We start from the raw sequence: 72,089 nt of genomic DNA on the forward strand, positions 1-72,089 counted from the left end.
CTATGCCTTCTCTCCAAAATAAGTTCCCTTTTTGACACTTCCCTTCCTGATTATTATTACCCTCACATTTTCATACTTCCAGAACTGTGAGCAAAGTTATACAATAACCATATCCAAAATTTCAGAATATGTAACTCCTGAATAAATAGGCCCATTTTCTATCAATTTCAGCATATTTCAACCTTAAATTAGTAGAGATATTTCTTGCTTATGAATCTGAATAAACTTGGGAGGTTGCGGTTTTTTTAAATCTTAAATAAAGTCTCCTGTCTTGGTCTTGGGATCCATCAGTAATACAACTGTGCACATTATAAAGTGGATGTTGTTTAAGAAAAGAACAGATTCTGCTAAATTTATCCACATAAAGGAAAGGTATTGTGCAAGTAAACAGAATGTATTCAGTTTTTTTCATTAAGACTTCTTCTATGGTAGTCAATGAACAGAGCTCCTAGATTAATTTATTAGTGTTAACATATCTATTCACATTTCTAGTTTGTTCAGACATTATGAGCGCTCTGATACTTTTGTGTCTAATGTCACCATGTCTGCCTGAAAAATCTCTGTGTCAAGGAAGTTCTGTGCAGCCCCTACAAACACTTTCTGTTTCCTTATTCAGGAACTGAACAACAGAAGTCCAGTCCTGGGCCAAATATTGCCCTTGCTTGATAAATTTGTTAATCACCTCTCACATCTCGTTGATTCAGTGTCAATCAAAGGCAATGCTACTGCTCACATACTTGCAGCTGAATTGTAGCTCTAAGCGTACGCATTAAGTGCTTTTTTGGATAGATGCCAGAGTTGCTTGGGTCCTTGCCATGTCAGGCCCCTCGTGAATACATTTTTCTCACACGAACAGTGCTTTCAGGATCAGACTTGCATCTTTCAGCACATTGACAGCTATGCAACTCGGCACAGGTGAGTGGGAGCTCTCCTGTGATGAGAACATTTGACTTCTTGCTGTGTGCAACATTTGAGACTGGACCTACAGAAATTTCAGGATTCAAAGGTCAGTGAGACTGGAGAATCTATCCTCAAGTGAATACAGCTGTCTGTGTTACCACTAAATACCTTACAGACACAAAAGACAAAGTATTTGATCACTTAGAAGAAGAAGCAAGGCATAGAAATATAAAAATGAAGAAAGAGTGTGCAAAAAATACTCAAATGAATAATTTTAAAATTGTCTGGGTAAGATAATTTTTTTAGGCTAATATCTGATTAAATATTTTCCTTAGACTACTATCCTACTGTGCCTGTTTTGGCAGTAAATTAAAAATTTATCAATTATCCACAACCTTAAATGTATTACCTTGTATTTTCTAAATAATTTTTGAGGGTCTGGCAGCTTTGTGTGAGCTTCTGAGCAAAGCAGCCCAGATCACTTCTGCACCATATGTGCAATGGGACTGCATTGGACTCCTTGTGCATGTGCTGTACTAGTCTGATACACCACAGAACTGATCTACACGTGCTCCTCAGAGGTACCCAGGACACAGCAGATTGATTTAGTGTCATGGCAGACATTTATCCATGTCAGGTACACCCAACCACTAGCTCTGTATACATTGGGAATTGCATCCATGGCAATGCTGTGTAAATAATGCATAAATAATAGAACAATTAAATCTAAGGTTTCAGATCTGGACCCTGAGGAACAGGGTCTTTGAGCTTCTAGCAAAATATTCTTTCATGTATATATTCCCCTAATGCAATCTGTGAACTTAAGGCTGTTTTATATGGACAAAGGTAGGGAGATTGCCTTCGGTGCTGTAGTGGGTAGCCATTCACTCTGTTGGTGGAAGAAGAGCTCAGCTTAGGCTCCACCTGAGGCATGAATATTATGCTCTCTTGAAGGGAAGGCCCATGTGACATGAAAAATGCAGAAGAAATGCCTTTGGGGTTTGAATGATTACTGAAGAAAAAGAGTATTACCATCTTACCAAATATCCTCCTCTTAGTATGCTCAGCTGCTAGTCGAAATAGAATGTTCTGTAAAATATTTAAACTGCTTCCTTCAGCTGGGGGAGTGATGCTTTATAATAATGCATTAATTAATATACAGGAATGGCATGGCAATAACTTAAGCAAATAACATTTATTTTTAGAAAAGGTCAGTATAACTAAAGCAGTGACATATCTTACAGTGTAGGAAGATAAATTTATGCAAATATTACTATAATTTTTATAAACCATGAAGTATATATTAAGTTATTTTGCCTACAAATTTGTAAGCATTTTTTTCAAGCCAAGTCTCCTCCGTGTGCTTTTGACTGATAGGATTCCCTGTTTGTTCCACTTGCTCATGAAATGTTAACAGTGCTAGTGCATAATGTTTATTCTTTACAACAGAACAGCATCAAGGAAGCAAAAGCTTTGGAAGGCTCTGAAGCTAGAAAAATAAATTACAGTGATGTAAGGAATGTCATATATATATATACACACAGGATAGAAAAGAGGACTGAATACAGTACATTTCTTTTTCAGAACAGCAAATTATTCACTAGCTTCAATGTGCTGTTGCAAAGGTACAAAAAAGACATATGTATTATAAGTGCACCTGTGTGTTCACAGGGTGCAGTATATAAAAGTTATTGCTTCAGACACCATCCTGATATGCAGTGGTGACATTTCCTTCTCCCAGAGGTAAATGCAACTACCATGTGAATGTAGGGAAGGCAGGAAGTCAGGAATGAGAGGAAGTCACAGGCCACCCTGTAAATGTGCCACTTTGAAGTTCACCTAAGCCTCCTTCCTCGCTATATCTGTATCTCACAACAATGAATCTGCTCAAGTGGGTGCTTAACAGACTGTGAATCCTGGGAGTGAAGACTTACTAAAAAAAAAACAAACCAAAAACAGCAAACAAGGGTTAAGGTACATTACTAGCATGTGTTAGATATCAGCAACTTATTTAGGAGTCTGAGCTCTGAGTCCATGTCCTCTGTGCTAGGAAACTGCTGTTCCTTCACAACTGGAGCTAATACCTTTGGCAGTGCAGCAGCAACTTGAATGGATGTGAAATACTCAGGCCCTCTTTCTGGTATTCTTTCACCAGGACAGAAACCTGTTGGGAAGATCATGTGGTAAAGTCTACCCTGCTTCTCTTCCTGGTGTTTAGGGAGCACTGACATATCATTCATGTCAACTAGGGGACCCTTCTGAAGGTATGATCTGAAATTTGTGTTTGATCTTTGATGATAATTTCATCTGATTTCTGAAAACACTGGTCACACAACATTAATCAAGGTGGGGGGAGGGAGGAGCTTTAACTGTCAAAAAAACCCCTTATATTTGAAACCCCTCAAAATTGTTTCAGCATTTTAAGCAACTCCATTTTATCCTGGTCATCCCTAAAATCAAAGCTGCTTTCCAAGAATTCTCTCCTTTACCAAAAATGACATCCCACATACTTTTAATCAACTTCCAAGGTCAAAATTGATGTAGAAAAAAGCTTCAACAAGCATTATTGAAATATTATGAATTTATTTAAATTTTATATACATCTGCTAAATGAAATAGAAAAAAATTCTCATTTCTGTTTTAACAGTAGGAGAAAAACTAAGACAATATGGGATTTAACAGTGTTCATTTGAGACAATGAAATATATGGTTAATATATTTCTCTGAGCTTTTATGCATTTTTCATTGCTCTGCTGGACTGTAATAGGGATTTTCTTTCCTTGCCTCTTGTACTGGACAGTAATATGCAGAATATAACCTCATTCAGTAAGCCAATGATTCATTATGATTAAGATTTATCTTACAATTGCATTAGATTAGATAATGAATTTTAGCTTCTTGTACATTTTCTTCATTTTGAATAGCTCTTCACTTTTTAACTTTGCTATGTAGGAGGATTCCACAAAAACTGGTCTCTAGTTTCATGCAGATTAACCCCAATGAAAGAGCCTCCCTGACAGGCACTGCCCCGCTACCCTATTCAGAAAGTTATTTTCTCTTTCTATTATAACACACCCATAGAGAGGGGTCTAAGCCACAATCATGAATTTAAACACTCCCTAGTTTGGGGTGATCTTGGATCCAAACCAAGACTTGCAGCTGGGACCCATCTGTAGTTAAAATACAATATCAAATAAGTCTGCAGTGGTGTAAATTGGCACAGATTCACGGACTTCAAAGGAAGCATGCCAGCTTGCAGGAGCAGAGAGTATGGATAATCCTACCTCTGTGACGAAAGCAATAAAAGGGTTTGGGGAAATCAAAGTAGATCGAATAATTATGAAAAATGCAGATGAAACTGAGAAACAAAATGCCTTGAAAGTTAGAAGTGTAGTGTTCTACATACATGTTTGAGATACTTTACAAGGATACTTGGCATTGTCTGCCATTATTTTTGTTGCATTTTATGTCCTCAGGAAGCAAAGAACCTGACATCACTTATACTGAATTTCTCACAAAATTATTGCTTTAACCATTATATTTCTTTGAGTAAGACAAAAATGGTCCAAAGCTTTGAGAATCCATCAACAGCATTCCCTCTCCAGATAATAATTTGGTCACTGTTTAATTCTCAGAGCTGGAGTGCATGTCACTCCCTCTGACCCACTCCTGCCATAGGGCACCACAACACTCAGCAACTCTCATGCTTCAAGAACTCTTGGAAATATTAACTAAATTCCTAAAAAATTCTTATGAAGAAGATGGGTTGTCATATCCACATTTTTGTAGTCACTAATCCCAAACAAAGTAAAATAACTTGAATGAATATAGAGAAACAAAAAGATTTCCATCAGGTATGAAATTTAGATGTTTTGTCTTACCTCTTCTGACATCACTGAAATATTATTTTCTTATTGAAGATAGAGATATTCAATTATTTGATCTTAACATCCTGCATTTAGATTTGGAACATTCAAAATATTTACCAGGATTTTATGATTCTTTTACAACAGAACTCAGTCTAAAGGAGACTGTGTATAATCTTCACACATTATATTTTGCCATATTGTTTATCATGTGTTGTTTGAAAGGAATAGACATGCCATGATTATCTCACTTATCTCTTAGAACATGCTTGCATAAAAGTATTTTATTTCTGCAGAGATCTCTTAGTAAAATTCACTCATATAAATTAAGTTATTTTATATAAACAAGCCACTGTATTTTTAACAGTCTTCTTAAAGTTCTGTAAAACACTTTAATCACATCTTAATTGTTTTTGGTATTTTGTAAATTGTAATTTCAATTAAGATAAGAAAAAACAAACAAACAAACAAACAAACAAACAAATAAATTTAAAAGAAACATAAAAGCCAAAGGGTCCTTTGGAGTCCCATTAAATCAGCAAACAAGGGGCATAGATTGCACATATAAGAAGTAGCTATATTAAGTCTGACAGTTTCTTTTTTTTCTCAAGTGTTTTTTTTTAGAGTTTTGTTGAATATGAGCTCTCTTATTTCCTCAGTTAAATGCTGTCAGCTTGGTTCTTCCCATTACCTTTGTCCTGTAAATTCCACCTGGCTGCCATCCTCCTGCCTGGACCACTGCATGTGCTCTGCTGCACAGCAAAGCTCACATGCAGCAGGGATGCCTTGAAAAAGACTCACGCCTGCTGCTCCACAGCATCAGCCCCAGAGCACAGCTTCCACACACTCATTTCCTTCAGGATGATACCAGCCACCACACGAATGCAGCAGCATTTTGGAAATAAAACTGTGTGAACAGCAAGGTGATCTGTGCTCAGGTGCCTGCGCACTCACAGCTGAGAGGAGGAGATGTCTAGAGAATTATTTAAAGTTAGGCTTGGATTAAAGGTTTCACCCAATCACTGCACAGTAATACTTAGAAGACACTGCCAGGAGATCACAGAGCTGTGTGCTGGTGAGCATCAGTGGAAGCGGGCAAAAATAAGCATTTTGTACAAGTCAATTATAACCTTTCCATTGTCATAGAACTGCCAGTTGATCTAATTAAGCAGAGACAATGAAAATGCAAAGCTGGCACCACAAATCTATGACAATATATACCATAGCCTATGTGTCATCTCCTCTGACTTTATAAAGGTTTGATCTGAACCATTAAAGCCTTAAAAAAGGACTGGTTTGAGCAAAGAGTAAGATAATATTTTATGCTTCTTGAAATATGGGTTTGCTGTGAATAAAATAAATTTAAAAAAAATAATAAATGATGCATTCTTATTCTCTATATGATTTAAGAAAAATAAAAAAGTTTCTGTTGAACTATTGAAATGTGTCCCAAACACTCCTTGAAATATGGAGATTACTTCCATTCCTATTAAGTATATCCATCTGGCAGCATAGATAACCTCTGTGCACCTGCTCAAAGTGTAGCTTTTTAGGTTACTCTTTGCATTCTGCTTTCCTTGGTATGTGCCTGAGCAGTGTGCAATGCATGCAAGGGCATGAAAAAAGGCTCCAGGCAGCAGCCCTGTGACACAAGTCTGCCCTCAATAAGCAAGAAAAAGAAGCATTTCTTCATTTGTGGCTTAAAGCAAACTGCACAGGGCACAGCCCATGGAGGCAAGGCTGGGTAGAGAAAGGTGAACTGGGCTTCTTCCCTTGTTGTATGCCATCTAGCAAGGGCTGGATACACACACACACAGAGGAAAAAAAAGGCTGGAGAGATTAATAACCCATAGCTGGAACAACTTTAGGTGCTAAATTTTAGGTTCTAAAAATTCTGTTTAGAAATACAGGATTTTTAGATTTCCAAAAAGACTTAGATATCTACTTCTTTATCTGCTGTTAAAAGTGCAGACCCTTAGAAATTCTCATATAAGCCTGCCTGCAAATATGTGAGCAAGGTAGAGACAGCAGACTAGAATCTATTCTAGAAGCAGAACTCTCACTATGCTCCATTGAGGCTGCTCCAGCATCCCCAGGTCTGAAGATTGTCCAGGTGAATTTATTTTAAGGATTCTTTGTAGCTGGGACTTGGTGCAGAGATAAACATGTAAGAAGCTGTTAAGTGAAATGGGTGTTTTGTAAGAACATGGCCCTGCAGAAAATAGGACTGCCCAATGGAAGGAAATGGGTAATTCTGGAAGACTACTGGATTCACTGAGAGCACAATCACAAAATAATTCCAATCTTTTTGGCAAATTATCTAGTTAAAGCAGAAGTGGTGCCATATGAATGTTGTATTAAGGAGGAGAAAAATTGATGTACTGCAGGACTTGCTAGCCACCCAACTGATAGGCAGGGTTTAAGAAAACAAGCATTAAGAAAGCAAGGAAAAAAATAAATTCTCTATGGATATGTAGAGGTAGGTGATAGATAATTGCTAGATAAATAGCAGTATACATTTAGATTGAAATATCTGTTAATTTTGTATATGTATTCTGCCTTTGAAAAGACAACTTTCCTAGGAAATTGTCATGTGTCACAGCTACTTCTTCTTGATCTCAGTTAAGTATGTGACACTGTAATCTTCTGTGTGATACTATCAGGCTTTTTTGTTAAAATGGAGAAAATAGGGATCACAACAGGACAAGGGCATAAAAGAGGACTAGCCAACTTTTAGTGCTGATGTAAGAAATAAGCATTGGGTGTAAAGTATTTTACATCAGGGAGGTTCCTACTCTTCTTCCCAGGCATGGATTCTTAGTGCTGATTTAGTGTGCATTTTTTAATGCACTTGGTAAAAAATAGTTGGTGTGGTACTGATATGTCCTAGAGATACCGGGTTGGGAGGGAATATGACTCTAAAGGATGGCTGGGATGGAACACACAGGAAGAACCGTGTGACGTTGTAGGCTGGAGTAATTGAAATTCAATACTGCAAAATGCAAGGTCATGCACTTACGGACTAATAACAAAAGCCTCTGCTACAGGCTAAGAGCTCATTTGTTAGAAATGACTGAGGAAGAGAAAAACCTGGGCATATTAACAAGTCACAGGATAACTATTAACTATTGAAGTAATGTACTTGCAAAAAACCAATGCTGACAGGAGCAGTATTTCCAGTGTGGATGAGGAAGCAGGTTCATGCAGTAGAACCCAGCTCCAGCTCAAAGACAGTGACAGTATAAAAAAAAAAAAACAAAACAGTAGCACCCATAATTTTAGGTTAAAATTCAAATATATGTGAAATCAGTAGCGCAGTGAAGTAGTCAAACAATTTCTGTCAGTAACAGGATCTGCTGAGATGGAAATTGACCAAATAATGAAAACACTTATGTAATATGTATATATAAGGTCGTTTGTAATACGAGGAACTAGACCTGATAGCCCAGCAAGACTATTCCAGCCTTCAGCTCAGAAGGATTTCTTTTTCTGGCCTCATGAGACCTGCAGTAGCTGCTTCCCTTCCTGTGCTCCCCAGAAGGGCTCACTGAGAAGCAGCGCTGGTGTAACATGATGCAGACCTCCATGGCTCTGTGCCCAGCGCTCTCCCAGGACAAGCCCACGAGTTCTCTCTGGTAGCTGTAGCCAGGAGGCTCAGTGCCACAGAGGCACAGAATCCCAATGTGACAGGGAGGGAAGGGTGCTAATGCAGGAGGAATCCTCTGCATGTCGGATGCAGATGGAGAGACTTCCCCCACAGCTGGAAAAAAATATTCTCTTTTGCAAAGTGCTTGCAAAGGTGTGAATCAGAAATCTCTGCTGGCTACTTTACATATATACATAATTTCCAAGTAATTTATAGCATCAAAATAGTTATAATTGTATATTAATAGGATTTTGGTCCCTGACCAATTATTTTCAGAGCAACACTTTAGTGCTGCTTTCAGTTTCCGTTCCTTCTTCATATTTACCATGATATATATATTATTTTTCCTTTTATCACAAGCAGCTCATTTGAAATTTGTTAGTATATAAGATCAGATATGTTGCTGAAGATATTTTTTTTTTTTTTGCAAAGTAATAAGTATTCATTGGATATGAGCATGCAGACCTAACAGACTTGGAAATGTAATGAGTTTTCTTGGGATTAAATGTATAAGAAAGTACTGTTCAAAGTAGGAGACTTAAAATCATGATGTGAAGATTTACAAACACCAACAAAATAAAAGTGATTCCTCTGGTATGGGGGAATGTTAGTTGTTAGACATTGTGAAACAGGAATGTACTGCCAAGGAGTTCAGTGTGAGGTTTGGTTTATATGTCTCTAAAGACACTTTGTTAGGAAGTGACTGGGGGGGATTAGTGAAAGGATATGAAACATTTTAGCTGTAAGTCCCTAGTTCAAATCCTCTCGATGCCAAAGTGAATAAGGACCTAAAGCACTGGAATTGATGGAGTTGGTGCTATGGCTGATCTTAAAGTTATGTATGTGCTTAACAGCTTTGTTGGACAGAGGCTGCAAAGTCAATGTTATTTGTTGGCCCATGTGAATAAGTTGGTGTCCCTGATTCAATCCCACTAAGTCAGCACCAAAGGATTAAACAGCAATGAAGTGCTTTTGCACATCTGGTGCTTCTCCCACTGGAGCATGGCTGAGTGACAGGCAGGGGAAAGCCATACCTGCCTTGGGTAGAGAGGATTTTAGTCTCTAGTACTGTAAATCTGGCACCTGTCACAAGCACTAAAGCTCACATTACATAGGACAAACCTGGGGCTTTGTTTTTTCTTAAATGTTTTCACAGCTACATCAAATCAATATAGCTTTCTCTTTGTTCTAGGAAGAAGTAGTAATTAACTTTCTGTCTAACACAAGCACCCTTCCAAGATGCCATAGAATTCTGAAGAAGAAAAACAGTTGTGCCTAAACTAATCAGTGTCTTTTGCCAAACTCATACAATTATTGAGAGTAAAAAAAAAAAAATCAATGCTGCATATCTTCATTTTATTACAGGGAAACACTAAGGCAGACACAGAAAGTCCAGAGAGACCCTGGTCAAGCATTCATCAAGGTAACACTTTCAGGATTACATGGGTGGAAATGGGTACTCATTGTAGGATTAAACAGCAATGTCACAGTTTTGTGATTTGCCTCTGGAGAAGGAAAAGAGATCAAGAGCTTTTATCGTGTTCAGGTGCAAGCCACAGGAAATTAGGCTTGCTTTATAGACCATGATTTCCTGACTACACAAGCATAACAATAATTAGAAATCTTGCAGAGGAGATTATATACTGCAAATGCAGTTGTTTACCTCTAGGTTCCTCTTGTGAGATGAGTTTTCCAATACCATTAGTTATACTGTATATTTTCCTTAGCTGAAACAAGTAGAAAAAAGTCTACATATTATGAGACTTCTAAAGCTGTATGACTCATGAAGTCAAGTAGATGTCATAGAGCAATAAAAAAAATTAATTACAATAGAGGAGGTGGCAAAATCAGAAAATAATGTCATTTTATGGCCATGACAGTGGTATCCATCTCTCTACACGTGTGTATTTGTCTATCTCTATGCCACTTCTACCTATATTCTATTTTCTGTAGCTTTTTGATTGTAAAGTTCATGCAGATCAGAGCCACCGTAAGATCTCAAACTTGTGCTGTCCTTGGAAGAAAAATCCAGAGAAATTTGAAAAAAAAAACCCTACTCAACATAAAGAAGAAGATAAATATGCAAAATTATACTTGGTTTATAAAAAGACTGGACATATAATGGATTCTAAGGTGATGTTGTCTGACTTTGAAACATCTGAAATGCTTTTTATTGACAACTAGAAATATTATTTAGAAGATAATCCACCTTGAGATCTTGTGTTAATCATTCACAGATAAGTGAAAGGTAGAAATGCCAAAGGCACATCTCCTGTTTAAATGGAAGCTATCAAAAGTTTATTGATGACCACAACATTTATTTGCTGCACATGGATGTTATCAGTTTTTAAACCACCACGTGATATTGTGTTTAGAAAATGCACAAACTTAAAATCTCATTACTGCAACATATCATGTCCAGCACACTTAAGACAGCCTGTCAGCTTCCCAAGTGTTGTGTTGCAAGCTCGTTTTAGTTCAGCTGAGCCATTAGATTGTTTCAGAAACACATTGTGTGTATTATTTAGACACATGCCAACAGCAATAAGACACTTAGGCATAACTGACAGCTGCCTTATCATGCAATGAATGGCAAGGTGTATGTCAGAGACAGACAGTCTTCAACAAACAGAAGCCATTGTATACAGTAATGATAAGATTTCCACAGAATAAATGACACAGTTGCATTAAAATTCTATCTGATTAGATTAATCAGTGAGTTTGAATTGAGAAGGTAAGTTCTAACAGCTTTCCTTTCTTTGATTAATATAGTGTTAGTTATTTATCAGCCTTTGTTTAATATTTCACAGTACAGATTTCATTGCTCACTATATTTTTCTTGGTTTTAATATTAATTATGAGCTAATCATGATATATGTAAGATGAGATTAATTTCACCTTCTTTAATGATGTAATATCTAGATATCCACTCATGTCACCTCAGAGTTCATTATCACTCTCTGGAGGACAATTCAGACTCTCTGCTTTAGGTACCATTTTCTCAGGTGCAGCAACCTGAATGATGCACTTTGCTAAAGTGAGATGAATGCTACCCATAGGGACAGCCCTCTCATCCTTTAAAGGTGAAGATGAGATGACCTCTAGAAAAGAACTCATTTAAACTCAGGTTTATAGAATAAGGATAAAATAAATACTGGTGCCTTCCAAACCACTGAGAGTTTCAGTACCATCCTCACTGGAGCCAGGAGGTCACCCTGAGTCTTGGTATGAAAGGCCACCACACACTGCCATCTTCCTGTTGGCAACATCAGATATGAAGAGAACTGTGACTATTGTATCCATTACATTATCATGGAATCAAATTTTTTATGCCTTTTTGGCAACAAAAAATGACAATGAATATGGAAGTGAGACTGCATGGTGGAATTAGCAGTGGAAAGGACCAAGACCCCCCTGAGCTTAATTGCTTTCATGTGCAGTGCATCTACAGACAACAATACATTACTGATATTTAAAACTACCTAGAAAATATGCTGAATATTGCATTACTGGAAGACAATGAGAGAAAAGCACAAGCTCTTACAATGGGAGTTAGTATATGACATAAAGTTTCATGCTGGACTTGATTTAGACTTCAGTTGTGAGGGGTGGTGATATGGTGAAGAGTGAAAATGATGCATCATGAACTGATAATTGAGATATGTAAATTAATATATCCTGTATAGTGGAATTACATTTTTAGTCTTCTTTTGATAGCTCCAAAAGCAGTTTTGTGTGCTTCTCAACTGACAAAATTATTTTTACATTGGTCAATACTGCAAGGTGAGAGGCTCAAAATTACTCTGGTGCATGTGCCTGTTCCGTCTGCTGGAAGGAGATCTCTTTCAGTAACAAATTAAAAGAATTTATCTGATTTTTTTTTTCTAGGAGTACTAAAATGATCTATGGCAGTACTGTTGTTGTGGAGATGGTAATCTTCAGGTGACTAACAGTAGGCAGCAGCCAGGTCAACTTTTAACAGTTGCGAACAGATCCACAGTGGTACTTTCGTTGTGACTTGGATTCCCAGAGGAGATATTCAGCTGCCAGGTGAACAAGTCTTGGAAATATTGCACATTCAGACTTGTTTTCCTGAGAAGCCTTCAATGGAAGATTCAAAAGTCATATGAACAGGACCCTCTCATTTTGGCTCTGCACTATGGAGCACTCAGCACCTAGAAAAAGCTATTTACCCTTATGTCTAGGGAAATAATTCCTTTATAAGGAAAATTGTACATCAAATTCATTTTATGAAAATGAATGTGAAAATCTGAAAATTGTTATTTAAAATTTCCCTCTCTCTTTCACTTGTGTCAGTAGTTTTGTACCAGGAGTTCTGTGGCTTAGGAAAAAAAAATAAGCATGACCATCGTAAACAACTTAGTTAACCTGAGGTCTGAAGCATAATTATTGTCTTACATGTGGTTTATTGATATTTGTTTAAATTATTTTAATTAATTTCCATTCAGGTACAGTATATCAAATTCTGAATAGATTAATTCTCAGCTAAGAGAGAAGGATAAAATGATCAAAAGGAAGGAAGGATTATTCTTTTGTCATCACTATTAGTGGGTTTATTCACTAGACAAATTTTGTATCTTACAGTTTGTTTTATGTAGAAAGAGAAATAAATTATGAAAAAAATAACAGTTAAAAAAGCTGTACATAATCTCTTTCCTCGAGCATGACAAATCTGAACACAAATTTCACCATTCACAGTCATCATGGTTTTTAGATAGCTTTCTACTTTAAAAACCTTATGCTTCATCCTATCACTGTAAACATGGCCCGAGAGCCACACAGCAGTTTCCTTCCAGCTGTGCCAACTCTCTTCCCTTCCTCTGTCTGGGGACTTCTCTTTAGTTTTCAAAATTCAAACACGCCTATTCAGGTAAGGATGATCCCTGAGCCACCTTACATTTGTCTCCAGATTGAACAGTATTTTGTGTTTATGTTTTGTTGTTTGAGATTTCTACTGCTTTAGCTTCCTTCTCCTTTAACAGAGGTTAATGACTTTTCAAAGTTATCTTAAATGAAAGGTAGTGGTTAAGCCTAATAGTTCCACTGAATTTTAATCAAAGCTATAAGAATGTTTTAAGACTTTCTGAAAGTAAGTTTAAAGTTTTACAGGGCTATTAAATGTTAACCTGGCCTTTGACAGCAATAGTGTGGTTTCATCAGCTCACACTGCAAAGAATTAAGGAAGCTGGAGTACAGAATGAACTTCCCATTCCCACTCCCATCCACCAGTACTCATTTAGGTTTTAAATACTACTTACATATTACTGTGAGATCACTGGAAACCACAGAGAATTCTACTAGTAATCCTGCTGACCTCCATCACTTCTTCCTGTGCTCTAAAAAAAAAATTGGCAGCAAATGTTTCTCTGTCTTTCTGATAAGTTCGACAGGTTCAATACTGCTCTTTAGTTTACTAAACTCAGAATAAAAGTAGTAATAAAATTCTTAAGCAGACATTCAATTTCATTCATACTTCTTGATAGTACTGTGTTAACACACATACCATTGCACAAATATGCTAGCAGTTTTTCAACTTGAACTGTTGAAATTAAAGCAAAGAGAGGTGTATTTGGACATGCTTTATGCCAGTAGAGAATGCTTTCCTAGAATAGTTCTTTGTCAAAACCAGCTTTTAATAGAAGTGGTTGTAGAGCTCCCTTCATCTAGTAGGCTGACAGGTCTGGTGTTAAGTTTCATCCTGTCATGCTTACTTATAATCCTTGTGCCAAAATAAACCATTCCTTTCAGTCATGGCATTTCCGGTTTGCAAATAATTATGATGTTACCATACCCATCTTAAGTCTCGTTTGGTCAATCTAAAACCATGTAGAATTCTTTCCCTCTTTTCTTGTAAAGCAAATTTTCCAGTGTCTTTTCCCTCTACATTATATTATTTCTGAATTATTTCAAATTAATCAGCATTATTCCAATATTCATTTTACCCCAAGTTTTACACAGTGTTTATTAATGCAGTGAGAATTGTTTATATGAGGAAGATGTGTACAGTACAAACCATCACAGAAAAGAACTAAATTTTATCCCAGCTAAATAATTTATCCCAGAATACAGAGATAAGCCCTGTTTCTTGAGTAAGATACAAGAAAAATGTTTGTCTGCCCAAGTCAGCAATTCCCAAACTCTAGGTCACAGCTGTGAGCAATTAAGGTTAGTGGGTTCAGGAGCCCCACAGATACGTGGCAGGGAGTAGGGAGGGTGGTGGGTCAAGGAAAAAAAAAAAAAACAAACAGTTTTAGGAGTCATTGATGTAACCTATGCCTACCATGCCTTCCAGACTCCAAGGAGCACTGCCATGAGCAGGGAGTGTTTCTGAAGGCTCTCTGCTCCCCATCAAACCCCAGCCTGAGTTCAGACAGCTGAGTCTGGTCCAGCTCATTCCTGGTATCTGTATTACTTGGAGAACAGAAAGAACATGAGGATCATATCAATCATCTTCCACTTCTTACATGCCTTCATCCATTCCTTTCTAACCCTTTCCCTCAGACATTTCCACAGAAGGACAGGTTACTGATTATTCAGGAGCAACCTACTTGGTGTCTACTCTGAGTCAGAGAAGGGACAACAGGATAAATACATGTGTGACACATGGGAAGGACATTAAGTCTCAGTGTGCCTCATTCTAGTTGTTCCTAGGTACACAGAAAAAAATCTGCAGGGCATTTATATCACTTTTCATGATATCCATTGGGGAACAGGCTCTGTTAACCATGTCAATTTTTTGCCTGTATAATGGTTTTTCAAGTCCTGCCCAAGCAAGTGGCAGCATGCATTCTCTTTTACTTTTCTATCCTTGTGATTCACATGAGCTCTGAAATCTACCAAAACTTGAGATATTTTAATTTTCTTTGAAAATTAACAGGGGTCCTCTGTAGGAAAGATCCTTTGACTTTGGAGAAATTGAGCTCCTGTTCCTGCATAGCACTATCACAGCCTTACATGAGTTCATATAACCATGATTTCTCTAGCAAGACCACATGTAGGGCAAGCACACAAACTCCTTATCTTCATCCTTCTCCTTCTGCCAGACTCTTTCTCCAAATGTCCTGATTCCTGACTTACATGAATGTTGTTTTAGAACCACTAAACCTTCTGTTTAGTTGTTCATGCTTTAAAAAAGACTAGTACATTTTAAGTGGAATCAGGAGCATTTGGAAAAGGCTGGAGAAGAATCAAAACCCCTAAGAATATATTTTTCTTCAATCCTTGTCCTCAACTTTGCTGCAATCCTAGCCCAATCCCAGCCCTTGTCTTTGTCCTTCGCTTGCTGACTCTTGCAGCTTTGTTTTGTTGTTATACATGCATTTCATCTAGTCTTTAAATAAATTATATTACTCCCCTGATTCCTTTTCTTTTATAATATAATAGTTTACTTCCCAGTCATCTTATATGTCAGGTTCATTCTTCTTTTCACTACTTTTAAATTTACATGCAAGACTGCATCGTATTCATCCTTCTGTTTAGTTCTAGCTATGCTTAAGAAGGAAAGAAAAACTGGCACATTTTAAGTGAAATTAAGGGCCTGGAAAAGGCTGGAAGAGAAGAATCAAATAATATAAGAAAATAATAGAACCATAGAATTTTTAAAGCAAGAAAAGACCTCTAAAATCATGGAGTCCAACTATCATCCAGCACTGCCAAGTCTACCACCAAACCATGCTCCTAAGTGCCACATTCATAGTTTTTTTAATTACTTCCAGGGATGGTGACTCCGCTACTTCCCTGGGCAGTCTGTTCCAGTGCTTGACAACTCTTTTGAGGAAGAAATTTTTCCTAATACACAAACTAAATCTCCCATGGCACAACCTTGAGGTCATTTCCTCTTGTGCTATCACTTTTTACCTGCAGAAGCTAATCCCTACCTGGCTGCAACCCGCTTTCAGGTCTCTCCTGAGCCTCCTCTTCTCACACTAAACAATTCCATCTTCCTCAGTCACCTCACATGACTTGTGCTCCAGGTCCTTCGCTGGCTCTGTTGCCCATCTCTGGACTCACTCCAGCACCTCAATGCCTTTCTTGCAGTGAGGGGCCCAGAACTGGACACAGGACTGGAGTTGTGGCCTCACCAGCACCAAGTACAGGGGACAATTCTTGCCCTGGTCCTGCTAGCCACACTACTGCTAATTCAGGCCGGATGCCATTGGCCTTCTTGGCCACCTGAGCTCACCCTGGCTCATGTTCAGCTGCTGTCACCAGCATCCCCAGTTCCTTTTGCACCAGGCAGCTTTCCAGCCACTCTGCCCCAGCCTGTAATTGCAGGGCTTTGCTGTGAGCCAAAGGCAGGACCCAGCGCTTGGCCTTGTTGAACTTCCCACCACTGGCCTTGGCCCATCCATCCAGCCTGTTCAGATCCCTCTGCAGAGCCTTCCTGACCCCTGGCTGATCGATGCTTCTGTCCAATGTGGTGCCATTTGGAACTCACTGAGGATGAACTCAATCCCCTTGTCTGGAGAATTGATAAAGATATTGGTATCTTTACAACCCAAAGGACGCCATTTCTTTGTCAGAGAGATCTGTGTTTCACATGAGCATTGCCTAGCACAACAGAGATCACTTAAACCTTGACAAGTATTTTAATTTAACCATTTCACAGTGAAAAGAACTATTGGTTTTTAAAATAAAACTTTTGTACTGTTTCTATGCTTTTATTTGTCCAGATTCTTTAACAACTTTTTTTTTGTCTCTTCCTTGATTTTTTTTTTTTTTAATCTGAGAAAATGAGCAAATGAAAGTGGTCTGGGATATTTTCTTACATTTTGAATTTTGTTTCTGACACTTTGTAACTTTTCAAAACTTCCTCAACTTTGGAAGAACTAAAGATCAAACAAGTAAACTGAAACTCTGTAACTTTGTCACTTTACAAGTTTTAAAAAAGTGGAAAAGGTATTTAAAATGTAACAGAAAGAATTACAGAGTTTCAGTTTTCTATTGCTTTACACTTTTCCAGCGCTAAAAAGGGTTTTTTTTAAATGTACAGAGGTGCAAAAAGGAAAATGTAAAAAATAAGGAATAGAGGTCACAGTTTTTAATCCACATTTTATAGAATGGGGAAACTTTGGGGCAAAAACACAGGACAAAGAAAAAACAAAAGTCAGATCTGAAGATATGCAAAGAATATTGCATCATTTGATACAATATAAAATAAAATATTATTTCCATTTACTATTCATGCATTTTCTTAATAAATGTATTCTACCTTATGACTAGGATCTGTGGATCAACTCAAAAGCATTCTACAAGTCCCCAATTCAAAGAAATGCGTATCCATATTTATCTGTACCTTTACCAGGTTGCAGTGTCTGGCACTTGGTTGGAGGCTGAAAATAGCAGTGAAGCTCATTTGTGAAGGAGACAGAGCATTCTCAGAGGTCTCTGCTGTGAACTCACTTCCCCAGGCACTAAATCTAAACAGGAATCCCATCACCCTCTACATTTCTTTGATGCTGCCATGATTTATACAAATAACTGTAGGACAGTAAATATCGCTGTGCATATTTTTGCTTTGTCTGCCTCCATGAATCTTGTGCTGAGTGCTCATGGTCCAGCTCCAGCAGCAGAGACGTGGATCTGCCCAAGCCCCAGGCAGGTCTCCAAAAGCCCAAGATCTGCAGCATCAGAAAGGTGCCAGAGACAGATCTCTCATAGAAAAGCAATTTTTCTAGGAAGAAACTATACAAATTTTGTAACTTTATGCTAATCATAGTGATCCAATTGATGTAGAGCCCCTCTCCTGTAACCTTCCTGAATTACTAGAAAGCCAAGACATCTGCTCTTCATGGTGCTCACTTAGCCACAGCTGGGCAGGTTGTGCAGCCATCCCCTCCAGTGCTGGGGGAATGTTCTGTCCCTGCACAGGATTTTAACCACCTGCAGTGTTAGGCAGTGATGAGCTTCCTGACACCAAAAGCACTTTACCTCCTCAACAGGGATCTAGTTGTGTAGGTACTCTGAATAACACCTGAAATCTGGAAAGTCCAAGAGATGTAGGCATCTAAATCCCAAAGTAATTTTTGAGACTTGCATCAGGGGAGTTTTCAATGGGCAGGAAGGTTCCCTGGGGCTCACTCTGTGGCCTGGAGGCTTGGGAGCGGTGGCCTTGTCTCCCCAGCCACACACAGCCTCTGTGCACTGGGTCCTTACAGCCCACACTATCCCATGCCCCTGGGACTGGAGGAGTCTTTCCATCTTGCTCTTGAAAACAAACTCAAAACCATAGTCACATATGGTTCCATAAAAATGACAAGTGACTATGTAGGGCTGGATTTATTCAAATGAATTCTGTACACATTAGCTGCAAACATAAAGAAACAAATACGAATAGGGGACACAGGGTGTGTGTTTGTTTTTCAGATGACAATGCTTATTGTATTTACCTGTGAAACTGGAAAGACCATAGGAGATGATTCAGATTATTGGGTAAATAATGCATGTTTAAGAATATGACCCTGACTGTCCCTTTTGCTGTTTCTTCATTTTGTTGAATGATTTATTTATAGCATGTCTGTGAATCCAGTCCCTTCTGTGGGTGATGTCATCTTTCTCATGTATTACACATGCTGCACCCCAGGGGAAAAGACAGCAACATGATTCAACAGTTTACTCTTTCTCCTTCCTCTTGATACATATACTTTATATACACATTTGTTTCAAATGTCACTGAAGCATCTATTTAAAAATATACATTTATATAAAGAGAGGAAAAAAAATTACAGATGCCTGTTCAAGTTCATTTTCTCAGTTACTGATGTCTCAGATAGAAGGCAAACTATTCTGTTTGTGCCATTCACTTAAGCCTCATTAGTAAAGAATTCCCATAGTACTTTAAGTGTCTGATGGCTAACACTTAGCTTTGGAGAGATTAATGAAGCCAAGGTGAAATGGTGATAGGGTGAAATGGTAGCAGAAAGGCTGTAAAAGAGAAACAAGTTCAACACCTATCCCCAACAAAAAACAAATGAAAAAAACCCCTACCAAACAAAAAAACCCAAGACCAAGCTGCTGCTATTTTCCTAAAAATAATAATAAAAAAGTTCTTAAATATTGATATTTTTTCAATAAGAGGTTATTTTTAAGGTTTTTTTATTTACATTTGTTTGTATTTATTACATATATGGAATATGCAAATCTTTAAATCACATCCAAAATTTACTGGAAAGGAGGATGACAAAAACTGATTAGAATAACTTTCTGTATTTTGGAGGCAACCTATTTTTCTGCAGTGCACTAGGAAATCTATCCCACACATCAACCTCTCAGCTGAGTACAATATAAGCAGCTCTCAGGAGGCAATGAAAATTTCCAGTCCCTGACAACTTTTATGAGCTGGGATTTGGTGTTTGCCCTTTAGTAAAAAGCTGTGGCTTCCCTTGAAGAAAACATTTCTATTCTATTGCTACCCTGTCAGTCCTTGCCAGATACTCCCTCTGTTTAAAAGCTTGTCAAAACTTACAACGAAATCAAACTTCTTTTTTTCTGCAACTGTAATATTCAAGTCAGCTTATATAGATAGAACTAAGTGCCTGCTTCTAACCACAATCCATGTAAATTAAATTGAAAATAACTGTTATAGTAATGTATTTATACGTGGTATTTTGAGTACTTGCTTTATGTTTCACACAAAAGAAAAAAATTCTGAATTCTGGGAATCGTTTCTCAAAAAGCCTTTTTGCTGTATATCACCTCAAACATCCCAGTTCTTTTACATGCAAAAAGGACATTAATATGAATGAAAGTGATTTGTACGGCAAGGAGACTCAGAATCAAGATGCATTAAAATGTTCTTAGAGGAGGATTTTAGATAGAGGGAAAAAATCATGGAATTATTCAGTTCATATGCATTTGACTAGTGTATCCTAATATAAAGTATACAGTAAGTAGTTTCTGACTCTTAATGCAATATTCTAAACCAGTGGCTGTTGGACCAAGTAGTGAATATCTCTTTTAAATCATCTGTGCCTGAAAATACTTAAGTTAAAATTGATTAGTGTTTTATTTCTTATATATTTATAATGTTATAGATATGTATGTGTATACATATATATATATATATAGATATGTATGTATATCTGTGTATATGTGTATAGATACACTTCAAATTTTATAGAGTAAAAATATATTTGGCCAAAAAATTTATGTATCATCACTGAGGAAAATAGCAAACTTCAGATAAATGTATAAGGTTCTGTCTGGAAAGACTGAATCCATTAGTGAACTGAACTAATAGGTCAAGAAAAGTAATAGCCAAATAAATATTTTATTAGCATTTCGTGAAACTTGCTAATGGTTAAGGCTACTAATCCTGCACTAGTGGGAATCTTTATTCAATATCAGGTCATTATTCAATACATATTGTCTCCAGTTTCATACCAAGTGACTTTCTGAGCGTGACTGGAAGGTATTTTCACATTAATTGAATACTCTAGGATACAATGGATGAAATCTGCTGCTCTTCTAACATTTTGCTGGTTAAATGACTGGGGGAATCAAACAGAGCTGTATGAAGATACATTAAAAAAAAAAGTCAGTTTTATTTGCTATAAATTTTCATAACTGATTTTTTTCTTGAAATCATAAGTTGTGAAAAGGCTGGTGTCAGGCAGTGGGAACATTCTTTAGCTCAGGATCTCATTTTTCACAAGTGCAGTGTGGAGAGCAGCCCTCCAAACACCTCCAGTCAGTTAGGACAGGAGTTGTTTGTGAATGCCAGCATGGATGGGGAATTAGCACCGATGTGGGCTTGCACATCTCACCCTACCCTCACAACTTGTAAATCCAAGTTTTGCCATTTACTTTTTGTCTTTCCCTTGGAGTCAAGTCTCTCACCATGAGAATCTGGTGGAGGTGGGAGTTGCCTTGTGCCCCGTACAAAGCCGGGGGTTGCACAAGGCAGCCGCAGTATCTCTTGCTGAGTAGTGCTCTGGGCACACACATTTCTCAGAAATTGTTTAACTAGGACAGATCCTGATGGTTCAAGCACCAGAAGCAGCTTCTCTGTGTTCAGGGCACACTGGAAATTATGCTGTTGAGGCAGCCCTCTCATAGTGGTGCTAAAAACCAGAAAACACAGAGCTCAGTGGGCAGCCCATGACACTGTCTTGTCTTTCTCTTTTAATTTTTTTAGTTTTCTTCCTGTTGTTTCCAAGGCAAGCCTACTCTACACTGTTTTTCTTGCCTGTGTTTAAGTTTACTTAGATGGTATTTATTCTGTCAAAACCACCATTATCACCAGTGGGACATTTTTAGATTAAGAAACCCTTGAACATCAGAAAAAAGAAAGATCTGTTGCAGTGCAGATGCACTATTTCGATTCAATACCAGTAAAACAACCCAAATGAGTCTGAGATTTCTATCATCCTTTATGCTTTTCAAGCTTTAGTTTAATCCCTTATCCTTAGCATTTGAAAAAAGGAGAAAATAATGCAAAAACTTTCATGTTTGAAGATAGCACTTTTTATGATTCAGTAATGACTGAAGTTAGACCATGACACAGATATACTGACCAAGGGAGCATTCCTTTCTCAGGACACTAAATCAGTTTTACTAATTTATGTTAATATCTTTGAGAAGGGAAAATACTTAATGATTCTCTCTTATCTAGTCCAGATAGATTGATTTCTTTTCCTAAGAGTGCAGTTTATGAAAATATTGTCTAAACTAGCTGTGAAGTGCTAGAAGAACATAAACTGCATGATTCTTATGTATAATTTAAAAAGCAATTTCAAGGCTCCAGTTCTATAGCTGTTCAACATATAAAATTCTCACTCAGCTCTGCAGTTGGAGGAGATTCAATAGAAGTGATTTTACAATTGATTTCAGTAGGTGTTTTGACTACAAGGGAAGAACAAAATTGGCCAACAATATTTGTAAAGTGATTTTGGATTCTTGGGAGTGAAGGCACTACAGTGTAAATTGTTATAATTTTTATGAGCTAGAGCACTCATCCTATCTGAAATTCTCTAAGAAATTCCTGAGTTTTAAAGAATTTGCATCCACAGTCTTTGCTCCCCCCGTTAAGAATGATCACCCATCTAAGCAGGAATGCCACAGCTGTAGAACTGACACTGTATATAATGAGAAGTAGTACATGTCAGTAATAGAGCAGAAGAGGTTTTAGGGCAAATTCCTTCTTGCCTTGCCTTTAACCTCATGATTTTTGCATTCCAATCATACACAGTGGTGACAGCTTCTCTCTGGGACTATTCCATAGATTGAGGTTTAGGTATTCTCTGAAATTACAGAGGATTTATGGTCAAAATCCTCCAGAAATAGGTTTGTAACCTGTAGCTGTAGTAAATTAAACCAAGGTCTGTTCCCTAGCTTGGAAGCCAGCTGGCATGGTCTGCCCACATCTATGCTATTAAACTCTCTTTCCAAAACAGAGTGTCTGAATCCAAACTGCCTGTTGGGAATGATCTTTGGCCCATGTTAATTTCCAAATTGTTCCAGTGATTTTTTGGAAGAGTGCTAGCATTCGCCAGCCAAAACCATGTCAGGGATTTTGTCTTCTAGCAATGTAACAATACAGACAGCTGAGTTCCAGCGCCTGGACTATGTGCTGACTCTGCTTTAATTTTTAAGTCTAGATGTGCTTTCTATCTATTCCTGGTGCTTTCTATTTTGCGAGCACATGCTCTAGTGCAGGATAACATATCAATAGAAAGTGTTTGTGATCTGTCATCAGAATAAAACTATTAACTCCTTGAGCCCTGGAATGGACAGAGATATCTAATATGAAATCCTGAGCTAGATGCTGGGCACACCAAACGTGCCATTTTTCAGTGAAGCTGCAGGCAGCTGCTCACCCAGCACAAAGGGTGAGTTCAGAAATCTACCATGGAAGGCCAGCTGATGCCAGGTGTCTAACTTCTAGGTGCTGTACCATTTGAGACACTTGCTCTCATGACAGTATATGTACTTAAGAGGATTTCAGTGAAGTTGCAGTTTTTCCTTAACTTTGCATGACTGATACAGCAGCTTTAGTAATGTTTGCTTAATTTCATTTGTGCATGAAAGACTGTGATACCTATCAATATTTATATCTATTCATTTATGTAAAAAAAAATACATGCTCAGGAAAAGACTAGTGGGAGAACATGTGTGCAAGAGATTGATATGGGGAAAGCAAAAATAAATATTTTTACAAAACTACTGCCATGGTTGCTCAAATGCCTTTAGCATTATTGTAAATATTTTCCATTTGTATATGACTTTGTATATATTTTTGCTTGTCTTCCAAATGAAAATTACATTTGCAAAAACGTGATATTTTACATCCGACTGACTAATGTAGTAGAAATATACAAAAATGTCTATTAACAAAAAGTTCTTTGGGGCTGGAAAAGTCTCAGGTCATCATAGCTACATCAGGATTCAGATTTCAAACAGGCAGTTATCTGGAGGAGGTGGTGATGGTATTTTTGCTGTGATTTTCCCTTTTACAGACAATAACACTTCACCATTCTCTCTGTGGAACGATTCACATCAACTTCAAGCAAAATGAGGATGGATAGTTTTAGCAGTATAAGTAAAAGTTTTTCAGAAATCTAGTTGAATTCAATTAATCTTTTGCAACACTATCAGCTTTGATAACCCACAATTGAAGAATGACCAAAAACAGATGAGGAAAACAAAACTGTTGTCATGTTATGGCTGCCCATAGCCCAAAAGAGAGATTGTAGTCGAAGTTTCTAAGGGCAAAAACAGATGGGCATTTCTCACTGATTTGCTACCCTTTTGTACTCTTAGGAAGAGTACTGTCAGAGAAGCATTTTTCTTCTGATTCCTGAAGAGTATGAGCACTACAACTCAAAGAAAAAGATGAATGAAATTAGGTGAACGAAAGGCAGTCTATAGAGAGATTTTGGGAATATTATTACAATAAGATTACTCAGACAAAATAAGTTTCATCAAGTAAAGGCTAGGCTCAAGTGTAAGCTACTTTACAGACACAAAATCAAAGTTCTTATAATACTGACTTGAGAAAGCAATCTCAAGATAAATTTGTTGCATATTTATTTATGCATAGTTGGTGTCTTAGAGAAAGAAAAAACCCACCTAGCTTTACATGTGAAATGCCAAAATATCACATCAGTATCAAGCTTAGCAGGAAAATTATAACTGAGATCTAGATTTTCTTTTTCACTATGCCTTTCTTGGACTATCTTTTTCTTGTGTACAGATGAATCCCACTTCATTCCCTGTGTACACTTCAGTATTTGTTAACACTATATTTTGAGAAAGTGTGACTTGTATTTTAAAGTATATATGTGAGTCGATTTTGCTTGAAGATAATCATCATCTTTAAATTGAATTGGCAGAGTTATAGAAAAAACTGATCCATCATAGATATGCAAAAATCACAATAATGCCAATAAATGTAACGTGGGGTTTCACGGGAAAGAGCCAAGATCTTTTTATTCTTACTGTTGCGGGAATTATTTCTAGAACTGGAGATATTTTTTGAGGGTGGTTTGCTTGTTTGGTTTTGTATGATTTCATTCTGGTTTGGTTTTGCTATACATTTGGGTGAGGGGTTTTGGGGGATTTTTTACTATTCTATCAAAATGTTAATATGCTATAAAAAGATTGTCTTAAAACTTACAAAACTCCAGGGACAACGCTTTAAGATAAACAGATGAAAATGTCATGAAATTCTCAGGACTTAAAGGATTTTAATGGACATTACATGTTAGCCATTTAGAGTGGTCAAGCCAGCAAGTAATTTTTATACATTTGTATGTGTCTGTGTTAAGTCTGTAATGATGCAAATGTGTGTAGGTAACTGTGTGGGTCTGTGTTACCTGCAGTCCATGTTTTCACACATTTCTTCTAGGGTTAGATCTAACATTCAAACTTGTATCCAAAATTAAATACCAAGGTTTTTTTTTTCCCCAACCATGTGCTTCTAGCCTTTCTTCCATAACAAATTGAGCCAACACCCAGGCTGCTCCATACCTCTACAGTGATAGTTTTAAGATATGATGACTTGTCGTTACCAATCCAAAAACACTTTCAAACACTAGATATTGAAAATTCCTGATATGTTATGCAGAAATTCCCTCTGGAATTAAGACCTGACATAAAACTGAAGCTTGACTTTCCAAAGCAGTAATAACTGTTCTCACTCAAGAGGAACCAAAGACTTCAGCTAGACACATTTCAGACACCATGGAGGTGATTTTAGTCTGTTCTAAGATTTCTACTTTGTCTTTGGTTAACTTTGATAGGACTTGAATAAAAAAAAATCTATATGAATTAAAAGAAACAAACAACCTCCACCTCCCAACCCCCGAACAAAAAAAACCCCAAAGTATCATGGAATACTCTCAGAGCATTGTTTCAATACTTTCTAAAATACCTCAAAATGCTTTTTGAAACTTCTTTGATATTTACAGAAAGAATAGTGGTATGGTGGCTGTATATAAAGATTTTATTTCATTGATTTACAATGATCAGCTTAAACTTCCTATGTTTACTATGACATGTCACATTCAAACCCTTATTTCACATCAGTTACACATCTCCATTCACACAAAAACATTCTACTACAACAGACTCCTGAAATTATATAGATTGCTTTCAGTGTTCTTAATAGGTCTGATAAGTTAAACAGAAGACTTGTCATCCAAGAATTGCTTTTTGAAGAAATTAGTTATTCTGCTAACTGTTGGGATAAGGAAGGAACAGGAAAGTGGGAAGAGCTGTGCTCAAGAGTCATACAAAATTATCTGGAATTTTTTTATTTATTGAGATGACTCTCTCCAGGTATAAAGATTTCTATCAGGTACAGTTGAAGTTGATTAGAATTTTTCTATTATTTCCTAGGTATTAAGGGTAACCAACAACCTCCACCCTCTCCCAGCAGAAAGGAAGGAATTATCAGTGGATATTTTCAACCCTGTGTAAAAGCTTGCGGAAGTACAGACATTAAATACAGTTAAGAGAAGTGTCTTGTATATTTCCTGGGATATGGGCATATGTCTAATGTCAGGAGGTCTAGAAGGTTAATTTCTGCAATAGATGGCTTGTATTAATTACAAATTTTGAATTTGTAACAATATAACTCCATCATTTCTATAAAACAATATTTAATATACAACAAACTTTCACCACATAAACACATTAAAAACACCTTTTTATAGTTTAAAGAATTGATTACAGGTTTCTCATAAAAACATTTTCATAACTAGAATCTTAATACAGAATGATTTTTTCTATGCCAAAATACATTTAGATGGTAAATTGTTTGTAGAAAAGATACAGAGAGAAATGGGGTTTGCTGGCATGTAATCCATTTTATTTCATTCTTTCATGGTCAACTTTAAAGCAAAGTTAAAAATGTTTGTCATAAAATATTTTATTGTTTTATCCAGAGTCTTAACCAGAAAAGAAGGAAGCTAATTGACTTATTCTGCGTTTCAGTGTCTCTCAGGCATGCCCAGAACAGCACTTAGTACACACTACCTGGACCATAACTACCTGTCAAGGGTTTTTTTGAAAGGTATAACATTCCTATTAATTTTCAGCTTTAGGCACCCACAGAATGAGGAGTGGATTCACTGTCATAGCTGAATTGCATTTACCAAATGCAACACCAGAAAAAGAAAAATCCACGTAAAACCACATAGGAAGATTGATCACACATTTTTATTAGAGTCTTTTGAACAATTGCATTATGTTGTTCCTTTATTTAAAAACTCTTGCAAAAAAAGACATTGGAGTGGACTGGTTTCAACCCTGAGCATTAACACTGCATATCAAGTACTGTAGTAAAGAAGCTGGTTAAGTTTGTAGCACTAGCACAAGTCACTGATATTAATCCTCTAGGTGATCAGGTTTTTACAAAAAAAATACATAGTTTTCAATAAATAATGCTTAATTTTACAACTTTGATACAGCAATGTCATACACTGTTTTGACACATACTAAACTCTGCATGCTATATAGTCTACTAGAAGACAAAACTTTGCCATGCATTTTCTTTTTCTAGTGCTAGAAAACACTTTGTCCTCCAGTGCATTGCCTCAAGCAGCCTTACCATCTTCTTCCTCTCACAGCAATAGGCCGTGCACTGGCATGCAAAAACCTCAAGAAAAGGTTTCCCCCCCACCATCACTCAGACTTCTAAACAAAAGTACTTTTCAGCTTTTCCCCCCAAGACCTGGAGTGGCTATGAAAACTAATTTCATGTGGCCTTGAAAAGTCTTTGAAATTACATATTTTAAAAGTGTCATGCTTGAAAAACTGCTCTAAAACATTCAATTTCCCCCACCTGTGGCCATCATGCAACATCATTGAAATGTTGTAACCATCAAAAGTCCCACACTGGAAAACAGGCCTCCATTTTAAAACAGCCCACCAAAAACCAAAAGGAAATAAGAAAAAAAGTATCACAGCATTTATGTAAAGACTCCAAAACGCCAACATATATACAAGAGCAAAACCAGATACAAATTGTAAATGAACTAACAATGGCATATAACTCTTCTCCCTGGCTTTGCCAGGAGTTGAGGCAAATTGGTTTTGGAGATAAGCAGGACGATGGAAACAAAAACAAATTGTGACAATGGGAGTTCCCGGATTAATCATTATTACTTGATCAAATTTCTTCAAGCAGTAAATCAATGTCTTGATTTTACTGGAAGTGTGAATTACCAAAATCTAAATCCTTATTCAATAATTCTAAATCAAACCTGCTTCTGAACTTTCACAAGTCTTAGAGTTTTGGCACCCTTGCACTTTTTCGTCCTGCAAGATTGCACTTCACAGAAAATCCAGATGTAACTAACCACAAAAGAAGAAATTTGATTAATTAATAAGGATTGAAACCTCCATTCTCACACTTCCAGGTTGTTGTTCATCATTGAAAACCATTCACCCCTTCTTATCCATATTGCTTTAGGGGTTTCCTTGTATCTACAGAAGTCATTCCTTTTAAATTGCTGTCAATCACAATTTTTTCTAAGAGTTTTTAAAATATTCCTATCTTTGCACTGGCATAAGTATTGGGTTTTCTAAGAGAATCTCACCCCAAAGAAGGTATTACTTTTATACATGAAATATTACGAACTTTTGCTTCCCTTTTTGTAAGTCATTCTACATTTTCTGCACATTTGTGCTTTATATTGAATATAAAAATAGGTCTTTAAAACTCTATTTACTTTAAACTCACTAAAAAACTACTTGCATGTGAAATTCTCTTACAAATTCACTGCATCCATGTAGAGAAGATAAAACTAATTAGGCAGTTAATTGGTATAGGTAGTGTGCAAAAAAATTTAAAAAAAAAACAATCACAGCCTTGGATGTGAGTGAGGGAAAAGGAAATTAATCAAAGAAATACAACTGTATAGTAGGGGAAACGTAAGGCAACTCATTGTATTAAGTTTTTGTTGTTTATTTTTTCCTGGCCATTCTTACAAATGAAGGTTAGGAGGAGATAAGACACCTATCCTGCCAGCAGCCCTTGTGGCAAAAACTCCCATTAAGCTCAATGAGAATTTTTTTTTTTTTTTTTTAACCAGAGCAGGTTTAAGGCCTTACTAGGCAACAATTGTGAAGATGTAAAACAGAATCCATGAACTGTCTTGATTATCAAACACCTAAAACTTATATGGCCCTGACTTTGACCCCACATCAGTTTCCCCTGGTGTAACAACAGAGTTGCACTTTCCTCAAAAAGGCAGGAGTGCAGGATCATACTGCACGCATGCAAATCACATTCAATAGACTTGAAGTTTCATCTGAATGTCAGTGAATGCCTAAAGAGCACAAAGCACTTAAAGGATGCTTGGAATGAGCTTTTCTACCACATTTGTAAAAGACTGCACTTAAAGAAAATATTTCTTAATTGTGGTTATTTTAAAAGGAAGGGAAAAAACAGAATAAAAACATCAAAAGGGGGAAAAAAAGCTTGCAAAAAATGTTCACCTTAAAGATAGAAATAATCAGCATGTTTGATTAGGTTTTACATTGAGTTGACATCCTCAGTGTTAGTAAGGAAATTTCCTCCCTTCTATCACTGAGTCCTATTACACATAGAGTAGTATTGTACAGAGACACATGCAAGGAATGTGGGGAAAAAGGCCACGGGAGAAACCAGGCCTGCAACAGGACTGCTCTAGCAGGTCAACAAAGATTCCTATGTACCCAGAAAACAAAAAAAAAGGAAAGAGAAACAGAAGGCATGAATATTATTAATGACAAAATAAAAAAGAGTAGCTTAGCAGATGCTATTTTTCATGAGTAGAAGATTATTTTTCACTCTCACTGAGACCAGTAGGAGCTTAGGCATTCAACAGCATCAAACTTCAGCCCTAACTATGCAGTGGCTTAAACAGAACACTAGCTAGTTTTTCCTTGAACAATATGCAATAACAAACTCTAAAATAAAAGTAACTCAAGTGATTGGCCAAACAATTATTTCCCTGCACCATATACCTTCACTCAAAATATTTCTCTGATATAGTACAGTATAATTCCCATTCAGAAGAAAGAAAAGATATACTTTTGAGTGGGTATTATATTCTTTGACTAAAGTAGACCTGTTGCTCTTTTAAAATATGCCTGACTGCTCTTTAATTGGATCATTTAAATAATCTATCCTTGAGTTATATTTTAAATGGTAATTTTAAAATCAGCTTCCAAAAATATATGCAAGTCAAAACTTTTGTAGGCTGAGACACAGACCTTATTACAATGCTAACTAAATGCAGCCTGTATTTGACCATAATCATTCATAACTCATTGAACATCTGTAAAGCACAAATGTTTAATGACACTGCCTATTATCACTTTAATAAACAAGGATGCATATCAGAAGAAAGGGACTGAAAGAACAAGTCACCCTACCCTCATGATAGCTTGAAGAATTACTAAGAGAATTTTGGCTCAGTTTTAAGACTTAGAACCTGATCAACTTACTCCATCACCCTAGCCCAAGACAGGATTTTCAATAGCAGTGAATGGCTAGACTAGAGCACTTCAGTGTAACTATTTTCTTTCAGTCTTTTGCCTTAGAAGAGATAAATGTCATTTGTTTTCAATCTGATTTCTAAGTTATTACATGGAGAACACACTAATCATTTGAGACCAAAAACTGAAAATTCAAGAAACTCTGTTTTATTGAGGACTATCCATTGCCAAGGATATCTTGTATATTGTAATTAAGTTTGTTTTAAAACACAGTTTCTCATAAAGAATTATCACAATGCAAGACATAAATTTGAGTTCCCAGATATGCTATATCTCTTTTCTGATAGCAAAGATTTAGGCCAAACAACTTTTATTTAGAATCATGAGTGTTTTATTATTATTATTATTAGAAAGAGATCAGATTATATTAATAATTTTACTACCAGTTTAACTAACCTAAAGTAAGATATCTCACCACTTAAATGCCTAAGAGTTGTCTTTGATTAAACATAACATGCATGCAGGTTTTAATGTTATGTTTTATTATGCCTTACAAATGCGTATGCAGGATTTTCATTTCAGCAAGTCTGAAAGCCTGTAGCAGTGGTTGCCACCAAAATACCAGCACAGTGAATTGTCCCTGTAAACAGCTGGATCATTAATTATCGGAGAAAAAAAAAAAAGTAGTAATAATTTACCAATGCCTATCAGATAAAAAAGTAAACTTCTTGAGAAACAAACTTCCACCTCGTGAGTCTGTTTATTGCCATCAGCAGCTATTTCAGAGCACACAACTGAAATCCGATGGCTGCTAAAGTCAGGAAAAAAAAAAAAAAAAAAAAAAGCACACTGACAAAGTCTGCTTACCTACAGCCGAAGCTGGTACCCCCTTCCCCTGCCCTGCCCTGCCTGCCCGGAGCGGCGGGCGGCTCTCCGGGGCCACCCCGGCGGGCCGAGCGCTGCCCGGGGCGGAGGAGATGCAGCACCGCTACCCTCAGCATCTCCACCTCGAGTCTGGGGCCCAGGGTATTCATCACAAACGGGAGAGGGGAGGAAAAAGCGCAGCGGGGAGAAGACCGGGAGCATGCAGAGGGGGCAGAGTCGCCTTCCCGGCGGCGGCGGCGGCGAGAGCGGCAGCCGGCCCCGCCGCGCCCCCCGCCCGCAGCGGAGCCCCCCGCCCCGCAAAGGGCTGCGGGGCCCGGGCCGCCCCCAGGAGCGGGGCTCATCCCCGCCGCAGGGCGGGGGGAGGCGGCGGAGCCGAAAATGCCCGGGGCGAGCCAGCCTGCCGCTGCCCGGAGCGGCCCCGGGTAAGCAGCAAGCGAACCCCGGCCCCGCGGAGCAAAGCCGGTGGGAAAAAGGCGACGAGAGGAGGGAAAAAAAGGAAAAGAAGCAGTCCTGACTCTCCTCCCCCCCTAGCTCTGCTCATGCACTACAGCCTACAGCTACCGCTCCTCCGCGGGCGAGGGGTGACAACACGGCATCTCCAGCGTCACTGCTACAGACACTAATTGCGATACGAGTTTCTATCAGTTCCAGCTGATTTATTAAAATTGTAAAGATACAGACTTTCAGCATTTAAAAAAAAAAAAAAAACAGGCTATGATGTTGACAGTGCACAAGTCTGCTTTTGCCATCATTTGCTACAAAATATGCAGATGGTCTGTACTTTAGATTATATTGCACAACATGAGAAACTTTTTAAACTATGTGCCTTTTTTCTTTTTTTTTTTTTGCTAAAATCGAGAATCCAGTTTCATACCTTCCATCTGGGGCCCCATCCACATATCACAGCGTATGAGATACATAAAATCCTACTATAGTACAGTACATATACAATCTTTTAAACTAAGATAACAGCTCTGAGGTCTATATCACCATTTTCAATAAATCTTTACCTACAAATATTGAACAAATCTGAACTATAGCTGTACAAAAAAAGTGTTTGTTTCTTTTTCTTTAAACCACAAGGCCTTTAGATGCAAGGATTATTTTTTAAAATTTTAATCCTTTTAAAACCAGGACGTAACGTACCAACAAACTTGCATGCTAAAAACAGAGAAAAACAAAGAAAATAAAAGGGAAGAAGTGCCTGAAAAGTCTTACTGAAAAAACACAGCAAGAATGTTCCCTTTTCACTGTACAAAAATACGCCTGAAAATATATTAATTTTTAAAAAAGACTGAGGTCTGTTATGTATCAAAAATGTTTCAATACCTTTTTGTACTGAGGTCTAGGCTGTCTGGTATTCAATCAAGGAGGTATAAGGGAACAAGTTACAAAAAAAAAAAAGTTGGCAAGTAGAAATCACATTTGTAAAACCATAAACAATTTGATCTGAAAAGTAAACTCTGATCTTAAGTCAGTTCAGTTATTTGTAAGCGTTTGTACAGTCTGCATTTTTTCAAGCTCCCTGCAGCTTTGTTAAAAATCGGATGCATAGAAGACATCAGTTTTCTCCCTCCAAAAAAAGTTGCAATGGTCCCTTTCGGAAAAAAAAAATCATAACAGTTCATTAAGATCTCTCACGGGAAAAAAAAATAAAAATCCACAAACCCCCTTGAGTAACAGTTGTGCTGCCAAAAGACTTCTTTGCAGACCATCTTCCAGACTTCAATCAGAGACCGACAAGCTTCAAACAGCGCCTTCTGTATCATTTTTCCCCCAGTCCCATTTGCCTTTGCTGTTGTTGTTGTGATCACCAAACATAATAAAAATTAAAAAAAAAAAATTAAAAAAGAAAAATAAAATCACAACTCCCGGGCTCGGAACTAACTTCGAGATTTTTTTTAAAGAAAACAAGACTTTTTTTTTTAATCATGATCATCATCATCATCGCCGGCGTCGCGCCGCTGCAGCTCCGCCGCTCTCGCCGCCCGCCCTGGCCGCCGCCCCCGCTCAGTACGTGAACACCAGGTCGGAGAAGTTCGCTTCCAGCCAGTCGCCCGCGATCATCTCGCTCAGCTCCGGGGTACAGTAGTCGGGGAATTCGAAGTGGGAGCCAAGGCTGCCCTCGCTGAAGGAGTCCAGGTCCTTGTCCACCAGCGAGAGGGAGAGGTTGCCGCCGGCGGCGCCCGCCCCCAGCTCGGCGGCGGCGTGGCCGTGCTGGGAGAAGTTGAGGCTGAGGTCGAAGAGCAGGTCGTCCGCCTCCTCGCTGCCGGCCGACGAGGTGGAGATGGACCGGGAGGAGGCCGGGGAGAGGCCGGGCGGCTGCTGCGGCGGCGGCGGGCCCTGCTTGGTGATGTTCTTGAAGCTGTAGTAGAGTCTGCTGCCGCCGCCCGCCGCCGCGGCGCCGCCCCGCACCTCCTCGTACAGGCTGGCCCCCTCGGTGGACTCCGCCGAGGAGCTCAAGGTGGGGCTGGCCGGCACTTTGGCCACGTTGTACCGCCGCAGCTGCTGCGGCCCCGGCTCCTCATCCTCGTCCTCCTCCTCCGCCTCCTGCTTGATCCGCAGCTGCAGCTCGTCCTCGTCCTCCTCCTCATCCTCCTCCTCGTCCATGAAGACGCACTTGACCGTCTTACTGCTCACTTTCAGGGTGCCGAAGACGTACTCGTCTCCCGCGTAGTCCCCGTGGTGGGCGGTTTTGGCTCCCGGCTTGGGAGGCGAGGAGCCGGAGGAGGCTTTCAGCTTGCTGCACTTCTTGCTGGAGCTCTTGGCGCTCTTGCTGCCGCCGCTGCTGGCGGGCGCGTTTTTCTCGGGACTTTGGCTGGCGTTGGGCTTGGCCGACGGGTCCATTTTGGGCTTTTTCCTGGGACGGTACTTGTAGTCGGGGTAATCAGCCATGTGCTTGAGCCGCAGCCTCTCCGCCTCCCGGATGAACGGGATCTTCTCGCTGTCCTTCAGCATTTTCCACCGCTTGCCCAGGCGCTTGGAGATCTCCGCGTTGTGCATGTCCGGCGACTGCTCCATGATTTTTCTCCGCTCGATCTTGGACCACACCATGAACGCGTTCATCGGTCTCTTTATGTGCCCCGACGCCGTTTTGCACCAGTCCGGGTCGCTCTCGTCTAAAGCGACGGGGCTGCAAGCCATGAACTCGCCCTCTTCGGTGTCCATCGCTTCCCGGGGCAGGTTGCTCTCCGCCTCCGTACTCTCCGCCTGCTGCACCATGGTGGGCTCTCGCCGAGGCGCCGCTCCCCTCCGAGCCAACAAAGCCGCTCCGCCGCCGCCCCCTCCCACCGCCGCACCTTGCCCCTGCTGCGAGCTCCCCAGCGCGCCGCGCAGCGAGGCGGGGCCGGGCGGGCGCCGAGGCTGGGCTGTGCTGTGCCGCCCGCAGCGCAGCGCCGGCGCTGGGGCCGGGCCGGGCCGGGTCGGGCGCGGCTGGGCTGGTGCGCTGGGCGCGCGCTGTGCCCGTCCCCGGCCTCGCGCCGCCGCCGCCCGCCCTGCGCGCGCTGCCCGTTCTGCGAAACTCCCGGCTCCGCGCCTCGCGCGTTATCAGCGCCTCATATGGGTGACATCACTGCCGCCGCCGGCCAATGGCGCCGCTCGGCGCCGCCCGCCGCCACGCCCCCCTCGCCGGGCGCTGACACACCCCCGCGCGGGGAGGAGGCGCCGCCGGCGCTCCGCGGCTCCCGGCGGACCTGGTTCCGCCCGGCCCGGCCCGGCCCTCCGCCCGGGGGTCGGCAGTGCCGCCGTGGGGGGACTTCGTCCGCTGGCCCCCGCTGCCGGGCGCGGAGCGGCGCGGGGCAGCGGCTCCCCCGTGTCTCGTTCCCTCCGGAGGCCGCGGAGCCCCGCGTGGCTCGGGGCGGGCGGCAGGGGGCGCTGGCGCTCCGCGGCCGCCGCAGCTCCGGCGGCGGCACCTCCGGGAGCGGAGCCGCCCCGCCGCGGGGTGCGGGCGCGTCTCGGCGGGCATGGCGTGCTCCGCGCTCCGCACATGGCTCCTGCTCCCCTGCACCCCGCGGGCGCCTCGGTTCCCTGGCCTCCCAGGGCTTGTTTCGGTGTCTGCTCGGTAAAGAACGGGGCTGGGGGGACGCAGGGTAGAGCCTGGTGCGCTCCCGGTTCCCTGCGGATGCGGACGGTGCCTCGGTGGCTGCGGCCTGCTGGTCGGCGGTGACCGGGCTGGGGGAGCTCCCCCTGTCCCCCGGGGGGCCCGGGCTGTCCGCAGGAGGGACGTGGGAATCGTCGCACCCACCTGGAGGCACTGAGCGCTTGGGGTAGGCAGAGGATAAAGACACCTTCCCCAAAGCATCAAACAGTGATGATTTTCTGTTTGTTTGTTTGTGCGTTTGTTTTCTCGGAAACACCGAGTTATTCAGGACGCTGTAGGGGATACACCTATCCGGATAATCCCGTGTTTGATTTTATCACAGAATATCTAAAATCCAAAGGTTGACAGCGTGCTGCGCACCTGTGGTCATTTTAATTGCAAAAAGTATGCTGGAAACGAGTTCACATACTGTTTTATGCATTCCTTTGTGCTTTTCCAGCTACCTTTGCAGTTATTAGAAAAGGGAAAGTTTAATAAGTTTTGTGATGGTTGCTGTCTGTATAGGGACGTAATGGCAGTGAGAGGAATGAGCGCAGCCTCTCCTCTGCCCGAGCACATCTATGAACTGGTGCTAATGGGGCAGTACGTACCCTCTTACTTCATCCTCTAATTGTCCCAATGGTTCATTTTCCTCAGTCTACAGCAAAATTACAGTGTTTGGATGATGTGACTCTGATATCATAGGGCTGCAGAGTGGCTAGTGCTGTTACAGGAACAAAACCCAAAAACCCAAAACGTCACACACCCTTTTAGCTGTGGGGATAGGTTAGGGCTGCGCTTGTCAGGAGTCAGGTGGAGCTTGAAGGATACATTTGAGACAGATACATGGTGTTGTGTCACCTTCCTTGCCCGACCCCAGCTGGGTGTACAGAGCAGGGGGAAGGAAAAGGGCAGAGCTGAAGAAGGTTGTTACTTCATTGTAAAGATGGGGTTTGAAAAATAGTGCTCTGCCTCTCCAGGACTGCGCCCAGCCATGATTTCTGCTCCGAGGCTTGTTGCCACCTTTCTCTGTTCTTCTGACTGCACTTCGTGGTACAATCTAGCTCCATAATAATGTCCATCCTTTAAGACACAGGGGAAAAAACGGAAAATTTGACTGGCAGGCTTCTCAACCTGTCATAAAATGTTAAAATGTAGAGAAACCACATGAGAAGAGGGTGCAGTACCTCTGGGAGGGAGTGCCCGAGTTCCTGTCGCAGCTGTGGTCGCTGTGGTCTCCGGGGAGGGCTCTTGGCAGGACAGGGCATTCCTTCCGAGAGGACTGCGAGTGTGGCACTTCCTGCTCCATCTGGGAGAACGAGGAGGAATCTCCATTGGCTCAGACTGGGCACACTGTAGAGCCTTCTGTGTCAGCAGGATTTTGTAAAAAATTGAGAGGATATTTCTTGTAACGATGACGTGGGCAGGAGTCTCGGGAGTGTGTAGGTGCCTGACTGCTTTGGGGGAAGGCAGCTTTGATACTGCTGGGACCTTTGCAAGGTTGACAGCAGAATACCAATGTCTCACCTAAACCTATTTCTTACTAATACTTACAGTATTCCTCTCTAAGTACCAGTATTCAGATACCTAGTGAGAGAACTGCAGTTTTTACATGCATTTTAAATCCAGATAGAAATAATAGTGTAATTTTGCAAAATGAAGAGTGTCAAAATGTTTTAATTTGTTGTTGGCATTTATGGGAGATTTCATTATGTCATATAGTTGCATAAAATTCAAGCTGATGAAATGAAAATTGAATCTTTATTTCCTGTGAAATGAATAAAATCAGTGAGTTTTCAAAAAGTACTGCTATTTTTTTTTCAAATCATTTTACAAAAGCCATAAACTATTTTGGAAAATTTTCACTCAATTGCAATGGAAGGCATATAATCAATATTGATAAGACTGGGACTCAATATGCCAGGGTGACAGAATCTGACATTTAACACATTAAGATCAGGTGAGATCATTTTTAATAAAGCTTTGGTGTCATTTGAATCCACTGTCATTACACCAGACTTCTGGGATATTTCCACTCCCTCATGTGTGTCCCTGTGAAGATGTGTGTTAATACTATGGGCATCAGATAATTTTCATAAATCCTACTTTTCTATTTTTGTGTTGGCAGTGTCTTGGCAGCATTTCAATTTTTCCTCAAAAGTGATCTGTTAAATATAAACAGCATTACTGTTTTCTCATGCTTATTCATGTTATGTTTTCATTGGTTTTTGTTGTATTTTAAGGGTAGCGCTAGGAAGATAATGAAGCTGAAAACAGACTGACAAATAATAGCCACACTCTATAAAACAAAAAAAAAAATCTCGAGGATTTTAGAAATCTGATTAAACGTGTACATGAATAAGTAGATATTACTGTTAAAATTAAATAATTTTATGTTCTAAAAGCTGTTCAGTAATTGTATGTATGCATGTATATTCTTATTGGAGTGCAGCAGTTAGAGCTAACAGCCCACTACTCGTTCTTTTGAAATTCAAATGAATAATCATCTTCCCATTATCTAGGTCAATAGGAGGCTGGGCTACCCCAGAAAGTGGGAAAAAGCCAGGTAAAACAGGATTCACTAAAGAGCTTAATGCTTTTCTCCTTGGATGGAGTCTGTTTTTGCGGGTCTGCATCTACCCTGGGTTTCCCAGTACTCTAGCTCGGGAGGTGGGTTATTCTGAGTGACCTGAGGCATGAGAATGGCAGTGGAAGCACTGAGGTGTCCTGGCAGGAAGCTGGTGAGGTGCCTGCAGGGGCCTGAAGCAGCAGGGAACGCTTCATGCAGGAATACATGTCCTCTGCATGTGGCCCAGTGTGCTTACATGTACCCCCATCAGTGCTTAGAAAGGTGAAGTGAGGCGTGTTTTTAAGAGACTGACCTTACGCAGTCCTTACAAAGATTTTGACTACCAAACAGGAATTAAATATGAGCAAAAAAAGGTTTGTTATTCAAGAAATAGTGTTTTAGAAAAGTGGAGGATATGAGGATATTCCCTCTCCTTACAGTGCCTGCTCTCTGTGTTAAATTTGAGTAAACTGAAAGCCTGTGCTAACTCTGATGATAAACAGTACTATGAGTGCAGTGTTCTTTGGGCTATTTATTTCTTGCTTGTTCTGAATTGTGCTGCAGATTTTTGCCTGGAGAGCCCAAAATGACTTTGCCAGGGGAATGTGTGGGAAAGCCGGAGTTACGCACCTTCTGCAAGGTGTGGGAAGTGGTTTCAGTCACAAGCTGTGGATTCAGAATGGAAGAAGAAAGAATTACAGTGTCAAGAGGGTTTTGTCTTAATAGAAAACATATGATGAATTCTGAATGGAGGGGTCACACCCAAGGTTAGTTCACAGACACATTTCCTAGAGCTCTTCCCTGGAATAAACATAAATTCCTTGAGTCTTGCATTCATGAGGAAAAAAATAAGCCGTGGTCTTACTTCATGTTGGCTAACACGGGGTAAAATAGTGAAAAGGCACACAGGCTGTGCTTTTTAAGATTTGGTAAATCTTCTCTGCCTTAGTATTTTTATCTTAAGCTGCTAATTCACATGAAAGAGCCTACTTCTTGTCATTGCTAGGAAAATGGCATCCTCTCCTCTCTTTTCAGCATGGTATCCATGCTCTTGGATTGTGTAAGGCTGGTTTACAAAAAATCTTTGTTTTGAAAATGAAAGTGCCCAGAGCTGACAGGCATCACAACCAAACTTCAGATGAAGAGGTAAAGTGGACTCATTTAATTGAAAAAGAGTAGTCATTTGAAAGGATAGACTAGTTTAACCACAATCTAGAAAAAATTTACATCCACTTTGAAACTAAATGCAGATAAAGGTATCCAGATGTATTTCACCTTGATTTTATTTGCAAAAAAAGTTTTATTTGTCAAAAGTATGTGTATCAGATGCCACTCTGGTGATGGCAGTCTGAGGGTGGTTTTCTGGCTTCTCAGCACAAAGTGTGGCATCTTCTCAGGTTGTGTGGTCCTCTGCTGCTGGGGGGTCCAGCTGGAGCCCAGAGAAGTTGGTAGTGGGGGCAGGAGCAGCTCCTCCTAACTCACCTCCTGCCAGACCTACCTGATCCACTTACTCATCATCCAGTGCCCAGCTCTGCTCCTGGCACCCAACACTGCCTGTAGGTAGCCCTAGAAACACTGCTTACTGTTTGTAAACACATGATCAGCAAAGACATCTAGAGACAAAGTGATTGTGTACCTGGGTTGAAAAAATCCAGGACTTGAAACTGGAGCAGAAAGCAACCCTATTCTTGCAGCTATGTGGTGAGTCCGGGTCTGGCATCCTGGAGCATGTTGTTGCTCCAACACCCTCCCCTAGGGCATTGCTGCATGACAATGCTGTCTCACTGGGACAATAAGGACAGGCCATTTCCTCTCAGCCCCAACATACTGATCTTACACAACAAGGTCTTTTAAGATACCAAGATACATCACTTACTGATTTTTTTTGTAATTTCTTAATGGGAAAGTGCATCTTATTTAAAAAAATCCAAATTATTATTGGAGCAACATGTACATTCAAAACCATTTTATGCTGTAAGAAGCAGCATAAAAATAGTGTTGGGATGTTCCATGTACATTGCACCCCTCTCAGATTTTTGTTTTTGAGACAAATACTTTTCTTATTGGTTGTGAGATTAAAACCTGGCTCTGTGAGTCAGGCAGGATCCCTTCCATCCCATGGATCATTGTAGTACTGGTAGTTTTGCTTGGAGATAATTTCCTCAGCCACTTGTGTGTAACCCTATGGATTTGAACGTCTGCCCCAAGCAACACCTGTGCAAATTCATGGATGGCACTGGGATTGCACAGATGCCATGGAGGGCATATTCTGGCATATAGGACATTTATTACTGGTGGTGATGCATGAGATGGAAGGGGTCCAGGACTCAGGCTGAGTTTGTGCAGCTGGCAGTTAGAAATTTACTTGCAAACTGAGCTCATTGGGTAGAAAAATCAGTGTGATAATGAATCCAGAATCCCCCATGCCATTTTTACCAAATCACTTTAGGGCAGAAGAACAATTTAGAAGAGATGTGTCTCTTATTAAAAGTGTCTGAAAATCATGCTTGAAAAAACATGGAGAGAATCCCATAAGAGATTATATTGCAGCTATTTGATATCAGAAAATACTGTTTCTAGGCTTGTTTAAATGGAAATGTTTACTTGTTTCTGCTGAAAAATTGATACAAGTAAGTTTAATGTGTGAATTTAAAAGAATTTTATCTTAATATTAATTATTCAGCCACCAGTTATACAAAATGAAAGGGAAAACACTTATTTTTAGCATGTTTTATTTTGATTGATATGAAATCTTCCACAAAAATCAGAACAATTCAAAGGGACAGAGTTTATTCATAATGCTGTACATTTCTATTGCTGGCCTATAGACATTGAAATCCACAGTGTTTTAGCAAGTCTCTCAGGAAAAAGTGTTTTACCCTGAACCAATTATAGACTCTTTCTGGCTAAACTGCAGAGCCAGTTTGCTTAATATGGGTAATTTGATGTTGTAAAGTATTTGTCAGTACCCTAGGGTGGTGTCTAAGGGCACACAGGTTTCACTGTGTAATATTTCACACTTGTGTGCCAGTTAACCTGCTTAGTTGCAGAATATTTACAACTCATATAGGATTTATTACATCATGTACTTAATTTATACAATATGCCTAAAGCTTCTCTTCATGAAGTCTAGTATGATAATCATACTTATTGTAATGGATTTGCTTACTATTTTGGGTGGGAGAGCGGAAGGAAGTATTTTTAGTCCATCAGGTTCTTTACAATGTGGAAATTTAGCAAGGATGTGACAAAAATATGTAACAATGTATTTATTAGGCATCACACCAATATAACTATTAGAGATATAAAGTATGTGCACAGTTGAATAGGCACAGACACAGAGACTTCTCATTTAGCTTTTCCTTCCTCCTAAAGAGCAGCTGGCCTAGCCCTCAGTGGCAGCCAAATAACATTGGAACCTATAAAATGGACACAGGGTGTTTTCTTTGGGTCTGCTGTCATGAAGGAGGCAGCAACATGACCTCCTGCAGGAAAGACACTTAGCAAGTCTCATGTCCCACATGCTCACTGGATTTGGATCTGTTCCTCACTGCCCATTGGATATACCACTATAGAGTAAGTGAAAAGCCACTTTGAGGTATATGCCTGAGAGATTTTAATTTGCAGGACTCACACTGTGAGCAGGATTCTGCAAAAATCTGCAGGGGTTTTGCTTAGAAGGGCCTTGCCCTAAATACCACCTAAGTCCTGTGCCATTTTCTAATCAGAAAATGGAGTATGCCCAAGGGCATTGCCATGATGTGACCTGTGCTCTCAGGTCAGCACGGAGTCCCCCAGCAGGGCCCAGCTCAGGGGTTTGAGCTGTGCTCCCCACAAGTGCCTGGAGTCGAGCTGAGCTCAGTGCTGTGCGCTGCCTGCACAGGGACCTCCTTCCCACTGAGCTGTGAGGCTCCTTAGCTCCTGAGCAGGAGCCGCTTGGAGCATGGAGTCAGCACATACTGCAGGTGCCCTGGCTGTGCTCCCCTCTGAGCCACTTGTGCCCGGCTTCGGCAGAGCTCGGCTTGGAGAAGCTGGGATGGGCTTTTTGGGCTGCCCTGACTTCTCCCTCCAGACTGTTCTTGCTGGAGCCTGGGCTTGTGCAGGCAAAATCCAAGTGAAAGAAGTGCAACAGCTGTACAGTGGAAATGGAAATTAGAGCTTCATTATTGAACAAAGAAGCAAACCACATAATATTCCTATTGGTTGTATAAATTTAGAGAGAAAAAGGTTATATGAAGGTCTTTATAAAGCTCTTTATGTCCTTGTTTTTTTAAGTCCATGTAAATCTTTGTATTGCCATTGTTTTAAAAAGAAATAAATTTAACAAATGTTTCATTGCCCATTTTTTTTTCAAATGGAAAACAAACAAACAAATCTCCTAGTTATAAATAATATCAGCAGTCAAAAGAAATTGTGCAGTAGCTAAACAATGAAGGCACATAGAAATGCTGTTTATTTTATTTCTACACAAAGCTCCACTGAATTCACAGGAATGAATTAAATATACAGAATGTGACTCTGGGCAAGTAGCACTTCAGTTAATACTGGGTTTAATTGTATATTTTTATTAATTTACTATAAATTTGGTTATTAATCTATTAGTATGTGTATGTATGTATATGCATATTAGTATATTAGTATGTATATGCATATTAAAGCATGTTAATAATTAGTAAAATAAAAAACAAAACAATTTTGTGTTCTTTCAGTTCCTAAAAGAATATTACTAAATATTCACCAAAACCAGATAACTAAAAAAACCCAGGCATACTGTTCCCCCTAACAGCCTTTGCTTTATAGTGAAAATGAGAAACATCTACTTATTCTATCCACTATTTCTTATTTATGGCTATGCTAGGAGATTTGAGGTGCATGCAAAACCCTGGCTGTACCAATCACTTAAGGATGGAGAACAAATTAATTTGGGGAAGATTGTTCACCTTAAACCAAAAGCCCAAACCATCTGTCCTACTCCCTCCTCCTTCCCTTACATTGCAAACTGTGCACTGTTAATATGAGCACCACCAAGATATTCAATAACATTAGAGGCTTGAAGGTTTCCTGATGCTTTATTACACAATGATGAAAATATCATAATGCCTCTAACTTCATCAAATCAGGCATTTCATTACAGCATCCTGCAAGTATAGAAAACTGATTGTCTTGTGTCAGCATGGCCCGAATCCAGTTCTTGCATACAAGACATGGTTACTAATGATCTTTGTAAGTCAGATGAGACTTGGTCTTATTTTTTCTGTTTTTCTGTACTAGGAATTGTTAAGACAGAGCAGCATATAGAAAGAGTTTATTACAGGTTATCATACAGTTTGTTTGACAAAGTGGTCAGTCAATAATAAACCAGAAATTAATAATTAATTGTACCTGCTATTTGCACAGCAGTTGATATTTTCAACAGTGTGAAGTCTGAAGTAAGAAATTATTATCGTCAATTTATAGAAGGGAGCTGCAGTTTTGGGGTTCTCCCTACACCATCAGTTCTGGTCAGAAAAGGATGGTACAGGGAGCCAGAAACCTCTTCCTGATTTCTGTTTTCTGCTCTGCCTGGAAGAGCCTGGCTATGGGACCCAGGGAGATATCTGTGCTGCCAGCTAAATAGTGTGTAGAGACCACCATTTATTAAGCACAGACTTGCCCCACACACTGAGTACCTGCTCAAACCCTTCATTTAGGTACAAACAGTCCAGTACATGCCTCACCTTACAGGGTTAATTCACAATAAAGAATCCTATTCCTTGAGAATAAGATTAACAGAGCTCTGTTCAACCCTTTCTGCAGTACCTTGCATCTCCTTTCTCCTTCACTTCCCAAACTTCAAGAGAAGCAAGTGGGTAGCTAAGTAGCTACACACAAGTTCAGAGTGCTCTCCAAGCTCTTCATTTGGCAATTTACAGATAAACAAAACAAAGCAGGAAAGGAAGGTCTGAACTAGCCCTAAGATAATTTATCTAAGGCTACACTATGAGCTTGGCAGGACAGGAATAGCCCTGGAATTCTCCCTATTAGAGTCCTGTGGACTCTTCATTGCAGTCCTGAGACTAAATGAGTAAGTACACCGAGGAGTCACGTTTGAAAAGACAGCTTGTACCATTCAATTGCTCCCATTTGGGGACAGGGTAAAGATCAAAACTGTAGCCAGCCCAAGGAGAGAGATATATGAAAAGGAAGCATGGGGGTTTTTATATGTGAACAGTTTTCTCTTGAAATAGATAATTACTTGGGAGAACTATCTACTTCTATTCTCTAGCAGGGAAAAAAAAATTACTGTCATGTTGTTCCATTTCTGTGTTATTCTGGTAATGTATTTTAGTGACTGTATGCATTTCTGATTATTCACAAGTGCTTCACAGAGAGATTGAATTTACATTTTATCTAGACACTAGTCTTACCCAGAGAGATCTTTTTCATTTCAATGCTAGTTTGAAAATCCATTATTTGGTGTTCATTGTATGCAGGTTTTTATTTCCAGCAAGATTGCTGTGGCAGAAAAAATACAGACAAACTCAATGTCAAACTTTACTAAGTATGAGTTTTCTTGCAATATAGAAAAAGTCTTTCTATATGTTTCCCAGGGCACTAAGCTTGGAAAATGTGGGCCTGATTCTTGTTTCCTTTTGGAAGACAGTTTAGCATCCTCACCTCCCACTTGGAATCTGCCTCTCTCCCACCTGGGCCCTTCTGGCTTTCAGAGTGGCAAATATTGTTTCCTTCAAGAAACAAAATAATTTTGTATTTAAATCTAGGTTTCTGGATCAACTGGAAGTGCTGGTCCTGAAGCTCCTACCGGTGTAATCTCAGTTATAGGATCTGCTTTACCAATATTCATCTTTATTGGTTTCTTAAACTAACACTTGAGTTAAAGTTGTTTCAAATATCTTTTCTTCCTGCAAAAAAATTAGCATTAGTCAGTTCTGGTGGTCATGAGGGAAAATCAGTTCTGACTACTCTCTTAAGCCATCAAGTCCAAGTGAGGTAGTCATCACTCTACTGTTTCTCTCAGGAACCCAAAATATTTATGCATGACCTGGTGCCTCTGTCTGGCACTCTGCCTTGCTCAGGGATTCTTTGGTCTGGATCCAGGGTCCTTTGTTGTTCCCAAAGTGACAGTACTTGTAGTCACTGTGAATTTTGAAAAACTACCTAGACAAAACTGGAATTGCTGGTTGAAATACTGCTCATGAAGAGTGCTATAAAAAACTTTTGGTTTAGAAATGTTGCATGAGAGCATAGGTATTTCAATTTGAGAGAAAGTAATATAACTTTCTGTCAACTGTTGTATTTGAAACAAACTTTTAAATTAAATGAACAGGAAATGTGAATTTTAAGTTTATTGAGATTTTCTCATCTGTAACAGTAATTTCTCACTGCTGTTGAAAGCAATGCATTTTCAGTAACGGTGTGATTTTGGCAAAATCACTATTTCTGAATTTTGCTTTGAAAAGAAATTGTCAATCATTTATACAGCACAGCACTATTAACTGGTGGTCAATTCTACAATTATCCAGATCATTTTGGAGACTATCTTGTGTTGCTATTACACGTTTTAGAGGTGAGCTAAGGAGGAATGAAAAGGGAATCAGGAGCTGATGCAATTGGCTAAGGGGCTGAAGAGGAAAAGGTGCAACATGGAAAGAAGGAGGAAAATGCAGCGGTCAAAATGTGCCAATATAGGAGTTAAGTGTCATAGTTCACTGAAAAATACTAAAATTTTATGGCAAGGCACTGAGCAGGTAAATCACATTGGTAACATTTACTGCATATGGATTGTTCACTCTAGTCATTGTGCCAGTTTTCCTGCTAACACTGGCAAGATGACCTCTGTAGTCTTGAGGGAATGTAGGAAACACAGAGAGCTGGACCATGCTTGTAATTCCCAAGGGAATGCAGTCCTTCACATTGGGTCTTGACACTTAAAGGCTGGAAAGTAGAAGAGGGAAAATACCTGAGGAACAGGAATAGATGTAAGCGGCTGCAAGCTTACATCTAGGTCCCATCCTACCTCTCATCTTTGTACAAAAGTTTTCTTAACAGTAATGCAAAAAGCTTGTTCAAAATGTGTAAAACCCCTAGAGGGTCTGAGCTGCAGTTGCTGTTTGGAAGGCATAGACATTATGCAGTGCTTCACAGCATTTCACTGCAGTCTTCAGATTCATCTGGTAGTGAAATGCTTAAGGAAATAGCTACAAGAAAATGAGGTCTTAGGGTAGCTCCAATGTCACCCACAGGTGCAAGATAAAGTCAGCAATTGCTCTTCTCTTTTAAGTGAAGATATTCTGGTGCTCAAATGTGATGTTAAATTGTGAATGCTTCAACACAGGCCATAATTACCTATATTTACAAAAAGACAATGCACTGTTTTGAAATACATTTCTTCCAGCTTGCTATTTTTTCACCCACCATCAAAAAAAAAAAAGGTCCCTTTTATACTTCCAGTCCTTCTGCTTTTCCTGGTTGTGGGCATTTGCTGACAAGGCAATGAAATCTATCACTCTTGCTTTCCAGAAATGCCCCTCTGCCCCCACTTCTCTTTGCTCTTGACAAGAGCAGCACAGAAGAGTGCAGCCTTAAAACAAAGTTTTATACAGTGTGTCATGTTGCTGCTGAAATTTAATGATATTCAGGCCTAGGAAAAAAGAGCAGCTGCCCTCCAGGTGGTGTTCCATAAATGCTCCCCAGAACCCAGCAGGAAGCTGTATAAGTTCAATTCAGTGAAGCAAATTCAATCATTTGCCCCTTTGTAAATGGAGCATAAGCAGAAAAGAAAAATTCTTTGAAGGATCCTAACACAACAACTACACGTACCTAAAAACTTAGAAACACATTTTTTGCTTGCATTACTGTATTTCAGATAAGCTTAATAGGAACTTACCTATCCAGCAACAATTTCCCTTTGTAGCACTGTAGAAAGGACAACAGGAATTCCCATAAATATCCAATACTTGTTTCATTCACAATTCAAAAATTAGTGGTGACTAAATTGCTATAAGTTTAAGGAGTTGTCTTTGTAATGCTTTTTTTACAAACATTGTACAGCTTTCCCAAGAAATTATCTTTTTGTGGCAAACTTAATTAGTGGAGCATCATTTGATTAAGTATGAAGACTGTTGTGAATTTGCAGTTCAGGTTATTATTATTTCATTATAGAATGTACCTACAAATTAGAACTACAGCAGTAAATTTCTGAAGCCACATCTCCTTTTAATACTAATTGTGTTAGCACCTAATATTCGCAATTATCCATCACAGCCACCATCCCAATTTACAACTGGCTTTATTAACATAATATTCAAAATTACGTGCAACCATTGTGTTACAGCAGTCTGCCAGGTCTATTTTCTAGATGTAAACAAATGACAATATTTTTACCCTAAAATATTTTTGTATGTTTGAAATTCAACTTGTAAACAACTTGAAAGTGAATGTTTTTCCTCTAATTTGCTGAACGTTTGGCCTGATCTGCTTTTTATGTGAAATAGGTAGGAAATATTTTAGAAAGTGATAAAAGACATTTTCTGTCCTCATGCAACTAAATAACTAAAAATAATAGACAGCTTGGATTTGAAAATAGTATTTTGACAAATGATTAATACATTATCTCTTCTGGTATTTTGAAGGAAAAAAAACACAGAGCTAAAACTGTGTACTGGAAACCTTTGAATTTTCCAATACATTTTCTGCTGGTAATGTTTTAGAAGAGCTCTTGTATTCTCTGAATGTATATATGGAGAGGAAGCAGCTGGATTCACCTGATATCAAACTAATGATCCACTTTTGATGAGTGCTTTTAGAAAGGAAGAAGGTCTGGTTGCATCTCATGAAAGGCTGTTCAAGGTCTCAAAATCTGGTTTTGGTATTTCTGAGTGGCAGTGCATTAAGATGGCAAACCACAAAATCTCTAGTCCAGTTCTTGAAACTGTGTTTTCTTTATGGACTATTATGCTGTCACAACTCTACTTTTATAAGGTGCCTAAGTACAAATTTATACAACCATAAAATTTCTAAAGAAGCCATAAATGTCTAAGGGATAAATACGATTGCTATCACAAAAGTATGCATACTGGAGTATGTATTTCACAATATATGCTCACTTGCCTTTACCAAATCAATAGTCATCTATTTTCACACCCTTTTTCTAATGCACCACTCTTTTGCAATAACAATTACTTTGCCAGCCAAGCAACCAAATTCAGGCTATCACAGGGTACATGCAGATTGCCAAATCACTTGGAGCTCCAGGTCTCTCTCAGGCCCAGGCTCCTCCAGCATCCCCAGAGACACCAACCTAACAAAGGCAGGAGGATGAGCTGTTTGGTTCAGACTGAGCTTCCCATTATCACCATCTCAAGCCAAGCCTTCTCAATCCACATTCCCATTTGGCTTGAGTCACAGGATGGTACAAGGTGACGGCATCGTCTGGCGCTCTTACATTAGCTCTTCTGCGGTATTGCAGTAATAATGTTCATCTGGGGTTGTAGTAACCTTGCTCCACTTAATGGAGAGGGAGTTATGACCATTAGTCTGAATTTCTTTATCTTCTTTTTCCCCCTCACCTTGTTTCCTGTTTGAATGTGGAGTACATATGTGGGGGGGTTTTTTAGGAATTCCCTGTTGCAAAGCACACAGAAAACTGCCAAATAATGAGAATGTTACCCAGTCTGAAATTGCTTCTGTAGCTGCTGGACCATAAGGTTTCCTGTACCTCTGCTGCCAGGAAAGAGCTCTGTTTCTCAAAAGAATATTTCTGGTCCTGTCACAGAAATCACAAGTTTTGTGAATTAAATGGAAAATATTTCTCCAATTAGCTGAGAGCACTAAGAACAACTGTTTGAGCATTAAAGCTATGAACTAATAACTTTGATACAAAATTCATGATCACTGGTCCAAATACTCTTCTCTTGCAAGTTGTCTTAGAAGATGAAGAGCACTTACAAGGAGCAGGAATAAATATTTTATAGGATCTGTACCTTTTTGCTTATGAAATTGAAGCTATCAAAACCCCCACACACAAAAAAAAAAAGCTGCAATTTATGAGCTATTCCCCTAAATTTTGCATTTTTATTGCATAAAATTCATGGAGATATGCCCAGTTTGAGTCTTGTCCTAGTAGGAAGTGGAAGGAGACAGAATTGTTTAATGTAATTAGCAATGCAGTCTGAATACAAGGACGTGAGCTGTGGCTCTGTCTGTGGAGCTGTATTAAGTTCTGCAGAACTGTTCCTAATTTAAAACATTTCTCAGGATAATAGAGTGATTTGAATGTTTTGAGGATATTTTTGTGTGTGTTATCTGGGAAAGCATATGCTTGAAACAGGGACAGACCCTGCTAGAGGCATTGGAAAGTAGCTGTCTTTTGGAAGTGTCTTTCAGTGTTTTAAAACTCTAGAAACTAAGCACGAAAAGTGGAATTGTCAAGCAATATTATATTCTGAACCAAATATTGGATAAATGTTAGTTTTTGAGGAATATGTGTTTGAGTCAGGAAACATTTCACTTCACTTATCTGCAAATTTTTTTTTTTTTTTTGGTTAAACACCTTTACAGTATTTAATAGACTTTACTGCAAAAGGGTTTCAGTAACTGTTTTTCCCCTCTCACAAAATCATTTATTCTACTACTCCCAGCGCTGATGCAGGATATGGAGACTGTGAAAAACAAGTGACTATTTACATCAACACCTTTACAAGCAGCTCTTTAAGGCAGAGTGCAGAGCTAAGTGTGCCTCTCTCTTTTCACCTTGTGCACCCACACTGGCTCACTCAACCTTGCCTGCTGAGTGCCCGACCCTCCACATCCTGATGGGTCACAGTTATTTCCTTCCACATGGGACCTGAAGGGTACTTCTATTAACTAAACCACATTTTTTCCCAGTCAGTTTCATCGGTGAAGTTGTATTGATACAACATTATTTTTGGTTTTGTTTTTCAAATCAATCTACTTTTTTTTCTCCCGCTGGTTTGTTGCTGTTTGACAGTCTAAAGAGAATTAATAAGCCTATCCTATTTTCTTGTTTTTTTACTGCAAATGTTTCTCTGTTTTTCTTACTATTTATTAAAAGGTTGCACAAGCCAAATATATTACACTAAATAATAGCTCTGAATAATTGATATGTTAAAAACATGTCACCCAAAATACTCCACCAAAATACAAAAATACACCCAAAATACAAAATTCCAAGCAAAGAAACATCACATCATTTGTCTGAAACAGCACCATTTTGATGTAGCATGTCTGAACACCTCTGTTGATTTTAGAAATTATTTTCATACCTGGCTACATTTGCTTATATTCTCCTCCTGGCAGTCAGGTTTTCCTGACTACAGATGATTACTTCTTCTCTACAGTTTTTTTAATAAAGCACCAAATCATAAACAGAGAAAAATCCCATTGTACTTGGGAACTGAACAACGCAGAGATCCATTTGCCTTTTGCACCACTTTATTCTATAATCTTTTGCATCCTTTGTTGCATCTAGCAAATCCAAATGCCATTCCATGATTTTTAACATGTGCATTTTTCTCCATTTGATTTAAATTGAATTTATGGAGCAGGGTTCAGGTATTAGGCTGAGAGGACAGTAGAAAGAGAGGATGAAGTGCTAGTCCCTCTGCAAGCAGTGGTAAATACTCAGTTACACAAACAGGAGCTGCAGCAGGAACAGAGAACACATAAGCATGGTAGCTACCACCTCCTGAGATCCCCACAAATGTGTGCTGCTCCCATGAGACCTTCCTGCAATCATCAGGATGACTAAGAGCTTCTTCAGCTCTGAAACCTGAGCAGATGCTGAATGCCCAGTTCCTCCACCACCTGCCAGTGTGGTGTTACTCCTGTGCCACAGGCTGTGGAGGAGAGTTTGTCCTGGCCACTGCATGGGCTGCCAGACCTGGGCTTTCTGCACTGTTAGAGCAGAGGTAACAAGCCATGTCCCTGATGGCAGCTGCACTGGCTAATTTAGAAGAACACATAGAGATACACAAGCCCAGAGACTCAAATATATGTCTTCCTTTGAAAAACAGTGGTTTTGTTTTAATATTCATACCTTTTCTTTAGCACCAGATCTCTAAGTATGGACAATAATTACACTCCTGAACCTTTCTTTCAAGGGGAGTAACAGGCTGCACAGCCCATTTCCAGTGCTAACACAGAGACAGTGGACAGGCTCGTTTTCACTGGTGGCCTACAAGGCACATAGCAAGGAATTCCAGAATTTCGGGTGTGAGAATTTTTATTTTTTAAAATATGACACCATGATTTAATATGTAAAGAAAGCAAATCTCAAAAATGGAATTTTTGAGTTAAAAACATTAGCTAACAATTTGAGTGTATGTCCTGTGTCTTTAGAAATAGTTCCTGAAGCCAGTATGACATGTATTAGACAGATGAATAATGATAGATAGAAAATTATGGATTTACAAATAGAGATTTCTTAGATATATCTAAGCATTTACTCAAGAAAATTTATAGCTAAACTTAGTATTTTTCTAAATGTTATCTGGAGTGGGTTTTTTTAACATCCAGGTTATAAATTCCTGAAATTAGGGTTCATAATATGGAATTATTTTAAGTTTTTATTTATAGCAGCACTGGAAGATGCTGTAGTACTGAACACTATCCTCTAAGCTGTTCTCATTCCAATCATTCATACCAATTTTTATCGTGAGCCCTTTAATGCAATGTACAGTGTCTCTGCCACACAATTGACACACATTTTTCTCATGTCTGTGTGTGAGCAGAGCTCTGTAACTGAAAGCATTTTATCAGCTCTGGAGTAAAAGACATCAGGGTGGGAGGGAAGGGATTTAGGTACGTAGCTCTTGTTGATAATGAGAGCTTCACTGTTACTAAATGTTTACTAAAGATAAGAACTAAATATATTTGTGGCATGAACTTCAGATAATAATTTACCTACTCTTTGAGTAGGTAAGCAAAACAAACACTTGGCTCTATCATTTTCAGTAGTGAACAAAGCAATAATTTTGAGAGAAAGAAAGAAAAAAAAAGAGCAACCTTGACTCTGCTTAGGCTATGCTAAGTGGTGATATTTAGAGAGGGGCTAAATCAGGGGTAGGGCAGCGCCACACTTCCTCTGGGATATTTGAAAAAAGACTGCACAAAATGCCTGTGATGACAGAGATTGCTCCTTTGTGTGTTCTAGACATGCTTTGGGATGGGTGGGGAAGGGGTCTCATTGCTTCTTTTTTCTTGCCAGTCCTCTTCCTGAGCATGTTTTCTTGGAGCTGCCAAATTCTGACTGCTTGCTTTGCTCAGCTGGGCTCTCAAATCCTTCTTTTATTCTGTGCATTCATCACAAACATCCACTATCTTAACACAAGCATTATTTAGCTAGTTCTGACACTACCTGAGACAGTCTGTTAACAAATACTGCAATCCTTGGTCGCTGCATTCCCAGGGAATGCCCCAGCACCTGGAAAGCCCCCAGGTCTCAGGTTCCCTCACAGGTGGGTGAATATCAGACACAAGAAGCTTTTTCCTGTGCAGAGAGAAGGCTAATTTATTGTTGCCATAACACTGCCCATGCTGCTGTTCACAAGCTGGGCTTGGGGGCACCCCAGCTGGCTGTTTGAGCTGCTCACAGCCTGACCCAGCTCATCAGGGACTACTTTGATGGGGTGCCCATGAATACCAGCATGTGTCTTTTCCTTTGTGCCATGCCAGAATCTGAATTAGATGAAACTGTGATCTGTAAAGTCTAGTTTCTAAATTTAATTTAGTCCTTACAGTGGCTCTTTAGAAACATGGCAAAACAACCAGCAATGAGCTTCTCTGCCGCTGGGGAGCCTTACCTCCTCACTAGCCCTAGAAGGTCTTCCTCTGCATCCGGTGAAAAGAGCTGCTGGGGCCTCATGCTGGGCAGCCTTATTTACTCAAACATTTACCTGATTACTCACATGACAGTGATAAGGAGGGTATTTGTTGGCAAACAGGTGTAACTCATCAATAATGGTAGCAGAAGGTCATTTGATGACATGCTTGGACACACTGTGTGTTTGTTTAGTTTTAAAAGTACTCATCTGTCAGGGGAAGGGCAGTTAAAGATGCACACTGCATAAATCAGAAGAAAGCCACTTTAGCAATCCTAAAATCCAACAGAAATTTTTCAGCGCTCATACTGGCCATGACAGTCACTCACCTTCATCACTTACCAGGTATGTTGATTTAGTCTGGAAATGGGCTTTTCTCCACTGTTGGGAGGTCAGAGCAAGTGTGGCTCCTTGGGCAGGGTGAGTGGTGGTGGGGACAGACACCCAGCTGGTGCTGTGGGCAGCACTGAGAGCCAGCAGGGCTGGGATGTGCAGGGGCAAAGGCCATGACCCACTGGAGCTGGCCAACACCTCAGAGCTAGGCTGGGTTCAAGCCTGAAGTTGTTTCTGGGGGCAAATAATTTAGAATGTGTTTCTTTATGTATGAAAACAGTAACTCACTATGGATGGTGGTGTCCTATCAGCTATTCCAAAATCATGGCTCTGTTCCTGGCATAAATTGGATCTATGATGAGAACAAACACTCTAGACCTTTACACCCTTTTCAGATAAGTTGTATTTGGTCTAATTCCAAAATCACATATGATTGCAATGGACTGAGCAACTCTTCCTCCACAGAAAGTGCCGCATTTCTCCTTGCTGCAGTACAATATCCCTCTCATTTTCTTTCTATGGCCAAAAAAGCATAACAGCTTTGCCATGTATGACATTTTTCTCATATATATTGACAGTCAATCCCCACCCTGATTCTGTAGGCAGCTGCATATTTAGGATGCTCTTTCTGTTAAATGCCATTGCACACCTACTCTTCCACATCAGTTTATGTGAGATCTGTCAAGATTCTGAAATATCCTTTAGAGACCAAGCTGGCATTTGTAGATACAAAGAGGCTATTGCAAGGACAATGTTTGTTTTAATCTTGCCTTTCTTTTTAATAAGCAACTGAGCCCTTCAGGTTGAATACTAGAGATCCTTCTTATTTTGTCCAAACACCATTATCCCAAAGAATGAATATGTATTATTTTGAGGCTATGATGAGGGTAATGCAATACTGACACTGATTTATTTACAATATAGACATGTGTGTATGTTTGTGTATGTGTACATATGCGAAGAAAAACATTTTGATGTCAATGTTGCTTAAAATACAAAAATAAGCAATTGAAAACAGCATGTGTGTGAAAGGCAAGCAAGAAAAAACAAAAAAAGCCCCATACCAAGTTACATTTTTGGTCAGTATCTATTTTTAACAATAAAAAAAAATTTCCTACTATGTTTTATTATGTCACTTGCTCTACAGTGGAAACAAAAAGAAATTATTTTACTGTGTGATTATCTTGGAAATATGGAAAGAATTTTTAAAATGGGAAGTCTGTCAAGATGCAGTCATGTTTAGTATTTTGATTTTAAATATCCCATTTTAGTATTTCTTCCTCCACAAATTTCCCTCTCCTGTTCTTCTGCACAACTCCAGTCCTAGAGAGATGTAATCCTGCTATAACTAATAATATTAAATCTGAATGGAAGAAAGCAGAGTTTAAGACAGAAATTCAGTACATACAAATCAAAATAAGCTATAATTTAAATGTGCCATAACAGAACCTTGAAAAAATATTTAACTGTATGTGCTGCCTTCCCTAAAAGGAAGGTACCTTTTTTGCTTTAATAATTCTTTTTTAAAATTAGTTTTTTGAAAGTAGCTATCAAGCTTTCTATCAAAGTCAAATTTGCAAGAAAAAAAATTCTGTTTTTCATTTGTGTCTTTCAAGGTTTTGACTGTGTATTTAAGAAGCCCTGTTCAGAGCATGCAATTGTATAAACATGCATACATGTATACATACAGAGGGAGAGAGATAGAAACAGGGAGACAGCATCAGTCAGTAATCCCATTCAGACATATCAAGAAAATCATATTCTTTTCTTATTTGTGCAGTCCAGAAAAGAGTTCAGAAAAATTAACAAAACTACAGAAAGAAGTTCACTGTTGATTCACATTGTGGTGAGCCAGCAGCTCTCTTTTCTCACTGGGGAAGTCACAGAATTGTTGCCATTGCTTCTCTCGTGGCAAGGGAAGCCAAACCTCTGGAGTGCCAGTGTCAATACAGAGGTTTGACACAGCTGTTTTGGCTGAGGGAGACCAACAGCCAAAAGAAAGGAAATGGTTTCAAGCTGGAAACAGAATTAGTGTACTTAAGTGTTTAATCTTTTCTCCTTGTGGATTTTGTCATCAAATTGTGTAAGCTCTTCCTAATCTGGTGTCCTTGAAGGGGTTCCTCTCCTTCATCTTTTTGATTTACAAAACAATATTAAAACAGAAAATTTAAAAGTTCATGGACTACCTTGCCAGGTGTTTATATTTTTTTTTTTCTCACAATTGTACTGATTACCTGAATTTAAATGATTGGCACCATGCTTTTAATGTGAAAGCATATATACATACATTAAGTAGGGCAATTGTCATACTTCTGACAGATTTGCCCCTTTTCTGCTCAGTCCTCGCATATGCATGTTTTATGCACCTTGCAGCAACGGAATGTTTGTCAGAAAAAGTCATGATGAAGCCAGGAAATGACACAAAATTATGAAAATCTGAGAGGAAAAAAGATGAACAGGAAGCCACAGAAAATGATAACCCCAAAAAGGATTGTAAGGTAGATATGAATAGATAATGTGATTTGAGCCACACTAAACAAACTGCCTGGATTTTTTTGTTATTTTCTCATCATTTTACTTGGAGAAAATTTAAAGAGTAAAATCAAAACCTTCCATATCATTCTTCTCTAAAGTACTGTTCAAATTCTCTTGAATTCTCTCATGTTGAACTGTAATTAGAATGAATCATGACAGTGCAGACATCCTAGTTGATAACTGCACAGTCAATACAAAATTCTTTCTATAAGAGGGGATGAAATTGCCTCTAGCCCCAAACAAACCTGAGAAATTCTGTTTCCAAGCTCATTCAAGTTCATGAAGCTCACCAGTATCACAGCTAAGGAGAAAACCTTATCAGTCACCAAATGTCTGTGCACAGACCTGGAGTGTTTGCTCTGAAGAATCATTTGTGATGTCTAAGTTGATTGCATTTGAAGTGTTTGCTATAACTTCCATTGTTTAGCAAATCTAATGGCTGGAATAGACTGCTTTATTTACAATGTGTAGGGATTACATTTTTGTTTCCCTTGAGACCTAATTTAAAGGTCTGGTTTCCCCTCAGTTCTCCATTTACTCATGTTTCAAACAGCAAACAGAAGAACCATTCTGTTAATATAAGACATTCATAATCTTGAATTAAAATCTTCTCCTCATCACTGCTTTGTTCACAGAGTAACCAGTGGGACCTTAAAGAGCAGGAATGATTTCAGGATCTCTGTCCTGTTGTTGGAATAGAAAATATTAGAGAGTTAATTCATTTGGTCCCACCTTGCTAACACAAGGCTCTCTAGCAACAGATCACTCTCTGAGGAGGCTGTTTACTTGCCCTTGGATGGCACAGATATGAGATAAAAACAAGAGGAAACACAAGTTACAATTGCAATTCCCTTGTCTCAGTTATCCACAAAAGACATTCTTTACTTGCTGGAGCTTATTTTCATTGGTTGATTTTGTGTTTGAGCAAGATGCCATCTCGAAAGATTTGGTGACTGGCATCTTTCCTAAAGGGGATCCAGCACTGATCACCAGAGTGCACATTTCATCCCTTTCTGGTACCAACTCTACTCTGAGAAGGATCTCTGAGGAACCATGTAATCTTTGTCTTGGTTAAAGGTAAACCTTACTGTTGTGCAAGGAGAATTCACTTATCAAAACTGGAATTCAATGATACTTAAAGTTACAGTCTTCTACAAAGGATAAATTTCACCTCAGGTTCTTTTATTTTTATTCCTTTGAGGGAACCGGGAACCAACAGAGATGATGAATCATGCCACCACAAGTTTTTTTTCAGATGTAGTTCTAAACCCAGAAACACAGTTCCAAATTTCTTTTGCAGCTATTGTATGGATCAATACAAAAGTGTGGAATGAAAAGGATGATGAAACAAATTTGGAGGAAAATATTGAACTGATGTATTAGTAAAGCAGTGCTCCAGCACATCAGAGAAAAGATGATTTGAAAAGGTTCAAGGCCATCCATTTTTTCTTTCTCAGGTGAATGCATCTCAGGTTAATACATCCCAGTTTACAATTAAAAAAACCTGACTTTTACATCAGAAGATTCCTAGTACTCATAAGGAAGATTCCCTTGCCCTGTAGATATTATTAGTCCAAAACTACCTAAAAAAATGAAAAAGAGTCAACCACAATGCAATCTACAGTCATTAGCATGACTTACAGCTGTTCATTAAAAATGTTTCTGCAGGAAAAAATGTTAAATTTCAATCTATATTAGACCTTTTTTCTCTATATTTTATTTCTGTAACATTTTGGGAAATATTTTAGACAGAAAAACATTTTCTCAAGCTCTTCATAAGTAGAAAAGCTGTTATGGAGAACAGCATAGCAATAGATTTTACTATGATTGCACCTTTCATGTGATGAATTTAAAGTGAAATTCTAATAAATAACATCTATATTGCTCTTTTGAAACAAGCTGTATTTATTAAAACCACATCACTCACTAGAAGAATCTGAAACAGGTAAGTTCAGCTATATAACAGTACACAGAAACAAAGCTCAGTATCTTAAAATAAGGAAGAAAAATGGATAACATAAAATTGAAACTTCAGGAGTAATTTAAAAAAGCAGAATATAATTACATGAGCTAGAGTCTCACTGAAAAAAATTGACATCAACACCAATTCTGGTGATATGTCATGAAATATTTAACAACAAGTTGCTATCCCAGAAGAAACAATCCCAGGAAAAATATCTAGTCTTATATTTTTTAAAAAAACTTTCGAAAATGTAAATGCAGAACTGTGATTTTGATTAAGGTTATAAAATATATTTAACACATTTGTGTACATTATTTGAAACTCATTCCCACTGTCTCTGAATTTGTCTCTGAAAGGAAGTGGATAGGGATAGCTCTAGTGGAATAAATGAGTTAACAGTAGTTAAATTGGAATAACTCCTTTCATGAGCAATGTATTCTAAAATAGAGATTATTTTATTCTGGAATAATTGTAACATTTACAATATTCACCAAGTGATTAAAAAAAAAAAAACAACAACAACAAAACACCCTGTCATGCAAAATTGATTGTTCACAGATGAAACCGCAAAAAACTATTCCAAATAGATATTGTATCACAAAGTATTGCACAAGAGCTATTCTAGCCAGTGCTGTTATTGGAAAGAAGTCACAAAAATATGCTGCAGAACAGACAATACACATTCTGCATCTAGTGTAGCTGTGTAAACTATACCGACTTTCAGGATTTAAATAAATGCTTCACTTCATCACCTTCACTTTTCTGAGGTTCTGTACCAGAAAGCCAGTTTTAGTGTTTTATCTGGTCTAATGCAAAATATCACACCTATATACAGCCTTTTAAGACCACTGGTCTTATATCATGACAGCTACAGCAAATTATTACTAAAGGGTTTAACTCATGAAAATTGTCATGTTCTTGATTGTCCTTCAGAGTATGCTTTAATCCAGAATGACAATTCATTGTAAGAACAATAACTCCTAGTCTGCAAATCTTTTCCTCAAAAAATTAGTAATCACAGAAGTAAATAAAGAAGAAGTGAGGTTGATAAATATCTGCTATTTAGGTACAAACAAAATTTTCCACGTCTTGTCCAAAGTTCTAAATCTGTGAAATCTCTTACCTGGCCTATGAGCAGTTTTAGATACACACATATCTTAAAAACTCAACTGTGAAATTATGCATATCTACTGAGAAAGCCACCCCTCCTGTGCAGCTCTGACTGTCCTGCAGGCAAGAGTGAAGGTGGCAGAGGCAGAGAGAGCCCTGAGTGTGCAGTGCCTGCAGGATGATAGATGTACGTGGAACTGTCAGCATTCAGAGTCACTTGGCTATGCACACCCTACTTAAATCTTCCTGCTGCTAGAACAGAAATTCTTTGCTGTCCTATTTTTAGTGCAGAATCACAATCCTTTATTTTGCTTACCCTGATAGTCACTTTAGATGTGTGCTGTGCTAGGGTGAGATTGCTTTACTCAGATATTGTAGAAAACCATTGTTAGCATTTTCACTTCTGGAAAAAAGCTCTGGAGCCCCCAATAGTCACAAGTAACCAGTTTTATATCTCATGGAGCTGATAGTTCCAGCAGTACACTGATTCTTGCTATGGTGCTCCAAATTGACTCCACAAACCTTGTTTTCCTCAAGCTCTGACTGGTTCTTTTCACATTCTGAAGAAGTTTAATAGTCATTATAGTGCGATTTGGAATCACACCAAAACAGAAAGGGTTTTGACTGACAGCTTTCCTTTTGGTTGTTTAGGTCTCTTGGTACATAAAGACCTTGGTACATAAATGCTTTTGGCAGTTTTGGGAAAAGAACTGCAAGCTACCCAAAGACAATGCTCACAGGAGTATGGGAAACAAGTGGTGGATACTCAGCTGTGATGGTTCAAGGCAAATCTTAACATGATACCAGTTTGAATGTGAAATAGTCTCATAATGGAATAGATTAAATTTCTATCATCTCATTTATAATTAATCATCACAAAGGCTCTGGGAGTACATAATCAACAATACTCCATTGGAAAGTGATGAATTTGTTGAGGCAAGCAAATAATGTTTCAGCAGAAAGTGCTTGACTTCTCCAAATATCTTTCAATTATTTCAGAGATTCATAGTATAAATGTACCTATTTAAATAGGTACTGAGGGATTTTTAATAGTCAGTAGAACAAAGTAGATGATTTTAGGATATTACTCATCAAGTACCAATGGTTTTGTGCTAAGGTAAATATCTAAAATACGTTGGAACTTTTTTTTTCCAGTAAGTGACTCTATCTTTTGAGTATTGCATTGTGTTTATGTATCAAAGTTTGGGTAGCAGGAGGGCATCATCGCTACAGCTCAGCAGAAAGTTAAATTCCCTGTAAATAATGATGTTAAATAACAGGAATCTCACCTGTCGTGCTTACCAAATTTGTAAGTTAGGAGAAGTGGAATAGCCTATCCCTTATCCACCTGCAAAGGAGGCAGGTACAACTGGAATTCAGATATATTAGGAATATTTCCTATCTGAATGAGAACAGATCTGACTCATCTTATTGGCTGGGGAATCTACCAGAGCTCTTAGCTGCTGCACACTATAGAAGGAATGGAGCCACTTATTTGGTCTTTGTATGATCACAGGAATTTCAGGATTAATTTTTCTTCACACAGTCTCAAAACAAAATATTTTGGAAAGCTTAACTTACCTTCATGTATGTGTATAAATAGAAAGTAAAATAAATAAATTTGATCTTCTATGCATTCATAGCTTTGTTTTGCATCTTCTGTGTGGCTATTTGCCCGTAATAAAGAACTATGTTTGCCTCAAGAATACTGTTAGATAATTTTGAATTCTATTTTCAGTTTTCAGTTAAAAAATTAATACTTTGGAATTGTCCAACTTAAATGATTTTATCAATTAACACTGATATGTAAATACTTTTATTAAATAATTCATAACACTTGCTATTTCTTAAAAAAAATTCAGAATACGCTTTTGCAAGCTTTTTGTTTGTTTGTTTGTTTTTTGATACTGAGTGTATTAATATCAATCATGCCTGCCATGTTTTAAGAGGCTCAAACTGGTTTTGAGTTTTTTCCTGTTTTTTCTGTTCTCTTTGAGAAATACAAAAATGAACATCTATTCTACATTTTCTTGCTTTCCTGCAGCTGGGTTTAAAGTGAAGATTGAAACAAAAAAGGAATTGAAAATAAATTTCAGTATTCTGTTAACTTTCAAAAAGGTAGATGAGCCAATTTGCAGTTATTTGTTTTGTTGTGCTTTTGTGGTTTTTCTTCTTTTCCATAACTTTTTTTAAGCAAAGGAAGCTTGTGAACAGCTGAGATGGTTAAAGGAAATAAAACTGAGATGTGAGGTGGGAAAATCTATCCTCAACAAGAACAGGGTTGAATACAGTTTCTCAATAGTAACATAAGGAAAATATAAAAGGGGAAATGTTTATGATAATTTAAACCTCTTCTAACTCAAAATCGATGTTGTGAAAAGGAGCAAATTCATCATGGAAGTACAGCTCCATGGAGGTCAGTTACTCAGTGCTCTGCTGCAGAAGAGCCCATTACGTTGATGCAAGCACAGTTTTGCTGACTGTGGCAAAGCACCACTCAGTGCGGAACATCACTGATGAGGACAGGCTTAAATTTAGCTTTAGAGCCCTCACAAGGATTATTAAGAGGGTGATGCTTCTGGGCATTTTCTAGCTCATTGCTGGCCATTTTGCACAACTGCCTGTTCTCTGTTGCAGAGGGCAAATGTCTCTTCACAGGTTGTTACTTTTTGTCTGGCTTATTTGGAGAGAAGATGATCAAGCAAACAAACCACTACCAACTTCTTTGCTTTGGGGAGGTTTCTGAAAAATCTGCTCTCTTTATTGGCCTCCTAATTCTCTGGAGTGGCATTGCATTGCTGGAGAAATGCTTGGGGAAAGCTCACACAAGGGTGATGAACTACAGGATGGAAAACTGCTGTGGGGTCTGTTGAAAACAACACAACAAACTTGTATGTTTTAACTTAATTATCTGCTGAATGCCTCTTAGTCTGGTTATTAATGCTATTCAGAACATAATTGCAATCTTGATTGATTCACTGTTTTCCCCTTTGCAGGTCATAGTAAGCACTAACACATTTTTATGATAATCATCTGCAATTAGTGAAGTGAATGAGGTTTTGAGTGTGACTCTACATTTGTCTGTTATAGCTGTCTATTTTCATACACCTATTCATAGAGTTTGGTTACTGTGAAAAGCAAGGAAATATAATTAGAGCTATTTTGCTTAATGGAAAGCAGAAACAGCCTTATAGCAAAAAGGCCAAGTACATTTATCTACCAGGTGAAAATAATTGCATATCTTAAAGGGTGGATATTTTTAAGCACAGGGTTTCATACTGGTCTTAAACGTTGAGGGAAAAGGGGAGTGTGTGTATTTTGCTTTATGATTTTTTTAAGTTGGAAGTTTTAGGTAACTCTTCTGCAAAATTTGTTGGTTGTCCTGAACATTCTTTATGGTAAACCCATTTTAAAAAATAAATATTTTGAAAGTAAATGCTGCAGAAAAGAATTGTGGAAACTTTAGTGGATAATTTTCTTTTGAAAGACCACTTCTAAGGAAAAGAGAAAAGTGTTGTATATAAATAGTTGATTGCCCCTAACTTCATATTGTTAGAAGACCACTTCAAACTCTATCTCCCTAGGAGACAGTATTGGCTGAGGCAAAGTGCCTGGAGTTATGGAGTGAGACATATAGCATTAGTCATTTTGAGTGAGTTCTGCATCAGTGCCCTACAGGGCAGGGCTGTTGTAAGTCACAATATCAGTATTTCAGTTTAATATTTTAGTATCTCTGCTGTACAGAGGGGATTGTAGTTCTTTCTCCTGCCCATGTGGTGACAAGGCACATCCTCCCCACATTGGGATAGGCTTCTCCCAGAAGAAAGAATTTTCCACTTTTAGCCAGATGCATGAGTACTGCTCCTAGATGGATCTGAAAAACCCAAAGGAAAAAGAAAGGCTGGCAGTTTATGTAAAAGCAGGGAAAAAGATGGGCATCAATCTGATGCCCTGATCTTGGAAAGGACAAATGATTCCTATAAGGTATTGAATACACCTAATTGACAGGACAACCTTCATGAATGGTTACATACCCTTTACAGTGCTTTCTGAAAGTTGAATATTAATTAAAGTTCAAATTATGTTTATAAGTGCTGCAATAATTGCAGTATTTCTCATTTGCAAATAGGAAACTGGGGGCCTGCAAGAATCAGGACTGGATGTATGTGAGAATGCAAATGTAAACCCCACACCTCTGTGCACATCTGCCTAATGAAAACCTCCCAAATCTAGCTGCTCACAATTTGTATAGGGTACAGCGATCTCCTGCGAGGTTGAGGGACAGAGGGTTCTCCTGCAGGGCCAAAAGCAGACTTGCTGTTATGGGTTTAAACTGCTTCTTTTCTGCTACTTTTATATACAGCCATTGCACATAAAAATGAAAAATGATTGAAAAGAGTGACTTTGATTTACATATGTTCAACATTTGCCAATACTTTAAAGTGCATGGACAATCAGATGGAAGAAGGCTATAAAATCACTTCTCATGTAAAGCCATAGAAAATAATCTAAATACCAAGGGAAAAAAAAAAAAAAGTCTAACAGTTATGTGGGTGGTTTTTTATTGTTATAGTTGTTTTCTTCTTTCTTTCTTTCTTTCTTTCTTTCTTTCTTTGGATTTTTTTTTGTTGGTTTTTGTTTCATTGTCAGGCTTGGACTGTGTCCATATAAAGTTATCAGGATTAGCACCTGTGTGGAAGTGTCAAAACACTTTTCATTTTAAGTCTTTTTTATATAAAGCTGTTATATTTTTCCGTAATTATGAGAAATTCTACCTCTGCAGACATGAGGATATGATTAACAGATGTGAAATATATAATGCAAGCAAACAAACACAGTAAATCCCCCAAACTAGATTTAGCATCAGTATTATTTAACACTGACTGTGTGCAAATCAGCTTTCATTTACTCTTTTCTCGCATTTGCATGTTCTTATTTCTTAGATTAACTTATAAGTTTTTCAGAGTTTCATATTTTATTACCTCTAATCTGTTAAAAGCTTTTCTGAAATTGCATTTGTGTTCGGGAAAAAAGTGTCACTCTGTCTTCCACCATTGTGTGTTGTCACTGTCTCATGAGTGCACAAAGCCTTTACAGGGAAGCTGTATGTCCATGTCCAGTGAAGAGTTAAGGCTTGAAGCCTCTACTATTATTAGGTTCACAAGTCCCTACTACCTAAACCAATACTATAGGATTCCACAAGTCTGCCAAAGTGGCCTTTGCTCTTTATTAAATTCAATAAATTTAATAAATTTTTTCCAGATGGGATGCACCCAAGAGCAATGAGGGAGCTGGCAAAAGAGCTCACCAAGCCACTTTTACTCATTTTCCAGCAGTCCTGGTTAATGGAAGAAGTCCCACTTGACTGGAAATTAACACATGTAATGCTCGTCTACAGGAAGGGTTGGAAGGATGATTTGTGGAATTACCAGCCCATCAGCCTGATCTCAGTACCAGGAAAGCCATGGAGCAGATCCTTCTGAGCACAACCACACAGCACACGCAGAGATCAGGCCGAGCTAACATAGGTTTACAAAAGGCAGATCCTGCTTGACCAACGTGATTTCCTTCTATGGCACCAACCTACTTGGTTGGTGAGGGAAAGGCTGTGGCTGTTGTCTGTCTAGATTTCAATAAAGTGTGACACCATCTCCCACAGCATTCTCCTGGAGAAGCTGGCAGCCCATGGGTTGCACAGGTGTTCCTTTTGCTGGAATAAAACTCCCTGAATGGTCAGGTCCGGAGAGTGCTGGTGAATGGTGCCACACCAAGCTGGTGGACAGTCACTAGTGGGGATCCCCATGGCTCAGTACTAGTCAGTTCTGTCTAATATCTTTATCGAAGTTCTGGACAAGGGGATCAGGGGCACCCTCAATCAGTTTGCTGATAACACTAAATTGGATGAGAGTCTTGATCTGCGGGAGAGAAGGAAGGCTCTGCACAGGAATCTGGACAGGATGGATCAATGAGCCTAAGGTATGAGGTTCAACAAGGCCAAGTCCTGGGTCCTGCACTTGGATCACAACAACACCAGGCAGTGCTACAGGCTGGGCGGCGCAGCTGGAAAATGGCTCAGCAGAAAGTGACTTTGAGGTGCTGGTCGGCAGCCATCTGAACATGAGCCAGTCTGTGCCTAGGTGGCCAAGAGGGCCAATGTCATCTGTATCAGCAATAGTGTAACCAGCAGGACCAGGGCAGGGATTGTCCCATGTACTTGGCACTGGTGAGGCCACACCTTGAGTCCCGTGTTCAGTTCATTCAAAAATGACATTGAAGAGAGCATCCAAAGAGGGGAAATTAAGCTGTTGACGGGTCTGGAGCTCAAGTCCTCTCAGGGAACTGAGGTTTTTTAGTCTGAAGAAAAGGAGGTTCAGGGTGGACCTCATTGCTCTCTGCAATTGCCTGAAAGAAGGTTGTAGCGAGGTGCAGGTTGGTCTCTTCTGTCATATATGGACTGAAAGCATGAGAACAATTACCTTAAATTCCAAGAGGGGAAGTATAGATTAGATAGTGAAAAAAATTTAAAAAGGGGTTAGGAAGGGGAGTAAGTTGCCTAATAATGTGTTGAATTCACCATCTCAGGAAGTGTTTAAGAGGTGTTTGGATGTGGGACTTGGGTATATGCTTTAGGTGTCTGTTGATGGTTGGATTGGTAATCTGGAATGTCACTTCCGATCTTGATGATTCTGTAGGTGTATAATAGTTTAATCCAGTTACTTTATGCAAACTGGAGTGCATTAATTGCATTTTCAAATGTTCGTATACAAGCACTGTAGCATTTTGGACTGACTTTTTGAAGCCAAAAGTTTTTTGACTGATTTCACTTTGAATGAAGATTTCCTTGTTCTTATGGATGTTTGCTGTCTAAATGAAAACCTCCTGAGCCATACAGAAACATATCTTTAAAAGATTAAGCTTTATGTTAATATTTTGCTGTAATACAGGAAATAATTTGCCTCTGAGATTATACTGCTAGTCTCTAGAAGATTATCCTTCCACACAGAGTTAAGGCCTCTGGGTTTCCCACTGAAATCTCACAAAAGGATGGTTCTTTGTATGGCTGCATTGCCAGTAAAGATGTGCATTGTTTTACACATGTACAGGTATGCGGAGAAGGAGGAGGTGAGTTAAGAGGAAATGACAGGGTTTGATACTGGGTTAGGTTGTCATTAGGACAATTAGCTGTAACTTTATCAGGTCCCCACTGCTGTAAATATAACCATGAAGAAAAACCCAGCTGAATTTCTGTTACTACCAAAAGGGCAGGTATAAAATTCAAATTACAAGAAGGTCAAGCTGTTTACATTTAACAATAACAGAGTCTCCATAGCCTACAACCAGTGATGGTTTAAAATAAATAAATAAATAAATAAATAAATGTTTACATTTTTAAAAAATATTTTAAGATAAAAAGGATAAATTGAAAATAAAAATTCCCATCACCGTTTACTCATCTTTATGAAATTTAGATGAGTTTCTGTAGAGGCAAGTGAGCAATTTCTAGCATACACCAGGAGGTCACTACAGAGTATTTCTGGTAGTACCAGATGACAGACATGATAATGTCTGATGACAGGCATTCTAATAATTAGCTTTTTCTGTGTCTTTGCAAAGCCATCTTTGTAGATTCATAAAATCCTTTCCTTGTTCATCTCCCTTTTCCGTCATTAGCATTTCAATCAACTGTACCTTTTATTGCAAGCCACACTGAGAATGTGGGGAATTAAGATTTTTAATGTCTTCTTAATAGGAAAAAAAAGTTTTTTGAATGACTGTGAGATGTCTGTTGCCTTTTGTTGTTGTTGCTATAATTGAAATTGCACAGTATGGCACAGTGATGTGTGATTTTCTTTCTATTTATTTTTTTAAAAATCAAGTCTAATGTAATCAGTCTTACCAAGAAGATCAACACCAAACAGCATTAAGAATTCAAGTAGAAGAAACTTGAAAATTCATCTGTGGAAGGAGCAGAAGATTATAATGCCAGTGATCAAGAACCTGAGATTTTCGGAGCAGCACACAGGTATATTTAAAGAGAGAAATCACAGTCTGCCTTTTCATACCTTACCAGGCAGTACACATACATCCTTGTTGCCACAGAACTATGACTTAAAGTGTCTCCTGCTTCCAGTACTCAGGACACTTGTTTGGTGCCCATGGCTGCATGGTCTGGTGTCTGCCCACAGGCCAAGTCAGAGACTGCTGGCACACATTCACCAGAGGGTTACAGATCCAAATGTTTAATGGCAAGAGCCAAAATGCCAGAAATTTCCATTTGGAGAGGTTTCATGTTTTGTGGGTCCCCTATGCACTCTTTTTTCTATTCCAAATGAGATGTGTTAAAGTGAGGAAGATGAAGAACATGGATGTAATGAGAGTAAGTATAAACAAACAAACAAATAAATATATGTAAACATGCTGTCAAATGAGAAGTTATTTCAATTCTCTTTTTCATGAAAACTCAAGCTGTTATACTAATTTATTTGAATTGACTCAACAGGGGGCTTGCAAGGTAGGTCAAGGTGGATTTTCTGGTAGGAGAACTGTTCTGAAATACTTAGTGGAACAAATTTCCCAGAAAATTAATTATAATGCTTTAATATTCACATTAGACAACCAAAATACAATGGAGAAAGGACTATGGCACATTTATTAGAGATCTGTGACCCATGTACAAGTTTCACGCACTCCTAATTAAAATGTATATTTCTCCAAAGAAAATTTTGAATTATTTAAAAGAAATAATTAAAATCTTTCAGTTAAAGGAAGAGCAAAATCTTGATCTAATCAGTGAATGAAGTTATGATAGCTGCATATACAAAATATACAATATATTATATGAAGGAAGCTGTGGAGAATCTTTGAGTTTTTTTACATAATTGTAGAATTTATGTTTAATTTTTTAATAGTAATAGCAATCTTGCCCATCTTTGATAAAAGGTGGCTGACTGAAGGGGTTAAGAATGTAAAATGTACAGTAAAATGGTAAAATAAATGTGTGTATCTCCCTCCCTGTTTGGCTTGTAATAACTATACAAAGAATACGATGAGTGGTAAATAAAATGAAGTATGTGGTCTTTAAGAAGCATGTGGAATTCATTGCCACAGGAGGCTGTAAAGTGGTTGTAAGGTGGTTGTATTTAAAAGAGGATTATTTTACAAGCAATAACACTGAGCTAAATTGTATGGAGCAATGGAGCAGCATTCTTCACAAGACCCCTGAGGCTGGCTCAGCATTTTCAGCTCTGGCAGCAGAGCATTTCATGCCAGCGGAGGGAAGCCAAAGTGGACACAGAGGTGACACAGCAAAGAGCTAACCAAAAGGCAAGTAAAAGCCAAGAGGAGTGGATACATAGGAAGAAAGCATAATAAAACTACAACTTGTCCAAATTCAGCAGGGCTTCTGTTCGTATGCATCTCTTCTCCCCATGTTTTCCTGTTAACTGACTCAGAGCCGCAACGGCACAGGGCCAATGGGAAATTAAGCCCAGGAGCTAAGGTGGAAACCAGTCTGGCTGTATCTCAGCATGGTGACTCAGCTTTGGACTGGGAATTTTTTCTTCATTTGCAATTTTGAACTGACTGACACTTTACCGTGCGGGTATCCATGCACTGGAAGAGATTGTCCAGAGAAGTAGTGGAGTCTCCCTCCCTCACTGACACATTCAAGAACTGTCTGCACCTAATCCTGTGCAAGGATAATTCTGCTTGACCAGGAATCCCAGGTGCCCACTGTGATCCCTTCCAACCTTACCCTTTCTGACATTTTGCTGAAAATGAAGTGAAAGTGGCCACTTGGGGGATGAGGTGTGGGAGGGCAGCTTGGATAAGGCATGTATGCTGGAGGAGGAAACTGTGCAGACACTAACACAGAGGGTCATCTGGGGGAGAAAAACCCACTACTAAAAAGCTTTTCAAAAATTAGACTTCCTCTCCTCTGGGAATGTTTGTCTGCACTTTTCTCAGCAGGTTGCTTCTTCTTTTTCCTCCATCACCTCCCTCTCTTACGGCTTAGGGGTCATAAATCTCTATTTTGGCCCTTTTTCCACATCTCAGCCCCATAAGCATCTTCTTAACAACCTATTTGTTCACCCTTATTCTTCCCAGCTGGCTTCACATACTTAGTGAACAAAATTTGGCTGGGGAAGGAATAGGACAAAATCCTAAATGGAAAATGAATTATGAAGTCAGTAAGCTGGACCACAGACAGTCAGATAAGAGATTTGAAGTCTAGAATGGTGTAGGTGAGCATGATGCTTCATAAATTAGCAGCAGTGTTTCCATCATGTTTGATTGCCAAAACAACTGTGGTAATTGTAACTGTGAGCAGGAACCCATCCTCAAGTAAACTGAGAACTGTTAGCTAAGAGTTACAGCATTTTCCATGTGCTTTTTTTTTCCAATAAGGTAAAAGTTAATAACTAAGCATACCACCTAGGAGTATGCTAATTTCCATCCATTATGAAAAGTAGAGTTGCAAGCTCTTTGTTGGCATTATGGGCTTAAGGAAATAAACTTTCAATCAGCTTAATTTTATGGTCAGTTACCTAAATCAACATGCCCATTTCTAACTATAAAAATTTCTCCTGGTATCTTGTTATTAAAAACATGATAGTAAGTTGTTGTGTTATGTTGCCAGTGGAAAATCCGGTTTTGGTAAATATTCATCTCAAGGTTAATTTTTGTTTGAACAAGAGTAACTTTACATACTCACATTTCTTATAAGAAATTTGGGAGATAACAGGTTAAAAATTCATATGGAGAAAGTTGCATATGCCTTATTCCCACTTACAAAAAAAACCCTGGAGCTATTTTAACGTTTTGGCATATGGAGTTATTGTAGCTCAGTGAAAAAAAACCCAACCACTCAGCCCTGTGTTAGATACCAGATCTCTCTTACTATTACGTAATGCAGGGAAATATATATACAGAGTACAGTTATTTTAAATACAAAGTTTAGCAAGAATTATTGTAGCTTATATGGGAATGGAAAGTCTGAGAAGTTTTACAAGTTTCAAAGTGCTGTGGCTGATGCAAAAGTTCCATTTATTGTGGGCCTATTTGCAGCTGGGAGTTCTGCAGGAACTGGGAGAGACAGAAAACAGTGAAAATGCAGACTGAGTATGTAAAAACAGAGGCAAACTCTTTGTGCTCTTCCGTGGCACTGATATGTAAGGCTAATAACAGCAACTTCACTCCATTCTTTTCCTGTCCTTAACTAAGAACAGATCCAGATGTTGCAAGAACGTCACGGCAAGGAAGCAGGAAAAGGAAGGGTGAGTTTGGACTGAGGGTGTGCTGGGTCAAACTGCTGAGCTCCGTGGGGAGATATTGACTTGGGCTCAGGTGGGCTGGTGGATGTTTGCTCATTTTGCAAGGGTTTTGGCCATTTGTGCTGGTTGTGCCGGACTGTGATGATATAATGGCACACCGGGCACTGTGGAGACTGTGTTGTTTCTGGTCCACTCCAGAAACATCTTTGTATATCTGAAGCAGTTCTACATTTTGAATGCAGATGGTAACATGAAGATCCTGTACTCGAGAGCTGATGTTATAACACTTCACATTGTCCCAAGATGTTCATGCCAGAGGTGAATATCTTTACACATATAGTGGGCGCCAACATATGGCAGGTACCAGCGGGTTGGGAACCGTGCCCTTGACACTGTTCAAGTGTTCACAAAAACAGCAGCAGGAGCTGAAATCTTCTATCACCCTTCTTGAGGCTTTTGCTCTATAAATTTTTCAAACGTGTATCTCCCATGGTCCAGAAGTTGGATTATTTGCTAAAACCCATGGTCCCCTCTCAGCCCTCACTTCTTAAAGATCATCTCTCAATTCTGTCACAAAATTGATTCAGCTACGGTTAATTTAGGCCACCAAACTCTTTTGCAAGACAGCTGTAAGCCCTTTTGGGTCATACATTTTGAAATATTTCCTCTGTTTGTAAAAGGCTTGTTTTCAGACAATCTATTTTCCCTGCTGATAACAGAGGCTCTGTTCTCAGTTAACCCATGGATGATATCAGTAAATTTTTGAAAGATCACATACACGGGGAAATGGACAAGTAAAAGCAAATCAATGGAAGAAAATTAAAAACGCAACAGCAGTTTTAGAGCAACACACATCACCCAGCCTTGCACTGGCTTTTGTTCTTATTCTTGTAGATTTTATAACTCACTATAAAAAGTCTAGAGGAAGGTATTTTTATTTTAACTACAAAAGCCCAGTGGCTGAATTTTCTGCAGAGGAACAAGACTTTTCTCAAATGACATCAGCAACCATTATTTGAAATTACCATCTTCCTGTCTGTTCTTATTCTACACTGACTCATGAAAGTTTTTCAGAGAAATACTGTATATTTAACTATTAGGTGTGCAAGTAAAATCAATTCCAGGAGTCTAAATGGAGACTCTTTTATGATATTTTTCCTTTCCCCAAGCTGTAGTCTCATTTGTTTTCTCCTTTTTGGTTGGTTACCCCGCCTCTCCCCCATTATCTTGCACTGTAATCACTTCCCTTTATGTTGCTATTAGTGATATAGCCTGGGCCATTTCCCTATAAGCTGGAGACAGCATATCTCTATTAGGCATGAGCTGGTCAGGTGCACAAGCTCTGATGCCATTTCATCATAATTCACCATGATCTGATTTATGTATTCTGTGGTCACCAAAAGTAATTTTTAGTATTTAATTTGGCTCTACATGTATGATTATTCATAGGAAACAGTAAAAAGAAGGCTTCAAATCCTACTCATAGACTTTTGAAATAATTTAAATAGCAAATGAGAGGGGGGCTCCTGTATTAAAAGATTTTAATCACCCTTCCCTGTTGGTTTCAGTGAGAGCTTGGTGTTGGATATTGTAGCAGTGCCTGTGCTGGCCCAGGTGCTCAGGTGCTGGCCCAGGGAAGCCGCTGGCTCTGCTGCTGGATTGAGAGAAGGGTCTCTGGCACACCCTCTGCCTGTGGCAGCAGAGCCTGCTCCTGTAGGAAGGTCTGTGTATGGGCAGCCTGATTTGGAGGCTGTAGGGGTGGATGTGGCCATGCTGTGCTGGCCAGGTCAGGGAAAACCTTTGCATGCCTTCATTTTCTCAGAGATGGAAACTGAGAATGACATCTGCAGGGTAACAGCACACAGGTACGAACCCTGCACACCCTGAATGTCTCATATGGCACATGCATGAGGAAAAATGCCCTGGGCTTTACCTGCAAGAGGTAGCATTCACATATGACCTTTTCACAGCCAGGCTGATTCCCAGGTACAGCACTTCTTAACTCTCCCTATTACTAGGATTAAGCTACAGTCTCCCACCTGTGCAGCTTTTCTCTGTGTATTTTCAATGCAAAATTATAACACCTGGAATACCACGAGTGCTGTCTCTGAATTCCTTCAGCCACAACTCTTGAAACATTTCC

General features: G+C 39.1%; 1 protein-coding gene and 1 long non-coding RNA gene across 2 annotated transcripts; both read right to left on the minus strand.

Annotated features, from left to right (window-relative positions):
• Window positions 1–26,564: 26,564 nt before the first annotated feature.
• Window positions 26,565–34,760, minus strand: SOX11 (SRY-box transcription factor 11). The gene has a single exon (XM_064412011.1). It carries the CDS (start codon window positions 34,465–34,467, stop codon window positions 33,256–33,258), a length of 1,212 nt encoding a protein of 403 aa, XP_064268081.1. The 5' UTR covers window positions 34,468–34,760; the 3' UTR covers window positions 26,565–33,255.
• A 10,619-nt stretch (window positions 34,761–45,379) lies between these two features.
• Window positions 45,380–52,765, minus strand: LOC135297929 (uncharacterized). The gene is made up of 3 exons (XR_010359866.1): window positions 52,715–52,765; window positions 46,780–46,808; window positions 45,380–45,827 (listed from the first exon to the last, which is right to left on the minus strand). It is a non-coding gene; the product is annotated as an uncharacterized LOC135297929 (long non-coding RNA).
• Window positions 52,766–72,089: the final 19,324 nt, after the last annotated feature.

Source organism: Passer domesticus, chromosome 3 (genome assembly GCF_036417665.1).
Source record: "Passer domesticus isolate bPasDom1 chromosome 3, bPasDom1.hap1, whole genome shotgun sequence".
Lineage (NCBI taxonomy): Eukaryota > Metazoa > Chordata > Aves > Passeriformes > Passeridae > Passer > Passer domesticus.

Coding starts and splice junctions, on each gene's coding strand:
- SOX11 (XM_064412011.1), bottom strand. CDS start 34,467: ATGGTGCAGCAGGCGGAGAGTACGGAGGCGGAGAGCAACCTGCCCCGG.